At 38.4% G+C, this 72089-nt stretch overlaps 2 protein-coding genes and 1 long non-coding RNA gene across 5 annotated transcripts; all 3 read left to right on the top strand.

The window, feature by feature from the left end:
- Nucleotides 1–17094: 17094 nt before the first annotated feature.
- LOC111894130 (protein RETICULATA-RELATED 4, chloroplastic) lies at nt 17095–21521 on the top strand. The gene is made up of 8 exons (XM_023890216.2): nt 17095–17819; nt 19374–19442; nt 19554–19685; nt 19790–19843; nt 19933–19977; nt 20053–20192; nt 21019–21144; nt 21228–21521. The coding sequence occupies exons 1-8, from the start codon at nt 17274–17276 to the stop codon at nt 21280–21282; spliced, it is 1167 nt and encodes a 388-aa protein (XP_023745984.1). The 5' UTR covers nt 17095–17273; the 3' UTR covers nt 21283–21521.
- A 9274-nt stretch (nt 21522–30795) lies between these two features.
- On the top strand, nt 30796–32718 carry LOC111894062 (uncharacterized). The gene has a single exon (XM_023890137.3). It carries the CDS (start codon nt 30882–30884, stop codon nt 32553–32555), a length of 1674 nt encoding a protein of 557 aa, XP_023745905.1. The 5' UTR covers nt 30796–30881; the 3' UTR covers nt 32556–32718.
- A 29833-nt stretch (nt 32719–62551) lies between these two features.
- On the top strand, nt 62552–67465 carry LOC111894129 (uncharacterized). 3 transcript variants are annotated; one of them, XR_006184181.2, is made up of 5 exons: nt 62552–62700; nt 62797–63042; nt 63386–65532; nt 66351–66408; nt 67451–67465. It is a non-coding gene; the product is annotated as an uncharacterized LOC111894129 (long non-coding RNA). The 3 variants fall into 3 exon arrangements; XR_006184180.2 differs by lacking the exon at nt 67451–67465 and having other exon boundaries at nt 66351–66593; XR_002851093.3 differs by lacking the exons at nt 66351–66408; nt 67451–67465 and having other exon boundaries at nt 62553–62700; nt 63386–65764.
- The last annotated feature ends 4624 nt before the right edge of the window (nt 67466–72089 follow it).

The following is a 72089-nucleotide window of genomic DNA, read 5'->3' as shown; positions in this document are numbered from 1 at the left end:
GCGCAGTACTGATGTAGAGGGGGCATGTCATTGCCTACGCTTCGAGGCAGCTCAAGCCTCACGAGGCGAACTACCCTATGCATGATTTGGAGTTGGGGGCGGTGGTTTTTGCCCTCAAGATTTGGCGGCATTACCTCTACGGGGTTCGATGTACCATTTACACGGACCACAAGAGTTTGAGGTACCTCATGGATCAGCCGAATCTGAACATGAGGCAGCGTCGGTGGTTGGACGTGGTAAAGGATTATGATTGCGAGATCCTCTACCACCCGGGGAAGGCCAATGTGGTTGCCGATGCGCTTAGCCGCAAGGCGGCGCCGATCAGGGACGTTTGCATGAGGATGACCGTGGTGCTCCCCTATTGGAGCGAATTCGGGAGGCTCAACAGGAGGCTATCAAGGAGGAGCATCGGAAGAGTGAGCGTGTGGTGGGTCAGGTTTCCTCCTTTGATTATGATAGCCGAGGACTTTTGACACTACACCGTAGGGTGTGGGTGCCGTATCACGGAGGCGTGCGCAAGATTTTGATGGAGGAGGCACACAAGTCCCGGTTCTCTATTCATCCCGATGCGACGAAGATGTATAGGGATCTTCGTCTAGATTATTGGTGGCCCTGCATGAAGCGGGACGTGGCATGGTACGTTGAGCGGTGCTTGACCTGCAGGAAGGTCAAGGTCGAACATCAGAGACCGCATGGCAAGATGCAGCCGTTGGATATTCCACTGTGGAAATGGGAAGATATCACGATGGATTTTATCACGAAGCTTCCCAGGACCGCGCGTGGAGTGGATTCAATTTGGGTCATCGTGGATCGATTGACCAAGAGTGCTCATTTTTTCCCGATCCAGGAGAGCATATCGGCCGAGAAATTGACCGACATCTATATCCGGGAGATCATGGTGCGGCACGGGGTGCCAGTATCGGTTATCTCGGACAGGGATGTGCGATTTACTTCCCGATTTTGGAAGAGATTCCATGACGAGTTGGGAACTCGTTTGCATCTTTACACCGCCTTTCACCCGCAGACGGATGGTCAGAGCGAGCGGACCATCCAGACCTTGGAGGATATGTTGCGGGCATGCGTGTTAGATTTTGGTGGTAGCTGGGTTACCTATCTTCCCTTGGCCGAGTTCTCATACAATAACAGCTACCACGCGAGTATTGACCGTCCCCATTCGAGATGTTGTACGGACGGAGGTGCAGGACCCCGATATGCTGGGGTGAGGTTGGCCAGAGGGTCATGGGGAGCACCGAGGTGGTGCTAAGGACGACCGAGAGGATCCAGCAGGTTCGGAGCAGGCTTCAGACTGCTCAGAGTCGGCAGAAAAGTTACGCCGACAAGCGTCGATCCGACTTGGAGTTCCAAGTCGGGGATATGGTTCTCCTAAAGGTGTAGCCTTGGAAAGGCGTCATTCGATTCAGGAAGCGGGGCAAGTTGGGCCCGAGATTCATCGGACCGTTCAGGGTTGTAGCCCAGGTGGGCAAGGTGGCGTATAGGCTGGACCTGCCAGTCGAGCTCAGCTAGATCCACAACACTTTCCATGTTTCTCAGTTGCGGAAGTGCTTAGTGGACGATTCAGCAGTAGTATCGTTAGAGGATATTCAGGTTGATGCTAGCCTGAATTACATCGAGCGCCCAGTCGCAATCCTCGACAGGAAGTCAAAGGATTTGAGGAACAAGAGGGTGGAGCTAGTGAAGGTGCAATGGCAGCACCGCAAGGGTTCGGAGTGGACTTGGGAGCCGGTGGAGGAAATGATGGAGCATTACCCCGAGCTGTTTCAGGATCGAGCAGCAGACTTCGATGAAAAAGTCTAAAATAAGTGGGGAAGATTTGTAGCACCTGGTTCCTGGTACGTAAATCTTATTTGAGTATTTTCCATTTTTTAGCCTTGGACTCGGCGAGTCATAGGTCCGACTCGCCGAGTAGAGACGGGACTCGGGACACGTTTAAGTTGGCGACTCGGCGAGTCCATATCCTGGACTCGGCGAGTCCGCGCTGTCTGATGAAACCCTAATTTCCAAGGGTTTGCACCCTATTTAAACGATCATTTGCGCCCCAACTCCGCCCCATTCACCCTCAGAAGCTCTCCATACGTCCTAGCCTTTATTCTTGTGAGTTTGAAGCTTTTTAGTGTGTTTCCTTGAAGATTTTGTGAAGGAAGAGGAGTAGATCAAGAGGAAGGGAAGGAAGCCAAGCATCTTAGTGATTCTCTCAGTGATTTCTTTGAGGTATAACCTGTTTTCCCTCTGTTTTTATGCTTATTGCTCCATTAAGTCTTTCTTGAGCCCTTCCCCAAGCTTGTATGTACAAGATAAGTCATAATAAGTTGATTGGCCTTTAGATCTAGGCAAGATTGAGCTCCAAGAGCTCAGATCCGTTACCTTTATGGACCCTTGTTGCTTGTTCACCCTAGATCTACCCTTTTGAGGCATTTTGAGCCCTAAATCCCTCATTGGTGAATATCTACACGTAAAGTTGGAAACTTTACGTGTGATTCATGCTCTAGGAACCCAGATCTGTGAATGGCATAGGCTGGAATCGAGAAAAATCGCGTATTTAGTGATTGCATGGTGACGACTCGGCGAGTCGTTCATCTGACTCGGCGAGTCTGCTCGCGAGTCTCCGAGTTGTCCCCTTTTCGTTGTGTCGAGTTTGAGTAGTGAGTCACGGGGTGTGACTCAGTGAGTTGGAAGCTGAACTCACCCATGGAGGAACTCGGCGAGTCAATGCCCTGACTTGGCGAGTTCAAGGCAATCTTCTTAGATCAAGAACAGGCTCGACGAGTTGTTCATACAACTCGGCGAGTCTCAGCATGGTGTTCATCGGATGAAGATGAACTCGCCGAGTTGTTCATACAACTCGACGAGTAGGATGAAGGACTTGAACAATCAGTTTAGAAGGAGAACTCGTCGAGTCAACGCCTAACTCGACGAGTAGAATCGGGACCCAGGTTAGTCGATTGGACAGGGACTCGGCGAGTCGGGTCAACTGAAAGTTGACTCTGACTTTGGCTTATGGCATGATTAGGGGTAAAATGGTCATTTTACCCAAAAGGACAGTTAGCAGTGTTTGATTTAGTTTGTTGTGGGAATTACAGCCGGAGGATTTTCGGAGCCGCAGCAGTAGTAGTAGGTGATCAATTCCCACACAGACCAGCAGCTATTTCGAGGTGAGTTTACTTTCCAGTAGGAACGGGTCTAAGGCACCAAGGCCGACCCGTGTAGACGAGATGCTAGTACTAGAGTGTGGGTCGAGCCCGTATCTCTGGGTTTAGTCAAGTATGATTATGTGTTAATATGATATAGTTGCTTATACTTGTTGTTTGTGTGATACTTGTATGTTATGGGTCGGCGGTTGAGTGTGGGCAGGGCCCGTATCTCTCCGAGAGTGGAGTGTGGGCTAGGCCCGTATCTCCCAGATAGTAGAGTGTGGGCGAGGCCCGTACCTCCCGGCTAGAGAAGTGTGGGCAGGGCCCGTATCTTCGCAAGTGTGGGCGAGGCCCGTATCTCCCGGCTAGCGAAGTGTGGGCAGGGCCCGTATCTTCCCGAGTGTGGGCGAGGCCCGTAACTCCTAGCTGAATGTTGTTTGTTATATGCTTGCATGGTATGAGGTATTATGGGGGAACTCACTAAGCTTTGTGCTTATGGTTTTCAGTTTTGGTTTCAGGTACCTCCTCAGCCAGGGGAAAGGAGCCGGCGCGGTAGTAGCATGTCACACACACTCTCTTGTTTCTGCAGTTACGAGTTTATTCTGGGATTGATACTCTGATATTTTGGTTGATCAAATGTTGTGGTTTTCACTTTGGTTTCGATGTGAAGTGGTTCAACTAAACAATGTTTTAACTGTTAATGTTTTCTATGTTATGTTTTATAAACGAAATTTTTGGACGTGAAAATTGGGTCGTTACAAAAACACAAGAAATGCTTGAATTAACTCTGTACCAGGAATCGGGTGTTACAGAGAGAGAGAGAGAGAGAGAGAGAGAGAGAGAGAGAGAGAGATAGATAGATAGATAGAGAGGGAGAAGGAGGGAGAAGAGAAAAATTAGAATAAGAGAGAGGTTTGGATGTAAGTATACAAGAGTAGGTTCTTACCTTGAGAAATGGGAAGAGGGATCAGTGAGGTCCTAATCACCTTCTTCCACGACCGTCTAGTAGCAGGGACAAGGAAAGGGAGTGACCAACACCAATATAGATAGAGAGACAGATACGAAACAAATTTTGGTGTGTCCAGGGTCACACAAAAACAAGCAAGAGAGAGAGAGAGAGAGAGCATGGGTCGCAACTAGCTATCGTGGTGTTATATGTCAAAGAAAAAAAGTGAAAAGGAAGGGAGTGATGGGTTTCGAGGACCATTAGACCAATCATATGGTAGCGGAACCAACAAAAATATGATCGAAACTCGAAATATATGGATCTAAACTCAGCAAATATATGAAACTTGTTAGAACTCATCGAGGCGTTGAGGGGGGGCAAAGTGGGCAGTTGCATAGGGGCCAATTTTTTATAATATATTTTTTATTTAAAAATAAAAACTTATAATAACGATAAGGGCCCTTTTTCTGATTCGTCCCAGGCCTTTGAAAATATTTAATTCCTCAGAATCGGCCCTGTTAGAACTCAATTTCGAAAAAAAATACCTTTGAGCGGTGTTTACATAATTCTAGATAGTTTGAGCAGGGGCAGTTTTAAGGGTTTTTTTTAGGGGGGGGGAGGGGGAACGACATAACAATGCCCCATTTATATACAGTATAACAATAACAAAGTAATTATAAAATTTTCCAAAATGAAAATGTAGCATGTCTTTTATTTAATATAGTTGGTGTCCATGGGGTGGAACGGGCAACCCCTCAAAATTTATCTTCAAGTGCAAAATTTAGTGTAAATTTGTTAAAATTGTCATAAATCCAACATAAATCTGTAAAAAAAATCGTCATGAATCCGTTGGAAATCCATCACAAAGTCATAATAAGTGTAAATTTAGTGTAAATTTGTTGGTGAAACTCTTATAATAACGAATTTTGTGATGAAAAGCGACATGATTTTTTTCTAATAGTGCAACCCTTAAAAATTGTTCAACCCCTAATATTTTTTTTCTATGTCTGCCATTGGTCTTATTCATACAATGTAAAATTTTCAAACTCCATGTCAAAACAATGTATTTTCACTTTTCTTAAAGCAAAAATGTGAAATGAACTTTGTGCCTTCTTGGTGTTGATGGAAGCAAATACCAAAATTTGTCAATAACCTCTACTTTAAGGTGGTGTTTGTTTTTTATAAAAAAAAAAAAAAAACTCTTCAAAACTCTTATTGTTGCGCGGCGCAGCACATGCGCAACACTTTTTGTCCTGCAACAGTTTGTTTTTTGGAAGTCTTCGGAGCTGAAAACCTCTGCCCGTGTGCTTCTTGGGGAAGCACTTGTTACACCTCTTCCCACCCCTTCAAACCTAAACTTAAAAAGAATTCAACCCAAAAAAAATGTCGCATCCAACATCCATCTTCTGCCCATCGATCGACTCCATCATCGTCCCCTCCAAGTTCGATGTCCCACCACCCGCCGTCGCCCCACCTTATCACAGGTATGTAATTTGTCTTCCTTCTTCATCCGACAGTCGACGTTATCACAGGTATGTAATTTTTTTTTATGTTTTTCTATCGATTCATCCTAGAAATTGACAGTTGAATTCGTTAATCATAAATTGGTGTTGATTTCCCTTTTTTTTTGCATATATGTTGATGAATCGTTGATGTTGTTATATGTTTTTTCTTGTTTTTTTTTTCTTTGTTGAAGATTATGTTGTTGAATTATAAATTGTTGTTGATTTTGTTTTTTTGATGCATACATATCGTTGAATTGTTATTGTTGTTGTATGTTGTTTGTTTTTCAACTATAATAGTGATAGTTTATTGCTGAAAGGTCACAAATATATGCTGAAATAGATGCATACAAGTTGTGCACTACAGGTGCTCGATGAAATGCTTGAGAGAATATTAAAGTTTAATTTATTGCATTTCGTTATGTCTTACACATTTCTAGTAACAAATGCAAATGGTCAAATGATAGAGGCTTATAATTAGAAGTATGCCGGTAAAAATATGATGTATTTATGCTCTTTGAAATCATACTTGTATTTGTGAAGCATGTAAAGCAAATGCAAAGAGGAGCCAAGAGAATGATGCTCCAAGTGTTGAATCAAGTTTTTGTGAAGGAGCTCCAAATCAAGAGCAGTTTGAAGCAATTCATAAGGACGTTATTTAGCTAAAACAATGTATTTTTAATACTAATTCATTTAATTTGTAAATAGTATTTAATAGTATTGAATGTTTTGTATAAAAAATGTAATGAATTTTATTTCAATGTTGCAAGATTAAAATTATTAAACTTTTTGTTTTAAAAAACTACTTTAATTTTGTAAAATTAGTTTATTTAAATTTCAGTTTATTGCAGTAGTCTGCAGAGGTTAAAAAACAAACAAACTTCTTATTACAGGTTGTAGCCGTTTGGTCCACTTTTTCTACTGCAGAGGGTTGCAGAGGTGGTCCGCAGACTTCTTGAATTTTCGCTTCCAAAAAACAAACAACACCTAAATAATCAATAACCAAAAATGTGAAATGTATGAGTGTTCACCACCCATACATGAAAATCAAAGTGTAAAGGTGTATTCCCCTTTGCAACACACCAATAACATTTTTTCAAAAGATAGTTGGTAGCCATTGACCACACCATAACTACAAAACATGTACTAAACTGTTGTAACATCCATAAAATTCGAGTCAATTTAAAACTTTTTAAATCATATATGTAACATCCCGAGTTCAGGAGTGCAAGTTCAGGGTTCAAAGTGAAAATGTGAATGGTCAACTCGGCGAGTCCATGGGTGGACTCAGCGAGTAGGGTCGCGTGTTAAGTGGCCAACTCGGCAAGTCGACGGCTGGACTCGGCGAGTTGGTGCTGTGTGGAGAAAACCCTAATCCCAGGGATTGAGCCGTATATAAAGAACATAATCCACCGACTCGCCGAGTTGGTGTTGTGTGGAGAAAACCCTAATCCCAGGGATTTAGCCCTATATAAAGAACATAATACCCTCTCCCCAGCCTCTTTGCTCTCCCTTGAAGTCCAAAAACCCTAATATTCATGTGTGAGAGAATTAGAGAGCATTTGGATCTTGAAGGAGTGTTTTTTGAAGAAATCTTTGAAGATTAAGAGGCTTGGAGCAAGGGGCTTTGCAAGGTTTTGGCTTATTCTTCTGTTGGAGTCTTCTTTGGAGGTAAGGATTCGTTGCTTGAGCTGTTATCCATCTAGATCTATCATTTGTGGGATTTTTGGGAATTTATCTAGTGCTATCTTGAGTTTGGAGGTTGGATCTGAGGTTGCTACCTCAGATCTAGAGTAGTGATGATCCAAAAGAGCATAAAGTCCCTGTTCAAGAGCTGTTGATGAAGCCTTTTAGTCCCAAACCTTAGCCAAGAGTGTATTATGCTTAGATCTCCTTGGATTCACGTAAAGTTTGCCACTTTACATGATGGATGGATTGTATAAGAGTAGATCTATGGATTAGAGACTTTGCATGGCATGGAAAGCCTCTGTATGGGTTAAGAGCTAGAGGTACTCGGCGAGTCACATGGGTGTACTCGACGAGTTACATGAAGATAGGCAGCAACTCGACGAGTTGGAAGAACAACTCGGCGAGTTGGTTGAAGATAGCCTTGGACTCGGCGAGTCTGTTCTTGGACTCGACGAGTCTGGTCATGAGGTCCTAACCTTTTCTGGTTAAGCTGTGAATCGGTGAGTCAAGGGATGACTCAGTGAGTTGAGTACGGGTAGACTCAGAGTTATGGAACTCGGCGAGTGTTGGGGCGACTCGGCGAGTTGAGTCGTGTTACGGGAGTTTCTGAGTATGGGGACTCGACGAGTCAGCGGGTTGACTCGGCGAGTAGAGTCAGTCAGGAGGGTTGACTTTGACTTTGACTTTGACCAAGAGTTGACCAGTTGACTTCCAGGGGTATTTTGGTAATTATGGGTATTTATTGAGTTCAGTCTTTTGGTATTGGTCAGTGGTGGAGTTCGTGTCGGAGGTTGGAGCAGCGTGATCTTATCCTTTTCAGTCAGCAATTGTGAGGTGAGTTATCCTCACTATATCAATAGGGTCTAAGGCACCAAGGTCGGCCCTTTATTGGATTGTAATCCGGGTATTGTTGTTATGTTGTTGCTTTGCTATGTTTGCATCCTGGTAGTTAGGATGGTATATGTTAGAGACATGGTTAAGGTCGGTATCCTAGTATATAGGATAATGCTATGCTAGTGACCGGTTAGGTCGGTATCCTTGTTAGGATGAGGTTATGTTATGTGATCTGCTAGATCGGTTTGATTGGATGTGGATTGTTATATGATTATATGTTTATGTGTACATGGTTGTTGGATTGGGGTTGGGTTGAGGCGGGTCCTGCTTTGTGCTGTAGGCCAACATACCTAGGGTGGACCGGTTATCCCGAAGGCCCAACGAGCGGTCCGGATAGGCTGTAGGCCCCAAGAGGGCGGACCAAACATGTCGAGGCTCGGTGAGTGGACCAGGCCGACTGAAGGCCCGGTGCGGGCGGACCAGTCATACTATAGACTCAGAGAGTGGACCAGGTGGATTAAAGGCCCGGTGCGGGCGGACCAATCACACTGTAGACTCGATGTATATGGCTAGACTCGGAGGGTGGACCAGGTGGACTGTAGGCCGGTGCAACGGACCAGTCACACAGTAAACCCGAAGTGCATGGCTATTCTGTATCGGTTATATGATATGGTTATGTTTGTATGGCGTTGGTATTTTGGGGGTATCTCACTAAGCTTTCGGGCTTACAGTTGTGGTTTAAATGTTTCAGGTACTTCAGGAGACCGTGGCAAGGCAAAGGCGTGATCGTACCGCTCCTCGTGATTATGTTTTATGATATGGTTATGGGAAGACTCTGATAAATAATTGTATTGAAAACCTTTTTGCATTAACTTTATGAAATTGGGTTGTTTTTGAAAAAATTAAATTGGTTGGAATTTTTAGAGTGTTACAATATAAAGCCATTCCGTTATTACAATTTGTTTTCAAAATAGTTTAAACATCAGAGTTCCCAGAAATCATAATCATAAATCGAGGAAGTGTACGGTCACGCCTTCGCCTTCCCGCGGTCATCCACTGAACCTGAAACAAAAAACTGAAACTGTAAGCCCGAAAGCTTCGTGAGTTACCCCCAAAATACCAACCTCAACAATATCATAACCATATCATATAACAAACACAGAACAACCATGTATCTCGAGTCTAAAGTATGACTGGCCTGCCCTTACCGGGCCTTCAGTCCACCTGGTCCACCCTTTGAGTCTACAGTTTGACTGGACCGCCCACGTCGGGCCTTCAGTCTATCTGGCCCACTCTCCAAGCCTCGGCACGTCTGGACCGCCCTCTCAGGGCCTTCAGCCTATCTGGACTGCTCGTCGGGCCTTCGGCCTAACTATGTGCCCTCCCAGGTCTGCAGTCTATCCGGTCCGCCCTGGGTATGTTGGCCTACAACACAAAGCAGGACATGCCTCAACCCAACCCCAATCAAACAACCATGTGCACATATAATAGATAAACACATAACAATCCATAGACAACAAACTGATCTAATAGATCATATAGCATAACAATTTCCTAACTAGGATACCGACCTAACAGGTCACTGTGACATCCCCAAAATCTCAGCCAGAAAAGACCGATTTTCATTTATGCTTTTAAAATAATTTCAGAGTAAATCCTTTTGATTTGAAAGAGTTGCGGAATTTGTTCCCAAAAACAAAACGTGATAAAACAATGTTTACCAAAGCATTTCATAAAAGAAATGTATTTTCATTATATAATCAAAACTCGGGATGTCATGTTCCGATACAGACCATAAAGCATAAATGATAACATTACAAGTCATTCAACAAATATATACATATACAAACTTGTAAACAAAACAACTTGATGGTTCATCCATCTTATGCCCTTGCGCCACTTCCTGTAATACAAATAAAACTGAGTGGGTCAGGCTTGGGAGCCTGGTGAGCATATAGGGTTTTCAACCCACAATAAATAATTATATTTGATTTCCACCAACCAACAATAACCCAATTACCCATTCCCGTTATTCTCACTTTATGTCCCTAAGACAACTAACATAAGGGACCTAGTCTAAGAATATTTCATCGGGGCGACTACACATGCATCGGGGGTTCCTCAGCAATATAAGTCAAATAAGGCAACCATGAGGGGGATGGAGTACAACGAATGAACACCCAAGTTCATTAACACCTACAGGTGGCGAGCCTGCTAGTGTTCCACAAGACTATCTAGAAAAGTGCATGGTCGTCATCTAAACTCCGCTAGATGACTAAATCAAACAACAACGAGGCCTCTCATCTATTTATTACACACCAACTATCTACCCATGTTCTACCCAACATATTAGTAGATAAAAATATACATTTTTATACATAGTTTAAAAACGTGTATAACATGCTTTAATCAATACATATTCCACATAACAGATGAGGCACACACACATAACACGTATTTCATAGAGAATAAATCATATCTATGAGATAGAAGAAAGTGAATACATATTCACACACATAACCACAAAATTATACACATAACACGTATTTCGTATAAAATACTTCATAATTATGCATTAGAAGAAAGTAACTACACAGTCACTTGATCAGAAGATGATCGGACAACACTACGACTTGCAGAAGTAGTAATCCTTAGCAGATCTGGAAGATCTATACAAAAATCGAACTTCTCGCGGGCAGAGCTTCGGCTCGGGAATCGCACTTCTCGGGATCTTCGGGGCTTCGAAACTTGCTTCGGGACTCGGGAATATTTTCGGGGCTTCGGGGTACTTCTGGCACGCAAAACGATGCAAAACGGGAGAGAGAAGAGAGAAAAAGAGCAAATGAGTCAGCTGCCCTCGCATCCTATTTATAGGAGGCTGGAGCCTCGGAGTACGTTGGGCGTACTGCCTTACGCGGGATGTAAGCCTCCGAATGTGTCACTGCATGCGTCATCCGAAGAACTCGAGTGCGAGGCGCGTCATGCTTCGCGGTACGCTGGGCGTACGCCAGTACGCTAGGCGTACTTCAGATCAAATCGGTGACTCCTTCGGATATACATCCGAATTAAAGATTAAATTTAGATACAAATTATTTAATAAACTTCAGAAATTCATATCTTCTTCATACGAACTCTGTTTTCGACGTTCTTTATATCCACGCGTAGGTGAGACTACGCTCTACAACTTTCGTTTAGACTTCGTCGGCTAATTTTGACTTTATTTTTATTATTTATTTTTAGTAGGCCCGGACAGGAAAACTTCGTTATAAATTCATAACTTCTTCGTTTGACGTCCGTTCTCGCCTAACTTTTCATCGATTCGATACCAACAACGAGATCTTCGATTCTCGTTTAGATTGTTTCGGCTAAAAACCGCTCGATCTCAAATCGAGTATTTCAGGCTGCATACCGCTAAGTCGCAACTTCAATAAATCATAACTTCCTCATACGAAGTCAGATTTGGGCGTTATATATATATATATATATATATATATATATATATATATATATATATATATATATATATATATATATATATATATATATATATATATATATATATATATATATATTCGGAAACCTTGTTTCAATTACTACAACATTGCCCAAAGATATCAAGTTTATTTTACACTTAAATTTTGACGCTTATTTTTATTCTTAATTAATCAAACCACATAATTAAGCAATTAAGCACAAAACACATAATACTCAAATAATACGCTCTTATTATTTCAAAACGGGTTACAAAGGTTAACCTAGACTATTACATTGCTAAAAATGGCAAGCCCGGAAACACAGACGTTACAGTCACTAACGTAGCATCATCCTATATACCAGGATTCCGACCTAAACCATATCACTAAACATAATGTCGTCCTAATTACCAGGACGCAGATCTAACAGGTCGATAAGCATAGCAACAAATATCGGTATACAATTCGAGAAAGGGTCGACCTTGGTGCCTTAGACCCTGTTGATACAGTGAGGATAACTCACCTCGCAAGTAGCTCGGAAGATGGAGTCAAACTCCTCCAAAATTAACTCCAACTCCCACACCTATATTCACCAATGTCCTTTGCTATAAATATCCAATTGTCCAAAATACCCTCAGAAGTCAACTGGTCAACCCTTGGTCAAAGTCAAATTCAACTACCAAGGTCAACAGTCCATGTTGACCTCAACTCGTCGAGTACCCTCAGCTACTCGCCGAGTTCCTTGCATAACTTGCCAACTCGCCGAGTCACTCGTCTGACACGCCGAGCCCAAGGCAATCTTCATCGGACTCGTCGAGTCACTCTACTGACTCGCCGAGTCCCTTCGGTCCTTCATCCATACAAATGCTTTTTAAGTCATGCCAAGGCTCCATACTATAAATCCAACTTCCTAATGCATGCTTATCATGTAAAGTTGCAAACTTTACGTGCATGCAAGGCTCTAATGACTTATAATGCTAAATCCACACTTGAAATGAGGTCTAACTCAAATGGAAGGTTTCATACATGACAAGGCTAGAAACTTTATGAACCTAGATCCCAAGGAGGGTTCAGATCTGAAGTTGCAACTTCAGATCTAGCTCATACCCAACAATAGCTTCATAACCAAGCCAAAAAGCCTTAAACTTCATCCAAAGAGATCTAGAAAGGAATGAGGCCAAGATCATGAATTGATACCTCAAATGGAGTTAACTGAGATAGATTTTGCAGATCCACACGAGTCCTTTGCTGCTAGCTACTTGACCTTCAAGCTTCCTTCACAAGTTCCACCTTCTAAAAACTCAAAAACCCACACAAATGAAGCTCTAACACGAAATAGGGTTTGCTGGACTCTCTAGAGGATGTAAGGGACTAAGTGAGGCTAATGGTTCCTTAAATAGGGTGCAAAACCCCGAAAACTCGGGTTTCACCCTCCAGCTCCAACTCGTCGAGTCACTCTTCCGACTCGGTGAGTTGGTCACTTAAACACGTGGCCCCAAACCCGCTGCTACTCGACAATTTAGGGAATCCAACTCGTCGAGTAGACCTTGAAACTTGAAAATTAAAGCCATAATATTAATACCTAAGGATCGAGGCGTTACAACTGTTTTGGCCCTTCAAATGACATCCTTAAAATAAAGGTTTGCTTTTTCCAAGGTGTGTTCCACTTAAAGTGGAATGGATAACACCATATTCATCCACAACTTCCTTACTGTGGTCAATGTCTTCATCACCATTCCTTTCAACATTGTGTAATTCAAGACACAACTCAAGAACTGATATTCACTTGTCTTATTCATAGGTATGGCCTCATTTGAAATTATTTCATCCACCAAGGCATGGTTTTTAGTATTGTGCATTGTTTTAATATTATGGGATGTTTCAGTATGTTTGTTTCTCTTCACCTTGTATTACTGAACCATGCTCATATTGACTAGAAACTGTAACGCCCGTGTTTCTAGGCTAAGCATTAATGATGATGTAATAGTCTAGGCTAACCTTTGTAATTTGTTTTGAAATAATAAGATGTATTATTTGAGTATTATGTGCTTATTGCTTAATTATTATGATTTAATGAATTAAGAATAAAAAAATAAGCTTCGAAAATAAATTTTAGATAAACTTGATATCTATGAAGAAATTGGTAGTGGTTGAAATAAGGATTCCGGAGATATAAAGAATACCGAAATCTGAGTTATAACGAAGAAGTTATGACCTGTCGAAGTTTCGCGACAGAACCGGCACGACGCTGTGTGACGTAAAAAGTGAATTTACGATAAAGTGTTTTTTAGCCTTAGAAATCTAAACGAAAGTCGTGTTAAACCGAGAACGTGCATAAAAAGAACGCCCAAATCTGACTTCGTATGAGGAAGTTATGATTTTTCTAAGTTCAGCTTAGTAGTATGCAACCCGAAACTCGAAATTTAGATCGAGTGATTTTTAGCCGAAACAACCTAAACGAGAATTGAAGATCTTGTTAATAGTAGTGCAACGGTAAAAAGACAGGCGAAATCGGACGTCGGATGAAGAAGTTATGAATTTTTAATAAACTTTTTTCTGTCCCGACCTGTTAAAAATATAATATTAAAAATGAAGTAAAAATTAGCTGACGGAGTCTAAACGAAAGTTGTAGAGCATAATTTCACCTACGCTTGGATATAAAGAACGTAAAAAACGGAGCTCGTATGCAAAAGATAAGGATTTTTGAAGTTTTTAAATAAAAATTCGAGCCTAATCCGAGGAGGTACGCCCCCGCATAGAGACTTACGCACAACGTTCGCATGGCAGGACCTCGGATTGACCACGTCTCCGGTCTTCGCATGATGGCCATGTAGCAGACACGTTCGAGCTACGTGCCCTCCCTTCCGATAATCGGACACGTAGCCTCGTACGCCCCACGTACAGCGAGACTACGCCCCGCGTAGTAAGCTTCGGACCCTATAAAAGGGATGCGTGGCTGCTTGTATTTTGTTTACAAATTCTTACATCTTTCACCCTCTACTCTCCTTTTTACCCATTTTTAACCCCCAAAGCCCCGATATCATCACCGACACCCGAAGCAAGACGCTCCAAAGATCCCGAGAAAAATAGTTTTCGAGCCGAAACTATGCCCACGTGAAGCCCAATTTTTGAGAAAACACCCCGGTTTCATCTGAAAATATTGTTTTAAGAGACGAGGCGCAAGCTAATTATCGTCTTAACAAGTGAGTGTATAGTCACTTTCATCTTACACATAGATATGAAGTATTTTCTATAAAATACATGCTATGTGTAATTATATTGTTTGTTTATTTGAGATGAGTGTTGAATAAATGTTTTATACAAGTTTTAAACTGTATATGTATTTTTATCTACAAATATGTTAGTTAAAACATGGGTAGATGAAATAGTTGATGTGTGTTAAAATGATGAGAGGCCTTGCTGTTGTTGTTGTTGATGTTGTAGTCATCTAGCGGAGTATAGATGACGACCACGGACCTTTCCAGACAGTCCAGTGGAATGCTAGCAGGTTCACAACCGGTAGGTGTTAGTGAACTATATGTTCGCTGGTGTACTCCATCCCCTCATGGTTGCCTTAAGGACATGTATGGCTGAGGAATCCCCTTAGCACTAGTGTCCATCTCGATGATGATCCTTAGGCTAGGTCCCTTGTGATAGGTGTTTAGGGACGTGAAGTGAGGATAATGGGAACGGGTAATCAGAGTTATTGTTGGTTGATGAAATTAATAAATTTATTATTTGTGGGTTGAAAACCCTATATGCTCACAAGGCTCCCAAGCCTGACCTACTCAGCTTTTTACATTACAGATAGTGGACACAGAGCATAGTTCGGATGATGTTGTAGTCATCTAGCGGAGTATAGATGACGACCACGGACCTTTCCAGACAGTCCAGTGGAACGCTAGCAGGTTCGCAACCGGTAGGTGTTAGTGAACTATATGTTCGCTGGTGTACTCCATCCCCTCATGGTTGCCTTAAAGACATGTATGGCTGAGGAATCCCCTTAGCAGTAGTGTCCATCTCGATGATGATCCTTAGGCTAGGTCCCTTGTGATAGGTGTTTAGGGACGTGAAGTGAGGATAACGGGAACGGATAATCAGAGTTATTGTTGGTTGATGAAATTAATAAATTTATTATTTGTGGGTTGAAAACCCTATATGCTCACCAGGCTCCCAAGCCTGACCTACTCAGCTTTTTACATTACAGATAGTGGACACAGAGCATAGTTCGGATGATGAAGAGAGATTTTTGGATTATAGGCCAGTAATTGTAAATAACTATTGTAAGACTTATAATATACTACTTATGCTTTTGGTCTGTATCAGAACATGACATCCCGAAGTTTTGATATATAATGAAAATATATATTTCTTTAAGAAATGTTTTGATAAATTTTTATCATGTTTTGTTTTGGGGACAAATTCTGCAACATCCTTTTAAAAGATTACTCTGATTTTATTTTAAAAGCATAAACTAAATCGGTCCTTTCTGACCGAGAAATTTGAGGATGTCACAACACCTCCATTATCTGAATCCAAAAAGGCATCTAAACCACCCCCAATATGATTAATATATAGGGACATTACAAGGAATTCATAAACATTATTTTTAAAATGAGCATAATCAATATTAGTTTCTATATAACAAACACTGGAGGATAAATGGCAATTCGGGATGCATTAATACAACTTCTCACATCTTTCCTCGGTAAAACATTATAGAAAGGGGACAAATTCATCAACTTCCATACAAGCAAAGTCCACATGAGTAGAATAGTGATGGTCACCACCAACATAAGACAAAGGGTGTCAGGCAAAAACACCATTCAAGTGCAATTTAACTCTCAGATTAATCGTTAGTTATTAGTGTCCAAAAGGAAACATTAAGGTTCGAAATCACTTACATGATACGATCGTGAAAAGTGAAAACCCTAACTTCTCTTCTTTTCGTCTTTTTTAAAGAAACTAAAGAAAACCATGCTCAATAAATAAGGTGATTTTGTAAATATTATGCTTTTTTTTTTCAAGTTTACATGTGTATTTCCACGTGGATGTTCCAATAACTAGAATTTGGGAAGTCACCGGCCACATCACCTTCTTAACCGCTTCACTTTGACAAAAAAAAAAGAGTTGTCAATGACAGTTTTTGTGACTTATAATCCAAAAAAATCCCTAAGTTAAACTTTTGTAACAAGTACATAGAGACAATGACAACAATAAACTTTTGTAACATCCACATTGTAAAATGCATGTTTATGGAAACGAATTATATATTTTTTACTATCATATTATTCAGTATAATAGTTTTGTCTTCAAAACATTATATATATTATATTATAAATAAACAAAGATCTATTTCCTTACATAAATTGTATTTCACCCCAACCATGAGTCCATTACCATGTTATGAGTTATGACCTAACATAAGTCCGATGAAAACAACGTCAAAAAACGATTAAAATTTGGAATTCAAAGGTTGTTGAAAAGACAGTTGTTGGTAGGACGGAAACAACATTAGAAAGAGCAGCTGCCACCTTCCGAAATCTCCGGATGTGGCGCTTTCCTTTCTTCTACTTATTACATTGTTAAACCCACGTCTCATTCTACCAACCCAAGTACTCAATATTCTCTCTTCTCTTTGGAATTAACGAACAAACCCCTCCTTCTCTTCAACTCCACCATGGCCACGGCGGCGGCGATGTCGGCCATGGGATTCACATCCTCCACCTCCAGGGATCTCTCCAAGTTTACCCCCTACCTTCCGATTCAATCCTTCCAACAACCAATTTCTCTTTCTGCTCGAACAACCGGAGCTCTCCGCCACTCTTTCTCATTGAAACACCACCACAACCGCGAGAAATTTCCCATATTGCTTGCATTTTCTGGAGACGGAGGCGATGGTATCGGGAATGGGAATAGTTCCGGAGGCGGCGGCGGGGATGGAGAGAGCGGGGGTAGTGGAAGCGGAGGCGATGGAAACGAGAAGGAGGCGTTGTTGATATTGGCGGAGGCGGGTAGGTCGTTGGATAGTATCCCGAAGGACTTGGCGGCGGCGATTGGGGCTGGTAAAATACCTGGATCCGTAGTACACAGGTTTTTGGAGCTTGAAAAGTCGCCATTTTTAAGGTGGCTGCTTCAATTTGGAGGGTTTAAGGAGCGTTTGCTTGCCGATGATCTTTTTCTAACTAAAGTTGGGATTGAATGCGGCGTCGGCATGTTCACCAAGGTATGCCTCGAATTCTCCGATGACCTAATGTTCTTGAAAACTTTCGAATTTAAAGTTCAAAATAAAACACTAGTTATGATCTAAACATGCAAGTATACCTCTTAATTTCTCTGAAAAAGATTCAATATTAGATTTTGGAAAAACTTACTTTGTGAAAACAATTTCAAGAATCAACATGATTTCTTGATCTTTTAGAAGAGGTTGAAGAAAAGTATGACGTGAATTAACATATTGAAACAGGGGAATAATTGCTAATGTTATGTTCTGTATATAATATAAATAAATACCCCCAATACCATTTTAAAACTTCATCCATTGCAGTTTTAAGTTCTTTTATATGAATTTTCATTTGTAATCAAGAATTTTAAGACTAAATTGGTAACAGTCTTTGTTCCTATATCAAGAATCAACACGAATATCTCTGCTTCCTTGAAATTCAAACAAAACCAAACAAGTAGTTGTGAAAAAGTTAGATCAAAATTAACATATAAATAGTAGATGTTTGAAGAAAATGTCTTCAGTTAAAACTACATAGAAAAAGAAAGGCTAGAACAAATGATTTAAAGTATCCAAAAATATATAAATATTGGATGAACTTTTCACTAATGTGGAGATTCTTACCCCAAAAACAAGACAATTTCATGCCCTTGAATAGGTGTTTGGGTTAAATCTTTGCAGTTGTTGGGGGCTTAGTATTTTGTTATTTATTAATTAGTATCCTTTTATTAATTATTTTCCTTCTATTGTAAGAAAACCGTTGACTGATTCTTATAATTAACAAGTTATAGTAATAGTATTTATCATGCTCGAATGCACAATTTAAGATGCCCTTTATGTAGAGTTTGAAACAACAATTATTAGGAAAGAATCTTTATTAACAATTTTTGTGATGATATTTCAGTTTTAGGCTGTGTTTGGCTCGCAACAGCTAGCAGACTGCTAGCTTAATTTTTCGAGTTTTTTTAAGGCTATGCTTGGCTTACTGGCTGAGAAATTAGCTAATAGCTGAAAAACTAGCTGTTAAATAAAAAGCTACCTGATAGCTAAAAAGCTAGTTGATAAAAAATGGTGTTTGGTAAAACTAGCTAAAATATATAAAATGACATAAACAAACATTTAAAAGAATGTGTTTCAATAATTAATTAAGGGGTATATTTGAATTTTTTTTAAAAAAAAGATACCTTATAAGTTACTTTTTGGTTTGTCAAACATGACAACCTAAAAAAGCTCGAAAAATAAGCTAGCTTATGAGCTTTTTTAAAAATTTCCAAATACACCCCTTAATTAATTATAGAAAACATATTGTTCTGATTGCCCTTTTATGTCATTTTATATATTTCAGTTAGTTTACCAAACATTATTTTTTATCAACTAGCTTTTCAGCTAGCGCACCAAACATAGCTTTAATAAAGTCATTATGGTGAAAATCAATGCATCATATGACTTGGGTTGGGGCAATATAGACATTTAACACCTGATTTTTTTTTTCGCATAAACATTTTCATGAATCAACATCAATACATAATAATCTTTTTATATAACATACATCTCCAGACTGCTGCAGAATACGAAAAGAGAAAAGAAAATTTCACCAAGGAGCTGGAAATTGTTTTTGCAGATGTGGTAATGCAATAATTACATATTCCTACATTTCATATTTCATATTTATTATTAATTAATAATTATTAATATCTTCTTCAACATTTAATAATTTCACTTAAATTTTATTCCCAGGTGATGGCTGTAATTGCAGATTTCATGCTTGTTTTTCTTCCTGCTCCTACTGTGTCTCTTCGACCTCCAATCTCCATGAATGCTGGAAGCATTGCAAAATTCTTCTATAATTGTCCAGATAATGCCTTCCAGGTTTTTATTATTTATTATTTTTTATTTTTTATAATCCAGTTTTAATAAAAGTTTTATAATTTTATTTTATAATCATGTAATAATCTTTTTTGTACATTCTTCAGACTGCTTTGGGTGGAGCATCATATTCATTACTTCAGAGATTGGGGGCTATAGCAGTATGAACAAAACACTTAATATTATATTTTTAATTATTTATATTATATAAATTGTTTAAATATTAAACTTTGTTGATTTTGTTTTTCAGCGAAATGGAACAAAACTATTTGCTGTGGGCACTGCTTCATCGTTTGTAAGTGTATATTTATATGAAGTGTTTGAATAAAATTTTGGAATTTTTTTTATTGATTTTAAAAAATGTGGTTAGGTGGGGACAATTATGACAAATACATTGATAAATGCAAAAAAAGCTGTTCAGAAATCTGATGATGATGAGCTGGAGAATATACCTGTTTTATCTACTAGTGTGGGATATGGCGTTTACATGGCGATATCTAGTAATCTCAGGTAATGAAAGACATTCAAGTTTCAAGATTTGATCATTTTAAAAATAAAAATAAAAAAGGTAGTGTCTTTTGTTGTTTTTTCATAAGAAAGATGATTTAGCATGAAAAAAATGTGGTCTTTTCTTGCAAAGATGCAAGAAAGATGATTTTACAAGGTAAAAGTGTGGTGCTTTCTTGTTTTTTTTTTGCAAGAAATATGATTTGACACAGTAAGTTGTACTCTTTCTTTTGTGTTTTTGCAAGAAAGATGAGTTTACACTGTAAAAAGTTGTATTTTCTTGCTTTTGTGCAAGAAAAGATGAAAATACATGGTAAAAAATGTAGTCTTTTCTTGCGTTTTTGCAAGAATGAGGATTTTACACAGTAAAAAATGCAGTCTTTTGTGCTTCTAAAAGAAAGATTATTTAACACAGTAAAAAAATGTGTCTTGTTTTCTTACATTTTTTCAAGAAAAATGATTTAACACATTAAAAATTGCTGTCGTTTATTGGGTTTTTGCAAGAAAGATGATTAAACACAGTAAAAAATGTAGTCTTTTTATACTTTTTTGCAAGAAAGATGATTTGACACAGTAAAGTTGTAGTCTTTTTTCGTGTTTTTACAAGAAAGATGATTTTACATGGTAAAAGATGTACTCTTTTCTTGCGTTTTTGCAATAAAGATGATTTAACACATTAAAAATGTAGTCTTTCTTGCTTTTTTTTCAAGAAAGATGATTAAACACAGTAAAAAATGTAGTCTTTCTTGCTTTTTTTGCAAGAAAGATGATTAAACACAGTAAAAAATGTAATCTTGTTTCTTCTTACAAAAAGTTTTATATTGAACAGATATCAACTTCTGGCGGGTGTCTTTGAACAACGGCTTCTTGAACCATTGTTACACCAACATAAGCTAATGCTGAGTGCAGCCTGCTTTATTGTTCGAACAGGGAACACATATTTGGGTTCATTATTGTAAGAATCATCGACTTTTTCTTTGTATGTTTCTTGAAAAAGTTGCTCTTTTGTTTGAAAATTTTAACAATGTTTGAAAACAGGTGGGTGGATTATGCACGTTTGGTGGGGCTTCAGAAAGCTCATGATGTTGAATGAAGGGGTTAGGTGGATTAGCCGACATCATCCAGATGTTCTGGATTAATGACTGTATCTGAAAAGGGGTTGTTGCTAATTCCCTTAAATTTTCAAGATTTTGGAAATTTTACTTTGTTTGGTTTTTAAGACGATGTTATGCGACTTCTGTTTTGCAATTTCAATGGTTCTTGACTTGGAAATGCAAGAGTTTTCTTGTATTTGTTGTTCTGAATGAATCTTAAGTCATGTATTATGGGGAATTCAGTGTAGTAATGAGCATCTTTTTTATTAGAGGGGTAGTTTAGGTATTTCACTTATGTAGTTTGTTGCAAACTTGCAATAGAGTACTTAAGTGGGTAGTGGGGAGGAGAGAGCATCTTTTTGGTGAAAATGTGGTAATTCTACCATTGGGAAGGTTAGGCTTTAGAATCACTAGCAATTCTACCATTAGGGTTACCATATTCATATTGGTATATTTTTTTTTTGGAGATTTCAATCAATACACCAAACCTTTTGATTATTGTTCTTGTTATTGATTACTTCTTAGGTTCATAGCAAATTGGTATCCAATTTCATCAAAGGTTTGAACTTATAGAGTACATAGCATTTCAACTTAAAGATTGACAATTGATTTGAGCTTTCAACAAATACTAACAATGGAGAAACATGAAGTCACAAGTTAGATCAAAGACGTCAGTCTGTATCTCGTATTTTGGAACATAAGGAGGAGCATCTATTTGGGTATATGCCCTTTTATGGTGAATCATATTAATATAACATATGGTTGTTATTAATTCAAGAAAGACAAAGAATGCAAGCACGCCACACTTGTATTGTAGACACTAGAAATGAGCTTTTTAATTGAAAACCGAACTAAATTTGAACTAGTTGGAACGATTAGTAGTATTTCGTCCGTTTTCGGTTCTCCCAATCCGTCATTTTTAGTTTTCAGTTATTTTGGTTCTGACCCGGATCCGTTCCAGTTCCAAACACCTTCTTAGCTAACACTGTTTAGAAACTTGAAACGGTTGGAATCGGTTAGTAGTATTCGGTCTGGTTCTCGGTTCTCTGTTCAATCGTTAATCGGTCTTCAATTATTTTGGTTTTGGAACTGGTTACATCTCTACTATAATTTACTTTTGGGTTGCTATGAGCCCTATACAAACATGTACTTTCAAATATTATGTTATGTTATTATAGCTAACTTGTAATTTTAAACTGTCGCTGAAAAGAATTTATTTTAAAAGTATTCAAGTTGTCAACAAATATAAAAAATGTTATAAAAAGATAAGAAATACGAGTTTTTATTGTTCCACCTGCTCAATCAGGTTTATATCAGGTCATACTTTAGTTTTATGTCTCCCGACCTAATTTTAATTTGTTATTAATTTGGTCTAAATTTTAAATTTTGTACGAATATGGTCAAAACTTTTTATTTTTGTAAATTCGTCCTAAATTAGTTTTGTTTTATACAACTTTTTTTAGCCTTTTTTAAACTGTTTTTTGCAATTTTTTATAATTTTTTCACAACATTTTTGTTAAAAAGTATTAAAAAGGTTTGTATACAACTTTCTTACAATTTTTTTATAAACTTTTAATAAACTTTTTTCAATAGTTTTACAACATTTTTTTACAACACTTTCTAAATTTTTTGCAACATTTTTATACTTTTTATAACATTTAGATATTTATAAAAAGATTAAAAGGTTGTTTTAAAAAGTATTAAAAAGCTATGTTTACAATTGTTTTTTTTATAAACTTTTAATAACTTTTTTTAAATAGTTTTACAACATTTTTTACAACCCTTTTCTAAATTTTTTTACAACATTTTTATAAGATTTAGATATTTATAAAAAAGGATTAAAATGTTGTATTGAAAAAAAATTAGAAAATATTTTTATACCTTTTCACAATATTTTTATATTTTTCTTACAACACTTGGATATTTATAAAAAGATTAAAACCTTGTATTTATAATAAAATTTTATAACTTTCTACAACCTTTTTTACGACTTCTTTTTAAAACATTTTAAAAGCTTTTTTCTCTCATATCTCTCATCTTTTTACGAAACCAACCTGATTTCTAAGTAAAATCTAAGTTTCCATGCTTAAATTTATTTGTTTTTTCTTTGTTTTGATTCAATGTTTGTTTTATCATTGTTTTGTTCGTTTTTATTAGCTTCAAGGTTGTGAATTTGTTTATTTTGTATGTTCTAATTGTCTTATCACGATTTAATTGTGGTTGGATTCATTTTTCATTGCTGAAAATTGGAACTCTAGATCGTTGATGATGTACTTTCTTAAAATTGAGTTATATTTATTAATATATCAGGTGTTATTTTTGTTTCTTCCATTTATGTTACTAGAGAATCGATGATGTTCACACTGGAGGATTATAGGGACAATGGCGTCGATGATGTTCACATTGGAGGTGGTTTAAGATTGCATGTTAATGAATGTTATCGGAAGCATTTGATAATAACAAATTAATGATAAAAATTAAAAGAAATACATAATTGAGGGTATAAGGGTCATTTTCTCTAACTTATTAGAACAAACCAAATAGTTGTTATCTACAGGACGAAATCCATATTGAAACATTCAAATAAGACATTTTTGCAAGTTGAAACTTTTTTAGACCTTGATAAGAGAAAATAGCAAACCATATGAATATTTTTACAGTTTTCTATATATAATAGAAACACCTACTTGATAAATAAAATATGTTAAAAATTATATTAATATCATTGACAAATAATGTTTAAGATGGATTGGATTGCAAAAAAATATTTATTCTTTTTTTTCTTTTTTCTTTTACAATATGGTTCATCTTATCAGTGCACCGTACATAAATGATCATCAATACAACGAGAGATGAAGACTAATGAGATTTATTGATATACAACCCTTCTTAGACTTATTGCGGACCTAACCATTATTTAGGCATAAAAGTAAGTAATGTCCCATATCATGCATAATGGCGATATCCCTAGTGGGATCAATTATATTATACTCTTAAAGTCACTCTAGTAATCCGGTTTGAAGAAGACGTTTAAATGTATATATGTGCTAGTAATAAGTCTGAACAAGCTACAATCATTGACTCACTCCCATTTCAAACTTGGGGGACTTATTGATATACATCCCTTCTCAGACTTCCTTTAGACCTTATTGTTCGATTATGTCATTTTGGTTTTGATCAGCCAAATACGGTTTGGTTCTTCCATGTCGGTTAGTATAGTGAATAGTTGGGCACCACCCATTATACAATACAAACAAAAGTCACAAAGACAACAAGGATACACTAACACCTAATGTCTGATGTGCACATATATACCTACTAGTTTTAAATTTATAAACATAACCTAACTTAACTACCGATGTACTTATAAGCAGTGTACCTAGTCAGTTTATAATATAGAAAAGTAAATAGGGTATCGATCATAGGGAACAATATTTAATCTAAAACAATAACTAAAATGGGTGGTGGGGTGGGGGGTATCTGATTTTGAAAGTTCAGATTAACTTAACTAGTTAATTAACTCAAAACTAAGCAAATAATTAACTAAGATGAATGTAATCAAGATAATCAAGGCTACTTTTGTTTAGCTTTGAATCCCCTTTTTTCCTATGGTTAGTTTATTAATCATTGATTTATTCAGTTAGTTACCAATATAAATATTATTAAGAATCTTGATCCAATCTCCTAATGTTTTCACCAATTCATGAACTGCTATGTAATGATCATACACAAGTGAACATAAAATTGATTATTTAAGATTATTGATATATTTAAGATCATTATCAATGATCAAGACATATTACCAAACACAATTATGATCAAATTATGTTCTTTAACACAGTTAAATTTGTTACCTTTATTACTTAAGCTAAGATTTGGTAAATCCTAGTTCTAGCAATTTAATAATCATAAAAACCTAGGTAGACAAATTCATGCAATTAAAGTGATCTCAACTACACTTAATTGAATCTAAGCAACAAAGATTAAAACTTTTAACATGCTAGGTATTAATAATCAAACATAAGCCAAACCAACTTCATAAAATCCATGAAAGAGAAACTAACACATAGTATTATGGTTCATCTACACTAAACGAAAGCCTAATGATTTAGCTCCACATTATGTGGTGTATGAATCATTGTAATAATCTTCAAAACTCTTAATCTCCGGTCTTCTTCTCTTTCCAAGGGTTGTTTTTCGCAACTTTTCTGTCCCAAAAGTCATCTAAAAAACCTCAGAAATCTCTCCCATCCGTCCTTAAGTTGATCTTACAAATGATATATATAGTTTCCATAAAACACTCCTCATGTTGTGACCAATAGGGTGTCACGACGTGAATTTAGTACATATCCGTATTTGACAAGGAAACTTGCTTCTCCGTGCATAATCTTCTGGGACATAATCTCATGGCGTGAATGAAAATGGCTTACATCGTGAGCTTCTATTTCATGCACATAATCGAGATGTTTCTTGATGTCACGTCGTGGTATTCATAAGGCCACATTGTGGGACATATTTTTATATGATCTTCTCTTATTTTAAGCTCCAAGTTCAGCTCCAGTCCTTCCAGTATCCAACTTTTGTTGTTTTCAATCCTTTTTCTTTAAGAGTCACCTTTTTTGCTGCAAAATATAATTCAACTTAATAAGTACCAAATATCTTTTCAATTAGCCAAAATATAGATCAAAATATATAAAAATAATGCCTAAATATATGTATAAATATGGGAATATCAGTGTCCTACATAGTATAGTGAGAAAATTTACCTGAATCAAAAGTTGGATATCAACACTCTACGTCATGCATAACCAGCTACACAAATCACATATAATAATTAGAGGTCACATCTCACTTTACCACCTCAACCATCCAAGTTTAACCAAAAGTCAAAGTGGTGAAAAGTCAATGGTCAATGGTCATCCACTACTGACCACCACACTGTGGTTGTTAAAGGACAAAACAATCAAGATTGACCATCACAACCGCAACATGGTCTCCACTCTGTAACGACCGAAAAATTCCAACCAATTTAAAATTTTCAAAAACAACCCGATCTCTTTAAATTATTACAAAAAGGTTTACAATACAATTTATTTAGTGTATTCCCAGAATCACATCATAACATAAACATGAGGAGCGGTACGATCACGCCTTCGCCTTGCCACGGTCTCCTGAAGAACCTGAAAAACATTAAACCACAACTGTAAGCCCGAAAGCTTAGTGAGATATCCCCAAAATACCAACCACATATACCATACACGCGTAACATGCCATATCATATCTGATCACAGAACAGCCATGCACTTCGGGTCTACTGTGTGACTGGTCCGCCGCACCGGCCAACAGTCCACCTGGTCCACCCTCCGAGTCTAGCCATATACATCGAGTCTATAGTGTGATTGGTCCGCCCGCACCGGGCCTTCAATCCACCTGGTCCACTCTCTGACTCTATAGTATGACTGGTCCGTCCGCACCGGGCCTTCAGTTGGCCTGATCCACTCTCCGAGCCTCGGCACGTCTGGTCCGCCCTCTTGGGGCCTACAACATATCCGAACCGCTTGCTGGGCCTTCAGGACAACCGGTCCGCCCTGGGTATCTTGGCCTACAGCACAAAGCAGGACCCGCCTCAACCCAACCACAGTCCAACAACCATGTGCACATAAACATATAATCATATAACAATTCACAGTCAACAAGCCGATCTAGCAAATCACATAACATATCATCATCCTAACCAGGATACCGACCTAACCGGTCACTAGCAAAGCATCATCCTACATAACAGGATACTGACCTCAACCATGTCTCTAACATATACCATCCTAGCTACCAGGATGCAAACATATCAATCAATAACATAACAACAATGCCCGGATCTCAATCCGATAAAGGGTCGACCTTGGTGCCTTAGACCCTATTGATATAGTGAAGATAACTCACCTCGCACTGCCGAAACTCTAAACTGAAGAAACAGATTCTCGAATCGCCGACTCACCGAAAATCCCGAATTAGCCAACATAGCACAAATAATCATTAGGCTAAGCACAATACCCTTCCAAGGGTAAATTGACCAATTTACCCTTAACTCATTCACGACCCAACACTGGATAAGCTCTCAAGCCCACTAATGGCCCAAAGTCCAAAAGTCTGAAGAAAAGCCCACTATTGGCCCAATTTACTAAATTGGGCCCACCTCACCAAATGGGCCTAAACTCATGATCCATAACAACCAATGGGCCCACAATACTCTAACCATAATGTCCAGTCACGGCCCAAAATCTAGCAGCCCAAATAACAGCCCAAACCCTAAGGCCCAAAATGAAAACCCAACAGAGGGAGTACGCTGGGCGTACCCTCCTTGGTACTAGGAGTGTTCATTTGGATGGATCGGTTTAATCCGATCCGATCAAGTGAATCCAAATTAATTTCGGTTTTCAAAACGTAGATCCAAATAGTCCAAACTAAATTCAAATCCGATCCGATCCAACAAAAGTATAATTCGGTTGGATCAGTTTTTTGCATTTCGGTTTTCAAGAATCAAGACATTTCAAAAAATATATAACTTTAGTATTAACTTACTCTATAATATAAACTAAAAAATATTATTTAATTAGTTGTGAACTAAAACTTATAAATAACTATCAAGAAAAATATATTATAGTTACTACTTTATAGACAATTTTTTTTAATAAGAAGTACATATTAAAGTATTATAATTGATGAAAAATTTTAATGTATTAAAAGAATAATTTAGTAAATTTATAATTTATTAAAGATATATATTAAAAAGAACAAAATAATAAATTGTAATTCGGTTTTTTTGGACTATTCGGTTTTTATTTTATAAACCAAAACCAATCCGAAATCCAAAATAATAATTCGGTTTTGCTAAAAACCAATCCAAAAATCCGAATATCCGAACCAAATAGTTCGATCCAAATTGTCCAATTGGACAATTCGGTTTTATCCAAATAGTGAACAGTCCTACTTGGTACGTTGGGCGTACACGCTGATTCGCAATAGGGGATCGGGGCACTGACTCGCTACGCGGGGCGTACACACATGTTACGCGGGGCGTAACTTCGCTACTCATTAGGTCCTTATAACTTCTTAATGGCTTAAGCTCTTAAGCCCAAACTTCAGATCCCTAGGCCAAACATGCCTAAGATTCATAAAGTCTCAAACTTTATCACTTGGGACGTCCATAAAGCTCTTAATCCATTAAGACCCACATATCTCACACATGGAACAACCACAGCCATTGGGACCTCATTTTTCTCACTCAAGACCTCTCTAAAGGTTTGAAAGAACAGATAATCTCGGCTAACTCAAAGCATGCATCAAGATGAGGACTTTTGGGACAAGAATGGTGTCAAAGCTTCACAACACATAGATCTACACAATATGAATGTCAAGCAAGAAGCTTTATACCTCAAATAGGCTCCAAAGAATGATGTCTTCCCAGATCTATAAGCTCCAACCGTTTCTTTCCTTCTTTGACAACTTCTCCTTTCTTCCTTTATGCTCTCCTTTGCTAATCCAAGCTTTCCAAGACCAAACACACCCAATCAAGGAGGTGGGACGGCTATCTTAGGGTTTCTGAGGTTAAGGGAGAGCTTACGGAGGCTAGGGTATGCACCAACATGTTCCTTATATAGTGGCTGACCCTAATTTTAGGGTTTTAGAACTCTGAGAGTACGCTGGGCGTACCTCTAGTACGTTGGGCGTACTCAACCTTGCACCCGCGTCACTTACTCCATTACGCTGGGCGTACTCGGCGTGTCCCCAATTTCATATTTGGCCCTCTTTTTCCACTTTTCCCACAAAAGGACCAAAATACCCTTCCTCTTAAATCCCGAGGACTCACAATAAAGTACTCTTAGGAACGGGGCGTTACACACTCAACCATACCACGATTGACGTTCCAACAACTTAATCCATTAAGATCTTAATCTTCAAGTCCGGAGCTTTAAAGCTCAAATCCGGTTTGACTAATGATTCTTATGGATAAAGTTTCCAACTTTATCCATTCTTCAGCTTACATAACTAAGATCTCATACCCTAACTACAATATGGACCAAAAATGGTCAAAACTCATGCAAGGTCTAAAGGTGGTGCAACACTTCTCATTTTTCAAACTCAAACAAGGTCCATGAGACAAATAATTCATTCTAAGCCTATGGAGTTCTTCAAACTCCAAAGGAAGTCATAAAAGGGACCAAAACAAGATTTCATCTATAAACTAAAACTAAAAACTCAAAAGGTGTAAGCTTTTTACCTTCTAAAACTCTAGAAGATACGATAGACATCATATTTGATGTATAAACCACACATCAAGCAATAAGCTCACCATATTCTCCTTTCAATGTACTTCCAAGCTTAAAACACCAAGAACACATACAAGGAATGCACAAGGATTAAGGTTTCTATTTGGATGAAGGAGGCTGAAGATAGAGCAAATCTTAAACATCTCTTTCCTTAAATAGGGTCTAAGGCCCGATAACTAGGGTTTGGGCTGTGGCGGCTATTATGTCGTGGTGCACTCCATACCGTGCTGTTACTTAAATAACATGGATAAAGGAGGTTGAAGATAGATAAAACCTTAAACATCTCTTTCCTTAAATAGGGCCCAAGACCCAAGACCTAGGGTTTGGGCTGTGGCGGCTACTGCTCCGCAGTGCACACCTTACCGTGCTGCTACTTAAATGATGTGGCTGCAACACGGTACCATAACAACCGCGTCGTGACCAAAGGTTTTCCCCAAAAACCTTATTCTCTGAATCCTAAAGTCATAAGCTGATCGAATTAGAAAACAAATGTTACATGTTGTCTATCATTCCCATGCATATTTCCATTGTCGGATATATGCTCCATCCCAAGACAAAGGTATCATAACTTATGCTCTCCTCCCTAAGGTAAAAGATATTTATCCTCTTATAAATGGATCTCTCCGTACACAATACAGAAGATCCCGAGAAAGCTCCATGAACTCTCTCATATACATAGCACATATACACGATCAATTCTTTTCCACTAAAAGGAACTGATCCTTATTTTGCATCAATTCTAATTAGATTGTCAGAGGTTGTTCCCGGGATGAAAGTCCTGGGGCGAATCTAAAGATCATGTTGATGAGTGTTACATGTTTCAAATCGAGGCTCGCTAATGACATTAGACTACATATCCAATATCTTGACTTAATCAACCTCGTGACGATTTTCCATGTTACATCAAGATCGAAGATGAAAAAGAATTTCTAAAGCAGACAAAAACACAACAATTGTGCTAATTTGACAAAAAATGTGTTTCTAATAAAAGGCATGTGCTTGGTACATGACATGATAAAATATGCTTAGAATCTTGCACAAAATTGTTACAAATAACATAATTTAAGCAAGATATTAAAGCAATTTTAAACTTCTAAACTAAATTTGTAAATACAGAATACTTGAGGGCAACAATGTGTAACTTTATCTAAAACAAATTGTATTCAAATATGCAGGGGGCGAGGTTTCAAACGCTATAGGCGTCAAAACGCCACTTATAATATAGGGTTTCAGCAAATTAGGGTTTTCACATCGCCAATCAACAGCTGAGAATGGAGCTAGAAGTCGCCGGTGCTACCGAATCACTTGTCACAGATCCATCAAACGCGGCGGTGGTGCCACAATCTCTGTTAGTAATAAGAAAATTAGCTTCCTGCAACACCGGAGCGAGGACAAAAGCTCTCCGAGAAGTCACCAATTGGCTTCCGACACAGCTCGAAATCTCCGATGAGGAAATGAAAAAGCTCTGGAAAGGGCTTTTCTACTGCATATGGCACGCCGATAAGGCTCCCGTACAATCAAATCTCATTAACAGGCTCTCTTCCATGCTTCTAACCCTGGACGTCCCGCTCTCACTCCATTACCTCTCCGTTTTCCTCACAACGCTCCGTCGTGAATGGTCGGGAATCGATGTCCTCAGGTTAGATAAGTTCTATCTTCTTATTCGCAGATTCGTAAATTGCAGTTTTCAGTTCCTTAAAAAGAATTCATGGGACTTGGAACTGACTTTAAGAGTGATGACTATTTACCAAGAGAAGTCCTTGTTAGCTAACGAGAAGAAATTTTTGGGAAATGGCGTTAACTATCACATCGTTTCGGTTTTTCTCGATGAAATCAAAGGTTATTTGCCTCTAAGTATCGAAACATATGAGATTCTGCTTAAACCCTTGTTCAATGTCATGATTAATTCTCAAGACAAGGTGTTGCTGGGTAAGATTAGGAATACTGTTTTCGAGCCTTTGTTGTGTATGGGGAAGAGTCTTCTCGAGAAGATGAAGAATCACGAAACTGAGATAGACACCGAGGTAATGAATTTGGGTACAATAGCTCTAAAGATGGGGTTTTCAGCTAAGTTCTACGAATTCGGATCCTCTAGTGATTGTTTTCAAGGAAACAGGAAGGTTTTGTTTGGTTTACAGAAGGAGTTCCTCAAGCTAGAGAAGGACATGGAAGTTTCTGGTATTAAAGTTCCACTTCCTGCTCTCCAAGTTGATAATGCAGATGAAGAAGTTCCTGATTTAGTCCCCATTATCACCAATGGCAAACAGAAGCTATTGAAAGTGTCTGAAACTGTTGCAGAAGGATCTAAAAAGTCTTCAAAGAAAAAGAAAAAGAAGAAGACTACAACTCCTGAGGAGGGTTCAAAAGAAAACAACAATGACAATGTGATTATTCCCAATGGGGAAGATGTAAATGTAAGCAATGGAATAACCAGTAATGGGAATGATATTACTTTTGGAGATATCTTCAAAGCAAATCTCCAAAAGGAATTTGAAAAGGTAGCTGAAGAAGAAGGCTTAGATAAAGATGGTGAATCAAGTCTACTACATGACACATCACCAATCACAATCACAAACACTAAAGCTCCCAAAAAGAGAAAAAGAATGAAGAATGGTGAAGCAAAGGAGTCTCAAAATCCTGAAACTAGTGAACAAAATACAAACACTGCAATGAAGAGTGGTGATAAAAGTGCAAAAAGGGTAAGATTTTCAATCAAGAACAATTTGGTATGGAAGCCACAGAGTCCATTGCCACCTCAAAGCCTTAGAATCCCGCCATCTGTGACGCCACGTGGCAGTGCTTTAAAGAAAGGGGTGCCACCTGGACCAATCAGAGAGATGCCTTCTGTAGGTAAAAAGATGAAGAAGAAGAAAGTTAGAAAAGTGATGAAGACCACATCCCCTGCTGTCAAACGATTGAGGAAGCTGCAGACTCTTACTCCTTGAGTTTTGAGGTTAGAGGAATTTTTAATGATTGTTCTTTTTTGATATTTTGATATTATTTTGTTATTGGTGTTGAGGTTTTATGTTTCTGATGCTTGTGGGAATCAATCCTATTTACTCTTTAGTTCTATAGTTTATGACTTGATATGAATTATGATTTTATGCATTTTTCAATTGTTATATATTTTTATCTATTTAGATCTATATTGTTATATACAGTTTTTTTTTCTTAAAAAAAATCTTTACATTTGATGAATATTTTTGATGGAGGAATCTTGAGGTTAGAGTCTTTGTTAATTTGGATATTGAAAGTTGTGTATTTTTTAATTTTGATAAAATTGTATCACAAATGGTTTTGTTTGGATATTGAAAGTTTTGTGTGTATTAAATATTAATTTGGAGATTAAACTGCTAACCTGAAAATGCAATGCCTAAAGAATTTTTTGATTTTGCTATCATTGACATGGATATTGATGGAAGAAACGTGAGTATCAAATAAAACCTAATTATGGATCAAATCATTTTAAAGATTGAAATGTTTTTAGTGGAGAAAACATGAAAGTTGAAATTAAATTTCCAAACATGGATTGAAGTGCCATAGTTGATTTTCTGTTCGATTGTGAAAAGAAATGTGCGTAAGAACCCGGAGGGGGGTTTTCACCAATAAACACCAACCCAAAATCTAGTGATTATTATTATTATTATTATTATTATTATTATTATTATTATTATTATTGAACGGCAAATACAAATATATACTAACTAAACTACTCTTAAATTATTTCAACTATGTTCATATACTTCAACTCTTAAAAGGAAGGAAAACAAATGATACCGTTGGGTTATAAGTCATTTGGTTAGTGATTGTGTTGTGGAATGGAGGTTTCTATGGATCTTTACGGAATGGTTTTCTTTTGTTCATTAGTGAACTCCGTTTCCAAAATCTAGTGATTGTGTTATGGAGTGGTTAAGGTGTTTCTTTTTTTTTTTTTTTTTTTTTTTTTAAAAAAAAAGCCTCCTCAAATCATTTTTGTTGCGTGACGCAGCACATATGCAACACTTGCTCTCTCGCAATAGTTTGTTTTTTAGAAGACTTCAGACTATAAAACCTCTGTGCATGCAGTGCACGTCGCAACATTTGACCTGCCTCTTCAAACCTTTTTAGCTTTCATTTTCTTAATGTTTTTTTTAGAAATTTGGTATAGCTTATTATTTTTAATTTTTTAAATTTTGATTTTTTTTTCTAACTTTGATTTACAAATTTGGTACAAATCTTTTTATGGTTTCTACAATTTTTTATAACTTGATTTATTAAAGAAAACTTTGATTTTTAAATTTTTTTTTACTGTTTCTCTACCTAATATTTTTAGTTTCAGTTGTATTTTTTTTAACATGTGTAATTTTTTTACGAATTTTGTAAACATTGTTTGCAATATATATATATATATATATATATATATATATATATATATATATATATATATATATATATATATATATATATATATTTTGTGTTTTTTAAAATTAGTTTTTTTTTTCTAAAATAAAACTAATAGTTTCTTTAAGATTGTTTAGAAATTTTATATTTTTGTTTTTTACATGTTCTTTTTAGTATTCTTTCAATGTTTTAAGATTAGAAATCTTAAAATTTTGGTGTTGACAACTGTTTTCAGTTTATAAAATTAGTTCATTTAAATTTAAGTTTACTACATCAGTTTATAGATGTTAAAAAACAAATATGCTTCTTATTACAAGCTGCAGCCGTTTGGTCCATCTCTTCTGTTGCAGAGGTGTTCCACAGACTTCATGGATTCTCGCTTTAAAAAAACAATCAACACCTCAATGATGATGTGACTTCCTCTTTGTTACATTTTCACCGGTAAACCTAAGCATCTTAGAAATAGATATAGATATTTATTTTGCCACCAAATATCGGACACAATTCTTATTTTTGTTCCAAAAGCAATTTATTGTTAAAGCACAAAGAACACCTAAGGCTAAATGGTATGGACAAGTTTTTTCATGTCAAATATCAGTAAACACCGCCTCAGTTTCTAGTAATTATGTTGTAGAGTGGCTAGCTTCATGGAAGCTTATGTAGACCATTCTTTCTCTCTCCCCCCCTCTCTCTCTCTCTCTCTCTCTCTCTCTCTCTCTTATTTTGCCTCTTTTTCTTGTTCACTAGTGAACACCTTTTCCACAACCTAGTGAAATGGTTAGAGGATGATGTGGCTTCATATTCACTATCTTTTTAGGCTATATGGAATGGGTGGTGTTCTTTTACGCATAAAGAGATGGCCACATCAGCCAATATTAACTGCACTAGGTTTTCACCACACTTAGGGAATGATGTTCCATTAGTAAGTTGCTAATAAGTGGGGAAAAAGAAGACAAAGATAGAAAAAGGGAGGAATGAAAGAGATTGTGAGGAAAAGTCACAAGTCATGAGTGGTGTTCTACTACTAAGTTGGTAGTGTGTAACGCCCTGTTCCGAATCAATTTCCTAATTCGGGACTATGGCCTGAAGATAGGTTATCATAAGGCTTAAGGCCTTTTGGAAAAGAGAGATCTAGACCCGTTTAGGTACAAATATATTGGAGGTAATTTGGGAGTTTGGGTTGTGCATTGGAGCCAAGGGGCATATCGGTAAAGTGGCAGTTCGAACTCTTTATGAATTTTGGATTTTCGTTCGGAAGGTTTTGAGGTGAGGATGAGTTGATAAATGTGTAGAGCTTCTCGCCACCTTTTCGTGAATATAAAGAACGTCAAAAACGAGGTTGAAACGAAGAAGTTATGGCCGTTTAAAGTTGGAGTGGTTGATCGTTGACTTGTTGACCAAGCTCATTTAAGGCTCATGACGTGAGCATGAAGTGCTCACAACGTGAGGAGCGTCTGATGCACTAAAACTCTAATTTTCGGGTATTTAAAGATATGGGATGATTAGGGTTGCTCCTCCTCAGCTTCTTTCACTCCCAAGACCTCTGGAAACCCTAATCTCACCCCCATTGAAGTTCTTGGTCATTTTGGTGTTATTCAAGAGTTTTTGGAGGATTTGAAGCTCATTAAGGAGAAGAAGCTCATTGGTGGTGCATTTGTAGACATCTTGGTTGCTTCATCAGATAGTTGAGGAGCTTTTGGAACTTTGTAAGTCCTCAAGCTCATGCCTTTCCTTTCCTTGCTTGCTAGATCTAAGTTTCCATGCATTTTCTGGACTTTGGTCATGATTTTGGACTCCAAATTTGAGTCTTGGCCCTTTTTCCTTCATTTTGACTAAGTTGGTGTTTAAGTCATATATTGGACATATGTGACTGAAAAGCTTTGATTTTTATGGTCCTTGGGGTCAAGGAAGACCCTCTAGACTGTCCCATGTTAAGGCGTAATGGATTAGGAGCTTAATGCTTATTTTTGGTCAGATCTGGACTCACGACGTGAGGAATGAAGCCTCACGACGTGAGCATGTAGTCGGGGAAGTTTCTGGTCTGAAACCACGACCTCAAGATGTGAGCAGCCCCTGAGCAAGTTTTGGACTCTTTGATTGTGGGCTAGCTTGGTATTGGACCTATCATTTGGTTTGGGCTGATAATGGACTAAGGATTGTAGAGTAATGGACTTCTGGTTGGGCTTGCCTTGTTGGGCTTGCCCTAATGGGTATTGGATGATGAATTGGGCCTTAGTAGGCCCAATGTAGTTAGGTCTTGATTAGGCCCAATGGGCTTGGAGCTTTGGGCCATCGGAAAAATCATTGGTTCAGAGAAGTAAATGGGCTTTAGGGAAAGGCCCATGTAAGGGTTTGGGCCCAATTTCGAAAATTGGGCCATTGATGGGTTTTTATGGATTATATAGTTTTGGACCTTAGTTATGGTCTTGTTGGGCCAGGGGTAAAATAGTCATTTTACCCTAAGATTTGGATTATGGTTCATGGTTTAAAACTTAGTTGCTAATTGGATATTGTGTTGGTAATTGTTAGTTTCGGAAAATTGTCAGGGCAGCAACTAGGGAGTTCGGGCAGCGAGCTTCAGCATTCGAAGTGAGTCTCCTCACTGTGTGTATGAGTCTAAGGCACCAATGCCGACCCATTTAGTTTATGTATGGTAGGAATACCCGGGGGTTAGCCCTAGGCATTATGTATGAAAGACTAGGAAGCGACTCCTGGCACACAGTATGCTATTATGTATGGTAGAAAGACCAGGGTGTAACACCGTAAAATTTAAAACGATTTTTCACTTAATTTTTAATAAAAAATTTCATTATTAAATCATCCAAAAGTAAAGTATCCAATGTTTCCACAAAATACATAACATAATCCATAACCCAAGATCTGAAAAACATGACATCTGCAAGTGTGTACTGATCAAGCTGGCGCCTTCCCGCGATCCTCGCTAGTACCTGAAACACATAACACTTAACACTGTAATCACGAATGCTTAGTGAGTTCCCCAAAATACCACGTACCGCACATACGCCTTTCCAGACCATAGGATCTTCCGATCCAAGTGTCTCAGGGGATTTCCATCCCAGACTCTGTTGACCTTCCGGTCCATATCATCTTGACCTTCCGGTCAACATCATCATACTCATATCACAACATATCACATATAGCATACATCACCTATACATCATACACATAAGACCTTCTGTCACACATAATTACCCCGTCGGGTAAGGCAAAGTGAGAAGACTCACCTCGCTGATGTCGGATAATCACTCATGCCCGATCTCCCGACCTATCATCCTCCTATATCATAAGTACAACTCTCACTAATACTTTCCTGACTTTGTTTGACTGACACTATCAAGTCAACACTAGTCAACCCTGGTCAACGCTGGTCAACGGTCAACCTTTGACCCGACTCGTCGAGTGCCCTCGGGCAACTCGGCGAGTTCACCCGTGTCCACCCGTACCCCTCTAGTCCTGCTTAACACGTCGAGTCTTTCCCCTGCTCGACGAGTGACACCTGGCTTGAATCGCGGGCCCACCTCGACTCAACTCGTCGAGTCCAATTATGAACTCGGCGAGTTCCATCGCGTACTCACGACCTCTAGATCCCTTCTGACTCACCGAGTCATTCCCCAACCCGGCGAGTCACCAACTGTGTGATTTACAGGGAAACCTTAACCCTACTCGTCGAGTCTGTTCTTGGACTCGACGAGTCCATGTCATGCACAAACCCAAATGACCTCCTGAGGTCAGATCTGTTCCATTAGTCCATAGATCCGACCTTCCCAAGCATGATAATCACGTAAAGTCTATATCTTGATGCACATGCAACATCTACTTGATCCTATATGATGTTTTAGCCCCAAATATCATAACCCAAGGTCAAAACCCCCATTGTTCTTCATAAAGCTTGATGAGTAATGCTCTCTGGACCTCTATGGATCCAGATCTAAAGCCTCATCACAATAAGGGACTAATTGGACATCAAATCTAACCAATAAAAGGGTCCAAGAAACCCTAAATCCATATGATCATCATAACAGCAAAAGGGAAGCCGAATTACTACCTCAAATATGATGCCCTAAGCTCCAAATCCACAGAATGGCAACCTCCTTTGCTTCCTCTTGGCTAGAACCTCCTTCTTCTTGCTAAACAACACCTCAAAGGTCAACAATGGCTCCCTCTCTCTCTCTCTCAAAACGCTCAAGCATTCTAGGGTTTCTCTCAAGGGACTGATAGCCGCAAATGACAGCCCTAAGGGCCTTTAAATAGGTGCCAAACCTGAGAGATTAGGGTTTCATTAAACAGCGCGGACTCGCCGAGTCCACCCATGAACTCGCCGAGTCCGGTCATGATTCGGATAAGAATTCGCGACCCTACTCGGCGAGTCTAAGCACCAACTCGCCGAGTCCCTCCACAAACTCCAAAATAAATTAATAAAATAATATACCTGGGGATCCGGATGTTACACAGGGGGTGGCTCCTGGCACACTGTATGCTAAGTAGCTAAGTTGAATAGATTGTATGCAAGTTGTCTTTGTGATTGCTTACATGGAAGACCCGGAGGTGGCCCCCGACTTGGAAAGAAAGACCACATGGCGGCCCGTGGCATAACAGCAAGACTATGTACAACACATAACATCTTATTTGATTATGGATATGTTTGACATGTATGGCTCACAGTATGTATGGTATGTATGGCTCAGTGGATATGTATGGTATGTGGTATTTGGGGAACTCACTAAGCTTCATGTTTACGGTTTACAGTTTTGGTTTCAGGTACCTTCAGTTATCAGATAATGAGCTCGGGACGATCGCATCGTATTCACCTATATTATTCCGCATTATGTGATCTTTTGGATTAGACTCTGATATTTATTTTAAATGAAACGTTTTCAACGTTTGGAACAAAGTTATTAAGTGTTTCCTTATATTAAAAATGAAATTTTTGGTCTTAAATTTTGGGATGTTACATAGTGAGTGGGCTTCCATGTCGTCATACATGTAAGAAATCCCTCCCACTACATATAGCCTTACTGGTCAGATACCCTTAGTGTAAGGATGGATATAAGGAATGACTTTAATTTCCTACGTGTATGATGAGTTGGCATATAAAGTCACACATGCCTTTATTTCAAACATCACCCCTCATGTGCCTAATTGTAATGTCTCATGAAGCTCTCTACGCCTCGTTACAAAGGAAAGAGAAAAAGGGTTTGGGTCTTGTGACCGTTGACCGAACAATTTGTAATTTTTTTAAACATTTAGATGATACCTATAAATACTATTAAATCTCAACATTGCAACACACAATTTTCACTTCTTTTTCTCTATACTACTATCCCAAAAATGCATCAAAATTCGTCATATTCTTCTTTGTCGTCTTCATCTGATGACGATGATATATATTCCACTTGTTGATGGAAGCGACCGTTGCGTTGACGAGTCAAGAATGCGAAAGTTCAAACACAATCAAGAGGACTAGAAATTCAATCAACAAGAATCATGAGGTTACACATAATTCTGGTATGTGATTTACTTTGCCGATGAAAAAAAAGAAGAAATTATTAAAATTAGCACAAGAATCGACAAGGAAGGATGTTGAACGAGCTTTTGTTGTGATCAAGAAGAAATGACACTACATAAAACACCCGATACGAGCGCATGACGGGGGAAAAATAAATAATGTACTGGTTGCTTGTGTCATTTTGCATAATATGGAACTCAAAGATAAGGGTCGGGCTATCTGTATGTATAACCCGAATGATGTACTTCATCCACCTCCACAAATATAAGTTGGTAGCCCGGATTACTACACAAAATTTATGGAAATACAAAAGTCAAAAACACACAACAATTTTCGTCAAAATTTGACATAACACATTTATGGGAGTCAACATAACCAAGACGAGTTGGTATCCAATTTTAGCTTTTAATGTAATTTTTAATTTAAGTGTAACATAATTTTTAATTTTATGTTTTTTAAAGTTTTTTTTAGGTTAATTTTTATTTTCACTTTTAGTAATGTACTTTTGATTTGGTTTAATGGAATTTTCATTTTCATTTAAAAATCTTGTACTTTTGTTAAATTGAGTATTTAAAAAACTAAAAAATAAAAATATTTAATGATGTGAAGTGGTGAGTATTTCTTAATTAGAATAAGTATTAGTAAGAATAGAGTGAAGCTAACGTGACATACTTTTTGAGTAAATGCGTTGTAGACCATTCTTTATAGTAAGGATGAGCAGTTTGTTCCAAGTCCCGATCCCGTACCGAATCCGGTACCAAACCGTACCGGATCTAAAAATACGGGACGGTACTTGGTACTCCAAATACATGAAATTTGGGAATCGGTACCGCCGGTACCGGTACAAGTACCGAAAACCGATACCATTCCCAGTACCGGTACCGGTGATGTTAATTCGGTTCGGTACTCGGGATTGACTTTCGACCAAATTCGGTTTTCGGGAAATTGGGGACGGTACGGGTCGGTACCGGTTCCGTCCCACGCTCATCCCTACTTTGTAGCCTAAGGAAAAACAACGTCCACAAAGAACAACGTTAGATGTGGATCTTATTTTTGTTCCAAAAGCAATCATTTAAAGTTAATGTAAATCACAAAGAAATCCTAACACCATCTCCAACCCACTTCCATTTTTGGAAAACTAAAGTAAAAAATGGGGTAAATAGTGTTTCATCTCCAACCCTACTCTATTTTTTATCCCATTTTTACCTCCAAAAAGTATATTCTATTCTTTTAACTTATATAAATTGTCAAATACACGACTTCTATTAATTTGGTTTTAACAAATATATAATCTTTATTTTTTTTCATTACAATAATATTAAATATATAAAATTATATTTATAATACATTTGTAACGTCCCAAAATTCAAGACTAAAAATTTTCTTTTAATAAAGCATTACTTAAAGCGAAATCATCAATCCAAACATAATCAGAGTATTAATTTCCAAAACACATGTTCGTTATCAGAGTAAAACATTCCCAGGCTGTCTAATCTATTGTGTGTGCCATGCGATCACCCCGAGCTCTTCCCTCCGCTACCGGAAGCACCTGAAACCAAAACTGAAAACCGTAAGCATGAAGCTTAGTGAGTTCCCCACCCTACCACATACCATGCATAACCACATACTGCATACACTGGGCCACACCTGCTATCCTGGGCCTCGCCCCTACCTCGGGCCTCACCCGCTACCTCGAGCCTCGCCCGATACAACGGCCTCGCCGCTTCAGGCCCCGCCTGGTTTCGAACCCCGCTTGGATACATATCTGTTTCACTTAGGCCTCGCCTGTCACAGAGCCTCGCTCGCTAACATACAATAGCATATAAACATATCACACCACATAAGCTAAACACATACTAACGAATCTTGTCTTAAGGCCTCGCCTGTCTCTGGGCCTCGCCCTTGTCCTGCTACTTATGAGTCATGGAACCCTGTCCATACTCCTGCTGATAGTGAGGTATGGGCCCAACCCACTCTCACTCCTTCCCTAACTTGGGCCTCGCCCCTGATCTACTGCTAATGAGATGTGGAACACCATCCACACTCTGCTATTGGTGAGTTACGGAACCTCGCCCACACTCACCTCCCTACCAGGCACATACAAGTATCACATAGACAACAAGTATAAACTATCACATAAACCATTCTTTGGGCACCCGCCCGCTACCACTGGACCTCGTCCTGGATATCATACTAGCATACTGTGCCTAGGGCTAACCCCCGGGTCTTCTACTCATAACTACATGGGCTGACATTGTGGCCGTAGACCCATTCACACAAAATGGAAACTCACCTACACTGGCTGAACTTGCTGATGAACCCACTAGCTGCTGCCCGGCAACTCTCTGAACTCCTGCTCCACTCGCTCCCCGAGCTACCAATATCAATGCAACACTGAGTCTAACTGACCCCCGAAAGACAACCAATTCAACTCTGGTCAAAGTCAAAGTCCTGGTCAAAGTCAACCTTCCAGGTCAACCCTACTCGCCGAGTCACCCTATTGACTCGCTGAGTTCATATGTTCAGAGTCCTTCCATTCGCGACTCGACTCGCCGAGTCAGTCCATGACTCGCCGAGTCTATCGATTTCCGAGTCCTGACCTGTCTAACTCAGCGAGTCTCCATTCGACTCATTGATTCGAGTCTCAACTCGAAGGGTCTGGGGTTTCCCGACCTGACTCGCAGAGTCCAAGAACTGACTCGCCGAGTCCAAGACAATCTTCAACAGACTCGCCGAGTTGTTCTTCCAACTCGCCGAGTTCCTGCCCATCTTCATCTGACTCGACGAGCTGTTCATCCCACTCGTCGAGTTCCTCCAAATCTTCATGCTACTCGCCGAGTCCACTCAAAGGACTTGCCGAGTCCATTAAGATCTCCATACATGCAGAGGACTTTTGAGTCATGCATGGACTCCAAACTGTAGATCTACCCTTCCCAAGCCTATTCCTCACGAAAAGTTGCAAACTTTACGTGTAGAGAAGGAGATCTAGGCAAAATACACCATAAACTGGGGTTTAAGGCAAAGAGGCTCCATAATCAACTCAAGGGCAAATACTTTATGCTTCTCAAGACCATAATATGCTTAGATCCGAAGTAGCAACTTCAGATCTGGCTTCTAACTCAAATGGATACCATCATGGCTAAAATGCCCCAAAACTCACATATAGATCTAGGTGCAAAAGAGTCCAAGAACTAGTTTATTACCTCCAAATGCTCAGAAATATCTTCCCAATCCCGGATCTATAGCCCCTTCTTGCACCTCCAAGATCCTTCTTCCTTCTCCAACTTTAATGCACTCTTGAAGGCAACAATTGGCTCAATCAATGGATATGGCGGCTAGGGTTTGGTGTTCTGGGTGAAAGAGGCAGTAAAGGAACCCTAGGGGAGAGAATGAGATGCTTAAATAGGCTCCAAGTCCTGAATTTAGGGTTTTCCTCGCACAGACCAGACTCATCGAGTCTCCTTGGCTGACTCGCCGAGTCGGTCACTTACTCCTCGACCCGGATCCCGCTGGCCTTCCGCTCGGTCATTCCGACTAACATTAATCCTTGCGGATAAACATCTCGGGTCAACCCTGACCCTGAACATTCTGGAAACACAACTTACTCAACCGACAATCCTTCTGGTACTCACCGAGTACTGCGCTGAATCCCATAGGGGTTCTCCCCTTCCTCCCTTGCGCGATTTCCTTGCCTCCCCAAGGCAATGCTCCATCACCAACTATTCCTCTGCCACTGTGAAGACTCTATCTTCACCAAATCTATTACTCCCGCTACTTCCAGTACGGGTCATTATTGCCAGTATCTACTGGGCATTTCTTTCTACTATAATTTGGTGTCGAGCACCCCACGATCAACTAACTGAATTCCACCATACGCTGCATACTCGCACTGCTACTGACTGGAAATTCTGCTATTCCTCGTCTGACTTCCGGATGAACTGAGACCACCCTGGTCCTTACCAATCTACCAATATCTGGATTACCGGCTCCCACCGGTAACTAGACCCAACACAACTCCTAGTCGCTCCCAGCGACTTTCGAGGAAACTTCAACCACCTATAACTGCTCAATCTATTATGCCATACAGGCATTAAAATTCCTGGGATCCCCGATCCCCTATCTTGACACTAAGGTCCCTACCAGGTCCCACCTGTGCTGCTAAAACTCACGGGCCTCGCCCATGGGTCTCACCTGTCCCTATCCTTCTAGTCCTACTTGTCTAGCCATTCTCGCTCGGGCCTCGTCCACGGGTCTCACCCAACTATATCCTGGAGCGGCCTCACTCAAGGTCTCACCTCTCTAGGGCTATACAGGCAAACTCCCTATCATTCCCATCCACTATCCATTCCTGATCCCTATCTGATCACTAGGAGATAAGGGCCTCGCCCCACTGACTGCTAGTGAATGCTACGGCTACCCCGTAGTCTGATAACACTTCCCACCACTGACTGCTAGTGAATGCTACGGCTTCCCCGTAGTCTTACAACACTTTCCACTACTGACTGCTAGTGAATGCTACGGCTGCCCCATAGTCTTACAACACTTTCCACTACTGACTGCTAGTAAATGCTACGGCTGCCCCGTAGTCTTACAACACTTTCCACTTCTGACTTCTAGTGAATGCTACGGCTGCCCAGTAGTCTTACAACACTTCCACCACTGACTGCTAATGCGAAAGCACCCCATGCTATCAGTTCTCAAGATTTTCCTTCTGACTAACTCGAGTCCTACAGGCGATCCTCCGACCTGGATTCCCAACCACATACTAACCATCACCAATACACACAATGGCTGAGAGGGAGTTTCTCAAACTCCTAACCCTGATTCCTCAATCCATCAAACACCGTACCACTTCTAATTCCTTCTCGGATGTCGCGCACTTATTCTGGATCTACGTGCCCTTACCTTAGCCCATTCGGAGGATTCTCCCCCACTTCGATCCTGCTTAACCCTTGCTGCTCAATGCTCAAAAAGAAATACCCATCCTCGCTACCATTCCATAAACAACTTGCTGAGGAACCCCATTCTTACCATAGCTAGGGATCTAACCACTCCAATTCTAAAATCTTGTGGCTCCAAATCAGTGAGACATACCACCTTCCTCCCAGGCATGCTACAGTTACTGTATCCTAAGCAACCTTCCCCAATAGAGCACATCCCTGAACTATCATTCAAATATCCATGGTATGCAGATGGCATATAACTCGACCACAAGCAAGCCGCACAAAAATAAAATACTCATACCGATAATGATGCAGAACCATAACAATATAATCATGCACGAATAAAAGAACTGGGGCAATGGGCCTTCTTGTGGCCCCGCTAATTGCAGTGCAAACATATCAAGTCTGATCCCTGTGTGGTGGTAGCAGTACAATCCCTGCTGAAATGACCAGTCCGACCGCACTTGAAGCAGCCAGACTCACCGCCGCTACCACTCCTGCACGCACCCTCGTGCGCCCTGCGACACTTCCTGCATCGACTGCGGTCCTGATAATCCCTCAATCTTGAATCCGATCCCTTGGGCCTTTTGCCCGAACTTGCGGCTACCTGAACCTCATCCGGCTTCCTCTTCCGGATCTGCTCCAAATCAATTTCCCTCTCTCTGGTCCGAGAAATCATATCTTCCAACATCTTACAACCGGACCTGCTCACGAACTCCCTGATGTCCGCTCTCAACATCTCGTGGTATCGGGCCTTCTTCATCTCCTCATCCGCGACATACTGTGGTACAAGAAGAGCCCTCTCCCTGAACTTGGCGGTGATCTCCGCCACTGTCTCAGTGGTCTGCATTAAATCCTGAAACTCCCGTGCCAACTGCTGCACCTCAATAATTGGAAAAAACTCCGCCCTGAACCTGGCCGAGAAATCGCTCCAAGTCATCGCGTCCAACGCGACATCATCCCCCAGAGCATGACCAATCTCCTCCCACCAATCCCTCGCCCTGTCCTTCAGAAGACAGGTAGCGAGTCTGACCTTGTCCTCCTCAGGACACCGGCTCGTATGGAACGCATTGGCAACATCAGCCAACCATATGCTGCTAACGATGGGGTCCTTAGCCCCATGATAATCTGGTGCCCCGCAAGCCCTGAACTCCCGAAATGTCAAGGTACGCGCTCCCATCAATGCCATCATCTCAGTACGGAAGACTCCCAGCCTCTCATCCAAAATCTCCAATATACCCTCCTTGACCGTGCCAAAGATCACAGGAGTCTGATCTAGAATACTGCGCGTAACCTCGGCGGATATCAACTCCTTCTTTCGCTCCTTGAGTTGCTCGACCCTTGAACCCGAGCCTGATCCCTCTCTGGCGCCTGATCTGCCCGCTGGTCTCTCTCGCAACGTCACCATGCTGAAAATATACCACAACCACTATCAGAATACTGATCACTGATGCGAGACCAAACACACCCTACCAAGTTCCCGGTCTTGCCTCGGCCTTTCCTAAATCGAGTACGGATCCTCTGCTTTCAGTAGTACGGGCCCATACTACCTTCCACATCTATCCGTACTTTCCTCAGGAATTGCTTCGACTCCACCAAGTCCCTTATCCACTACTATTGCTCCTAACACTATCTCATCCTAGGCTTACCCTAGGGAAACCTCTGACTCAACTCAAACCAGTCCTCAGTTGCTGAAGGTCTCCTTGTGATGCCAATTAGCCATTAACTGGATACCATCACATGTGACGAGGCTCAGATAATCCTTCAAGTAAAAGACTCGTCCCTACAACGGTTGGACTCAAACAAGAGCTGCGCAATAGGACCAAATCCAGCACTCTGAGATTATTCAACCCTGGTCACATGTGACGTGTCGTATCCACCTAATGGCTAACTCCCATCACTCAGAATTCCACTATACACAAAGCAAGCAGCATTCAGACAAGGGAAAATCTAACCATAACATACTCAAGCAATCATATCCACATAGCAAGAATCTGAACTAGCATGCAACACAAACTCATAGACTCACACAAACTCATAAACTCAGGCATAACCTGAACATGCTATCCTACTACTGTCTAATCGGCACTATCATGCAGCTCAAAAGCACATATAACAGGCACATAAGGCATCGTCCCTAGATCCTTAGTCCTAATCTAGCATGTTGTTCTATTAACTGATAATCATAACATAAACTTGTATGGGTATTTTGGGGTACTTACTTGAGCTCGGCTGATTGCATGCACCACACCCCTCTTCTCTTTTCAAAGTTCTTTTCTTTCTGAATTCTTTTGCTTTTCTAAAACTGTTTCATTCTAAAAACTTTCCTTTTTACAAAACTATCTTCTCATTTTTGAAAACTTTTTATCCGACCCCTTAGTTTGAGTTCAGGCACACCCGAGAGTATGCCCAAATCCCTCAAACCAAGGCTCTGATACCAACTTGTAACGTCCCAAAATTCAAGACTAAAAATTTTCTTTTAATAAAGCATTACTTAAAGCGAAATCATCAATCCAAACATAATCAGAGTATTAATTTCCAAAACACATGTTCGTTATCAGAGTAAAACATTCCCAGGCTGTCTAATCTATGGTGTGTGCCATGCGATCATCCCGAGCTCTTCCCTCCGCTACCGGAAGCACCTGAAACCAAAACTGAAAACCGTAAGCACGAAGATTAGTGAGTTCCCCACCCTACCACATACCATGAATAACCACATACTGGACACACTGAGCCATGCCCACTATCCTGGGCCTCGCCCCTACCTCGGGCCTAGCCTACTACCTCGGGCCTCGCCCGATACAACGGCCTCGCCGCTGCAGGTCCCGCCTGACTTCGAGCCCCGCTCGGATACAAATCTGTTTCACTTAGGCCTCGCCTGTCACAGGGCCTCGCCCGCTAACATATAATAGCATATAAACATATCACATCACGTAAGCTAAACACATACTAAAGAATCTTGTCCTAAGGCCTCACCTGTCTCTGGGCCTCGCCCTTGTCCTGCTACTTATGAGTCATGGAACCCTGTCCATACTCCTGCTGATAGTGAGGTATGGGCCCTTGTCCTGCTACTTATGAGTCATGGAACCCTGTCAAGTTTTATGGTAAACGTAACATTATATAACATAACATATCCATTTTATTAGCTCATTTAATGACTATGTGTCTAAGTCAACAACGTTATATGAAGAAAATGGTCAAATCATCAATTAATTTTAGGTAGAGACTTATTCGTAAATTATGGTAAAATAAATCGACTTTAATTTAATGAAACCATGTAAGTAATGAAATCAAATCGTCGTTTTTACCAGCAATTCATGTTTTTTCGTAAACAAATTTTAGTTTGAGATTTTTCATAATATGGGTAAAATATTAGGACTTTTCTGGAAATTTCCCTTATATAATTTTAAAGTTTAGTATTCTCAAGCGGTACACCTACTGTAAAGACTGTTGAACTAAACTGTTTAGACCGAAAAGAACGGACCAAATAAAACACAACCTAAGATTGGTCCGAGACCTAAGACCTCTCTTGACCTTTTGCCCAATATATAAAAAAACAAAATCAGACAGACTATCCTGAATTAATCTAACTTGAGACCAATTTGTTCTATCTCTAAACCAACAAAAAAAAAAGCATCAAAACCTCAGTCTCATAAAAATAGAATAGGATATGAGGTAAAGTGGTCAACAACCTTAACCTTTTCAAATAAGACATTTGAAAACATAAAGAAAAAGAAGTAAAAAGGAAAGAAAAAAAGAAAAAAGAAAACGGGGAGTGAGAAACAATAAGATAACATGCAAATTAAATGTTAAACAACCATCAAAAAATAATTAAATAAAAAGTAAATTTCAGAAATATGGTCATTGTGGTTTGGTTAGAATCACAAATAAGGTCCAACATTTGAGAAGTTGTCAGGTAGTGTGTCCTCATGGTTTCAAAAGATTATGGTTTTGGTCCATAATCAATAAAAAAAAAAGACTATTATATCATTTTTAATATATAATTATATCATTTTTAATATATATTACTTTTCTTTATTACATATTTATAATTAATAATAGTAGAAATTTAAGAATCCCCACTCACCCCCATCGTCTACATCTCCAAACCGCACCAATGGCATTCTCACGACTAAAGTGATTGTTAGTGCATAATCATGATGATTGTGATTTTGATTCTTGGAGGGAGGAATATGAAGATAGTGATTTATTAAAGAAAATGGGTTGGATGGAGGGTAGTGTGGGTGGTCAAACCATATTAAATTAAAATATTATTCTTTCCGTTCCAAAATTATAGTCTATCTTTTCATTTTGGTTTTTCTCAAAATAATAGTCCATTTTTAAAAATAAATAACATTTTTACCAAAATACCCCTTAATTATTACTTAAGCAACTAAGCATTTAATGGAATATTAAATACAAAGTAAGGACAAAACTCTCATTTTATTATATAAAGTTAGTGGTAATTAATGCTTCCTTAATCTGTGTGTTTTTTGTCTGTGGACAATAATATTGTGACGGAGGGAGTAATAATTTATAACTAATTACTCTTTCTGTCCTAAAATTATAGTCCATCTTTCCTTTTTGGTTTGTCCCAAAATAATAGTCCACTTCTAAAAATAAATAACATTTTTACCAAAATACCATCTCATTATTACTTAACAAACTAAACATTTAATTGGACATTAAATGCAAAGTAAGGGCAAAACTGTCATTTTATTATATAAAGTTAGTGGTAATTAATGTTTTTCTTAATCTGTGTGTTTTTTATCTGTGGACAATAATATTGAGACGGAAGGAGTATTAAATAAAGAAAACTTAAAGTTAATTACATAAGAAAACTGGGTGTGGGCAAAGCCGACACTTTTTTTTTATATTTTTTTTACATCTAAAAACGGCGTGACGACGGGAGAACACCCCCTTCTCGTTATGTTGCCCTTCGTTGAAACGACAACGATCGATAACACACACACACACACACACACACATATATATATATATATATATATATATATATATATATATATATATATATATATATATATATATATATATATATATATATATATATATATTACCTATTTGACTTTGAAAAGTGGTAATAATTAAAAAAAAAAATTTCTTTACCTATAAATATATACTACAATCAAATTCTCTTTAATTTTAATCACCCTTTCTCTCACTATTCAATAAACTTTCAATAATTCCAAAAAAAAAATCCGTTCAATGACAGTGATGACGATGACATGTTCGTCTCTATGATGTACGAGTATTCCACAAAACATATTAATACAACCAAATCCAGCTTCTCTATTAACCAGACGTGTGTTGTTAAATAGAGACCGCGAAGAAAGGCACAAATGTCTAGTTCACCATTATTTTGCAGATAATTGTGTCTACCAGCCACACGATTTCAAAGGAAAGTTTCGTTTGCGGAAAAATGTTTTTATTCGGATAGCCACACCTTGAAAAACAGATATTATTTCTTTCATATATATCCTTTACATAATTTAAACACATTGTTTCTTTCAAATATAACTATTATATATTAAATATACATTTAGGTATTGTAACAACGTAAATTTCAAAACAAATTTTCACATAATATAAAAACATTTTCATTTAATTTTCATAAAAACATCAATGTTTGAAACTCCAATCAATGTCATACAAAGCATCCCAAGATCACATATCATAAAAATCCCATATATGTGTACTGATCAAGCCGGCGCCTTCCCACGGTCATCACTAGTACCTGAAACAAATAACACCAACGCTGTAAGCACAAAGCTTAGTGAGTTCCCCAAAATACCACATATAACACAAATTAGCCACTCGAGGCTATAACTCTGTGGGTCCGTGGACCCTACTCTGTGAACCCTCTAGTTCTAACTCTGTGAACCTTCCGGTTCCAACTCTATAAACATGCACAACATAAATCACATAGAAATAATGCAGTACAACACATAACATACATAGCATACAAATACTCTGTCACATAACTCTGATTACCTACTCAAGGTAAAGTATAGTGAGAAGACTCACCTCACGTATCTCGATACTCGCAAATCCCGGAATCACTGGCGCTTGATCCTCCGAGCTATAATCCTCCTATAATACAATATATCTCTAATTAACACTTTCTCAACTAAGGTTGACTACCCCTATCAAGTCAACACTGGTCAACGGTCAACGGTCAACTTTGACCGGACTCGGCGAGTGCACTAGAGCGACTCGGCGAGTCTATACGTGTTCACTGCCTCCCTAGGATCCTCTCTTCACACATCGAGTACTCCCCTAACTCGACGAGTTCCACCTGGCATGAATCGCGGGGCCACCACGACTCAACTCGCCGAGTCTCAAGAACAACTCGGCGAGTTCCAGCTTGACTCAGTCCACTCGACAACCCTCTCTAACTCACTGAGTCAACCCCTTAACTCGCCAAGTCCACTCGATGAGTGGTTAAGGACAATCTTCATGCTACTCGCCGAGTCTGTTCTTCAGACTCGGTGAGTCCATGCCATGCATCAACTCAAACTCGCTCCTGAGATCAGATCCGCTCCATTAACTCATAGATCCAGTCCTTCCAAGCACATTCATCACGTAAAGTCACAATATTGGCTACCATGCAACGCTTACAAGGCTCCTTTTGGTGAAATGACCTCTAAAATGGTAACCTAAATCCCCAACTCAAAAGGAAAGGCATAAAGTAGGGCATTTGGGACTCTCTGGACCTACTAAGGTCCAGATCTAGGTACCATTTCCCCAAGGGACCTCTCACACTCCAAATACAAGGCAAACAAGGCATGAAGAAACCCTAGATTTGGCCATATCAACAAAAACACGAGAATAAGCTCTGAATATTACCTCAAATAGCTTCCTCTGCCGAAATAGAAGTAGATCCAAGCTCCCAAACTCTCCTAGCTTGGCCTTCCTCTTCCTTTCTTGCAAACACACACAAAGATGGTGAATAATGGCCTATTTTCTCACTCACAAGGACTCTCAAATGCTCTGGTGCTCTCAAGGTCGAAATAGCCGCAATGAAGGGCCATAAGGTCCTTTAAATAGGGCTCAGGACCGGGAAATTAGGGTTTCATTAAACAGCGTGGACTCGCCGAGTCCATTCCTTGGACTCGCCGAGTCCAGACGCAAACCCACGTCCAAAACCGCGATCCTACTCGGCGAGTTGAGCTCCAACTCGCCAAGTCCCACCAAAAATATATGAATAAATGATACCTGGGAATTCGGGCTGTTATAATTCTCCCCCACTAGAACTAGACTTCGCCCTCGAAGTCTCGCTCTGCAAATAACTCCGGATGCTGCTCATGCATCTCACGCTCCGGCTCCCAGGTTATCTCGGACCCCTTCCGATGTTGCCACTGAACCAAAACCAAGGGTACCTACTTGTTCCTCAGAACCTTGATTTTCCGATCTCTGATGGCCACTGGTCTCTCAGCATAATTCAGGCTCGCATCCACCTGAATATCCGCTAATGGAACCACTGCCGACTCATCGGCTATGCACTTCTTCAGCTGCGACACGTGAAAGGTGTTGTGAATCTGCCCCAACTCTGCTGGCAAATCCAAACGATAGGCTACCCGGCCTACCCTCGCGATCACTCGGAAAGGACCAATATATCGGGGACCCAACTTGCCCCTCTTCCTGAATCGAATCACTCCTTTCCAAGGAGAGACCTTCAGGAGAACAAGGTCGCCGACCTGAAACTCAAGCTCGGACCGGCGTCTATCTGCATAACTCTTCTGTCGGCTCTGAGCGGTCAACAACCACTGTCTGACCTGCTGGATCTGCTTTGTCGTCTGAAGCACGATCTCTGTACTGCCCATCACCCGCTGTCCAACCTCTCCCCAACAAATGGGGGTCCGACACCTCCTCTCAAACAACAGCTCAAAGGGCGGCATACCAATGCTCGAATGATGGTTGTTGTTGTAGGAAAACTCTGCAAAGGGTAAATAGGCATCCCAGCTACCCCAGAAATCCAACACACATGCCCGGAGCATGTCCTCGAGCGTCTGAATCGTCCGCTCACTCTGACCGTCTGTCTGGGGATGATATGCGGTACTAAAATGCAGTATAGTACCCAACTCCTCATGAAACTTCTTCCAGAATCTGGAAGTGAAGCGCACATCACGGTCTGAAACAATCGAGATCGACACCCCATGCCGAGATACCACTTCCCTCACATACACCTCCGCCAATTTCTCTGCTGAAGAACTCTCGTTGATAGCAATGAAGTGAGCGCTCTTCGTCAACCTGTCCACAATCACCCAAATTGCATCAACTCCTCTGGCAGTCCTTGGCAATTTGGTGATGAAATCCATAGTGATCTGTTCCCACTTCCATTCGGGAACCTCCAATGGCTGCAACTTACCATGCGGCCTCTGGTGCTCGGCCTTAACCCTACGGCAGGTCAAGCACCTCTCAACAAACCACACGACATCCCTCTTCATACAGGGCCACCAATACTCCTTTCTCAGATCCAAATACATCTTAGTGGCCCCCAGATGGATCGAAAATTTCGACCGATGAGCCTCCTCCATCAAAATGGTACGCATTCCTCCCACAAACGGCACCCAGATACGCCCTTGAAATGTCATAAGCCCCGACCATCGGTAACAAACTCTGAAACCAAACCAACAACCCGTTCCCTCTTCTGCATCTTAGGTTGCACAGCCTCGGCCTGTGCCCCACGAATGGCGTCCAACACTGGAGCTATCACGGTCAATCTCAAACATACATCCCGCAGCGGGGTGCTCTCCGCCCTGCGGCTCAGTGCATCGTCTACCACATTGGCCTTGCCTGGGTGGTACATGATTTCATAATCATAATCCTTGACCACATCCAACCACCTTCTCTGACGCATATTTAGGTTGGGCTGATCCATCCAATACTGCAAACTCTTATGGTCCGTGTATATCGTACACCGAACCCCATACAAGTAGTGATGCCAAATCTTGAGGGTGAACACCACTGCCCCCAACTCTAGATCATGGGTGGGATATCTCGTCTCATGAGGCTTCAACTGCCTTGATGCATATGCTATCACATGCCCTCTTTGCATCAGCACCGCTCCCAACCCCAGAATCGATGCATCACAGAATACCACAAAGTCCTCCATCCCTTCCGGGAGGGCTAACAACGAGGCTTCGCATAACCTTTGGCGAAGTGTCTCAAAGGAGGTCTGCTGCTCGGGGCCCCATGAAAAAGCAACACCCTTCCGGGTCAACCTGGTGAGTGGCACCGCGATATTGGAGAAATCCCTGATAAATCTCCTATAATAACCTGCCAACCCTAGGAAACTCCTGATCTCGGAGGGTGACCTCGGCACCTCCCAACTCATCACCGCCTCAACTTTGGCCGGATCGACCAATATCCCTTTCTGGTTAACGAGATGACCCAAGAACTGGACCTCCTGCAACCAGAAATCACACCTGGAGAATTTGGCATAAAGCCTCTCCGACCTCAGAACTCCGAGGATATCCCTCAAATGCTCCTCATGTTGCTCTCTAGATCTCGAATACACCAAAATATCATCGATAAACACAATCACGGACCGATCCAGCATCAGCCTACACACTCGGTTCATGAGATCCATGAACACTGTCGGGGCATTGGTGAGCCCGAAAGGCATCACCACAAACTCGTAGTGCCCATAACGCGTCCTGAAAGCTGTCTTCTGTATGTCCTCATCTCGCACCCTCACCTGATGATATCCAGACCTCAAATCAATCTTGGAAAACCAAGATGCTCCCTGTAGCTGATCGAAAAAATCGTCGATCCTCAGCAACGGGTAACGGTTCTTGACCGTCAACTTGTTCAACTCCTGGTAATCAATGCACATCCGGTGTGAACCATCCTTCTTCTTGACAAACAGAATAGGTGCTTCCCACGACGAGCTGCTCGGCCGAATAAACCCCTTCCCCAGCAGCTCCTGAAGTTGCGAGGATAACTCTTGCATCTCTGGAGGTGCAAGGCGATAAGGCACCTTAGCGATAGGCACGGCCCCCGGAACCAAATCGATACTGAACTCCACTTTCCTCACAGGAGGCACACCCGGAAACTCCTCAGGAAATACATCCGGGAACTCACGCACTACCGGAACCTCCTCAACTGACCTCAGTCTCTCGGAATCCACCCGCGTATCCATCACATACGCCACAAAACCCTTACAGCGTTGCTGTAGACACTGCCTCGCCCTAGCGGCCGAACAAAATGCTGATCCCGAACGTGTACCCTCGTCGTACACTGTAAGAACTCCCCCACTAGGGTCTCGTATGGTCACCAGCTGTCGCTCGCAGTCGATAACCGCACCGAATCGGCTCAACCAGTCCATGCCCACAATGACACAGACATCACCCATCGATATAGGAATCAAATCAATCGGAAGCTTAACACCGAAAACCTCTAACACGCATCCCCGGAGAACCTCCGTGGCATATATCACCCTCTCGTCAGCTATGGAAACTCTCAGAGGCCGACTCAACGCCTCACGACTAACACTGGTATGCTGACTAAAGGCAAAAGACACAAAAGACCGACTCGCACCCGAGTCAAATAACACTAAAGCAGTTACATAGTTCACAAGGAAAGTACCTACGCATAACATAATATAAGCATAATATCTCAACACCAAAATAAATACACGAAAGAATACATACCAGCCACAACATCGGGCGCAGCGCGGACCTCCTCCGCGGTCAACTGAAAAGCCCTCCCTCGAGCTCTCGGCGCCTCGGCCTTCACTGGCCGACTCTCGGTAGCTCTGATGGCGGCAGGGGCAGATCCCTGAGATGCTCCCTGAGATGATCCTCGCAACTGCGGACACTCCGCCTTCCGTTGTCCGGTCTGGTTGCAGTGGAAACACACTGCAAATCCCCTGGGGCAGTCCTTGGGCATATGCCCTTCCTTGCCACACTTGTAGCAAGATCCTGCTCTGCAGACTCCCTCATGACCCTTGCCGCACTTCCCACAAGTGCGACCCTTCTGGCTCCCTGGTTTGGGATCAGCGGGCTTGGCCCGCTTGGCTGCCGGCTGAGACTGCGCCGGTCGCCGATCCCTCCCCTGAGACTCCGCCTCCTCCCTGGCCTGGGTCTCTAGCTCAATCTCCCTCTTCCGGGCATTTTCTTGAAGCTCAGAAAATGTCCAGTACGAGGAGTTTGCCACGAACTCCTGAATGTCCCGCCTCAAGATACTCAGATAGCGGCTCATACGTGCCTGCTCCGTAGACACGTGCTCAGGGCAGAACATCGCCCTCTCATGGAACATCCTGGTAATCACCGTAATAGACTCAGTACCCTGCTTGGGGGTCAGAAACTCCTGGGCCAGACGCTCCCTCTCCACCTGGGGAACGTACTCATCTCGGAACATGGCAGTGAACCTCTCCCAGGTCACCGCCGCAAGCTCAGCAGGCGTAAAGTGCGCCGTCACAAACTTCCACCAGTCCTTTGCTCCCAAGCGAAGCTGGTTCAGCACGAACCGAACCTTCAAATGTTCAGGAGATGAGCAAGTGAAGAAACACCCCTCTATGTCAGAAATCCACCTCATAGCTGCCACTGGGTCCTGGGTCCCATCAAACTCTGGCGGTTTTGTGTTGCTGAACTCCCGGAACAGCAACGCATCACCACCTTGCGGCCTCACGGCAGCAATAGCTGCGGTGGACGCTGCAACAGCAGCCTCAGAAAGAGCGGCATAACGCTCATCGAAGGTCTCAATCAGCGTGGTCTTAATAGACTCAAACATCTCTGGTATCTCTGCCCTGATGGCCGCAACCACCTCCTCATGGATGATCCGACGGATCTCCTCATCACTGGTCCCACTGCTCTCAGGCATAAGAGGTGTCCTCACCGTGATCTACCTCTGAAATAAAACATATGATAAATTACAATCCATTCGAGCATACTCACACTCGACAACTCATTCCTCCTTGATCCTTGGTATTCCAAAGATTCGTACTTGGGTTGTACTCCGCCCTGGTGCTTTCAGTAGTACGGGCCCAATACTACTGTCTGCACCGTATCAGAATACACCCCAAGCCCTCCTCTTCGGATCCCAATTCCAAGTACTCTATCATGCATAGGCCACTCTCTAATAGATCTCTCATAAGCCCCTCGCTGCTACCTACTCACTCTTAAGTCATCTCATAGTAGCTCACCTCTCCCTAGGCTAAGTCATCACAAATCAGGCCACTCTAGTCCTAATAGGAATACCTAGCCTACTCTAACATGCGAATACATCATATCAATACCAATATCACATAACATGAGGGTATTTTAGGAAATCACCGTTCGGGCGCGGACCGATCGTACACACACACTGCTCTGCGTTTCTCCAAAAATCTTTTACTCTTTTTGAAAGTACTTCTCAAATCCTCAGTTTGAGATCAAATACGCCCGAAGGTGTACTCGAATCCCTCAAACCAAGGCTCTGATACCAACTTGTAACAACGTAAATTTCAAAACAATTTTTCGCATAATATAAAAACATTTTCATTTAATTTTCATAAAAACATCAATGTTTGAAACTCCAATCAATGTCATACAAAGCATCCCAAGATCACATATCATAAAAATCCCATGTATGTGTACTGATCAAGCCGGCGCCTTCCCACGGTCATCACTAGTACCTGAAACAAATAACACCAACGCTGTAAGCACAAAGCTTAGTGAGTTCCCCAAAATACCACATATAACACAAATTAGCCACTCGAGGCTATAACTCTGTGGGTCCGTGGACCCTACTCTGTGAACCCTCTAGTTCTAACTCTGTGAACCTTCCGGTTCCAACTCTATAAACATGCACAACATAAATCACATAGAAATAATGCAGTACAACACATAACATACATAGCATACAAATACTCTGTCACATAACTCTGATTACCTAATCAAGGTAAAGTATAGTGAGAAGACTCACCTCACGTATCTCGATACTCGCAAATCCCGGAATCACTCGCGCTTGATCCTCCGAGCTATAATCCTCCTATAATACAATATATCTCTAATTAACACTTTCTCAACTAAGGTTGACTACCCCCTATCAAGTCAACACTGGTCAACGGTCAACGGTCAACTTTGACCGGACTCGGCGAGTGCACTAGAGTGACTCGGCGAGTCTATACGTGTTCACTGCCTCCCTAGGATCCTCTCTTGACACGTCGAGTACTCCCCTAACTCGACGAGTTCCACCTGGCATGAATCGCGGGGCCACCACGACTCAACTTGCCGAGTGTCAAGAACAACTCGGTGAGTTTCAGCTTGACTCAGTCCACTCGACAACCCTCTCTGACTCACTGAGTCAACCCTTTAACTCGCCAAGTCCACTTGATGAGTGGTTAAAGACAATCTTCATGCTACTCGCCGAGTCTGTTCTTCAGACTCGGCGAGTCCATGCCATGCATCAACTCAAACTCGCTCCTGAGGTCAGATCCGCTCCATTAACTCATAGATCCAGTCCTTCCAAGCACATTCATCACGTAAAGTCATAATCTTGGCTACCATGCAACGCTTACAAGGCTCCTTTTGGTGAAATGACCTCTAAAATGGTAACCTAAATCTCCAACTCAAAAGGAAAGGCATAAAGTAGGGCATTTGGGACTCTCTGGACCTACTAAGGTCCAGATCTAGGTACCATTTCCCCAAGGGACCTCTCACACTCCAAATACAAGGCAAACAAGGCATGAAGAAACCCTAGATTTGGCCATATCAACAAAAACACGAGAATAAGCTCTGAATATTACCTCAAATAGCTTCCTCTGCCGAAATAGAAGTAGATCTAAGCTCCCCAACTTTCCTAGCTTGGCTTTCCTCTTCCTTTCTTGCAAACACACACAAAGATGGTGAATAATGGCCTCTTTTCTCACTCACAAGGACTCTCAAATGCTCTGGTGCTCTCAAGGTCGAAGGTAGCCGCAATGAAGGGCCATAAGGTCCTTTAAATAGGGCTCAGGACCGGGAAATTAGGGTTTCATTAAACAGCGTGGACTCGCCGAGTCCAGACGCGAACCCGCGTCCAAAACCGTGATCCTACTCGGCGAGTTTGAGCTCCAACTCGCCGAGTCCTACCAAAAATATATGAATAAATAATACCTAGGATTTCGGGCTGTTACAGGTATGAATTTTTCTAAATGAGATATGATGTTAGAGGTAAACGATGATTCACAGAATTGTAGAAATATGTTGCTGCAATTAAGCTTATGGAAATGAGAGAGTCGCCTGATTTGATTGACGATTAGATGAGAATGTTTGAGAGAATTGCAAGAGAAAGTTTGTATAGATTGGCGAGAGGTGTTGTCGAAACCTTCATTGACGTTTATTTGTGCAAACCTTCGTTGAATGATATAGAACAACTATATGCGGTGCATGAAGAAAGACATGGTTTCCGGGTATGATTGGAAGCATAGATTGCACACATTAGAAATGGAGAAATTGTCTTGTGGCGTGGAAAGGCCAGTACACAAGTGATCATCATGGAATGCCTTTGTTGGTATTAGAGGCTGTTGTTTCCTAAGATTTATGGATTTGACATGCTTTTTTGGGGTTGCAGCTTTGAAAAACGACATGAACGTTCTTGATCAATCACCAATATTCGACGATATTTTGTCAGGAAAGGCACCGAATGCTCATTTCACAGTAAATGTAAATGAACATAAGTTTAGGTATTAACTTACGGATATAATATATCCAACAAATTCCACATTTGTGAAAGCTTTTCGACACTCAGTGGAACCTAGAGACAAAATTTTCCAGAGAAAATAGGAAGGAACACGTAAGGATGTGGAACATGCTTTTGGAGTTCTAAAGTCGAAATGACCCATAGTTGAACATGCGGCATGACCATATCAGTTGGACGTTCTACAAGATTTTGTGTATGCATGTATCATAATACATAACATGGTGATTGAAGATAAATGAGAAAATATTGTTGAGTATTCAACTTCAGAGCCCGAACACATGCGATTTCAATCCGGGACAACGAAATATTTAGGGCCGTCGATATTCAAGACGCACGAAAACACAAGCGACTTTGAGAAAGTTTGACTGATTTTATGTACGATGGAAATTAAAATGAATAAATTAGGGGCAAAAATGTAATTTTTTTGTTTTAATGTTTTTTTAGATTTTTAAATGTTATGTTTAATTTAAAAATTAGGTTTTATTTAATAACATGTTTTAATTAAAAATTTTAAATTAAATCGATAAAAAATAATAATAAATAATGACATGTTGTGTTATAGTTCTCAATTTTCTCAATTTTGATATTATAACAGCATGTATGATAACTAGTTGTCAATTTTCTCAATTTGATATTATAATTAGTTGTTTGCACCCACTAGTTTAATATGATATAGTCTTTTTATATAGATAAAAAAAACAAATGTTCTAAATTATTAAAACCATAAAAACACAACCCATCACTTTTTAAAAAATTAGATCGAAATTATAACCAAACCCTAAATAAAAGAAGTTCCACCTAGGCTTTTGGGCCCATTTTCCAGATGCTCTTGGGATGGATAAAATATGCGATGCATAAAAAACAAACCCATCGCCTTCCTTCAACAGCTGTCAAACAAGAAACATATGGAGTGCTGGCAGTCAAGGTCTATTCAATTTCTTCAAATTTATTTCCGGTTCATTTGGTAAAGTTTCGTTTTCAACTAATAATATGACTAAATAAAAATATATTTATATTTTTTAACCTTATCGAACCGAGAAATCCATAGCATAAGTACAACAAGGCATACAAAAATTTCTCTAAAATGTTTAAGCCACAAAAGATGTCATTATGATTGTACCATGTATTCTACGTAACGAGCATTTATTTTGTTATTATTTTTTTTTGGAAAATGACACTATAGCACATTAAAGTTTTGTCATTGGGTTAATGATATAGGAGGGCAACGAACTTTGGAATTTGTCCACATTTAAGTAATTATGTTTTTTTCGTAGACATTTGACCATTAAACTTGTTTGATTTGTTCAAAATATTGTAATATGACCGATAAAGATAGGTGATATTACTTTATTTTGAACATAACAAACAAATTTACTGATCAAATGTATTTAAAAAAAACATAGTTACCTAAATGTGAGAAAAGTCAAAGTTCCTTGCCCGTTTTGGTTTTTATTTATTTATTTATTTTATTTAATTATTTTTTATGTTAAGTGCAAGTAGTCATATGACACACTTATATGCCATGGAATAGGGTCATCGGGTATTAGTGTCAGATCTGGGTTGTAGATCAGAAGTTAATGTCGTTAGTCAAGGGCTAGGTTGTATGCGCTTAAGGGACTAGGCTTTCTGCTCTTTAAAGGTCTAGCAGCACAACCTAGCCCACGACTAGTTGGGCATGAACTAGGCTGGCCCAAGCTTAACCTAATTGTCCATTTACATAGATCTATAAATAGAACACCTCCTCCTCCATGAGGAGGATCTCTCATTCCTCCATTATATTCATATACTCTTCCCAACAAGATGAATACCCATATATGATAAACCATCTCTTTATACACATCAGTCTAACTTGACCGCTGGAGCCTGCTCTGACACTTTGACACTATCCTGAGACGATTCTAAGAGCCGCTCTTAGGCACAGTCCTGAGATGGTTCTAACAATTTTGTTCTTTGATGGTAGCTGGGAATCAAGTTAGGAACTCACTAACGACACCTACTCCAGATTGACACCAAGACCCAATAGCCCGATTTCATGACACATTAGTGATTCTTATGACTACTTAGAGTAAATAACCTAATATTACCAAAACAGGTAAGGATTTTTAGTTTTTGTCCATATTTAGGTAACCATTTTTTATTGGGGTAATTACTAATCTAGCAAAATTAAGGAAGTGATTATCAATTTTTAACCAAAAATTAGTAAATGTCCAAATATAGCCCACGAAACCATAGGTTTCTAAAATCATCTACTGTTCGCCATATCGTCTACTGTTTCGTGTTTTGTATATTTTTTTTATTTGTAAGCTACAAAACCGTAGGTTTTGGGAAACCTACGGTTTCCTCTCGGTTTAGCTACGGTATCCCAAACCGTAGCCTACGGTTTTAGGGGAAAAATACGTTTTTTTTTTTTTTTTATTTTTTATTTTTTATTTTTTAATTTACTGTTTTTGGAGTTTCGTCTACTGTTTTGTGAAAAAACGTACGATTTTAATTTTTTTTTTAAATTTTTAAATAAGATGTACAAGTCGACACTGCACAAACTGTGCATTAGGCACTTGTACACCGTAGGTTTCATATATATTTTTTCAATTTTATTCAAAAAAATTTAACCTCATATACAGAACCTACTCCTAATCACAAACACGGTAAAATTTTGATGAAAATTAGACAAACTGGGTTGTTCTTCGGGTGTTCCATTGAGAGAAAAAAGTAGCCAAACCAAAGAAAATAATAGGAAAAATGACTAATCTGAAATTTTTTTCATTATATACTATGGGCTAATGGGCCACGAAAAAGTAAACGAGTCCGTAAAAAAGTAGACCATTAGCACGAAAGAGTACTTTTCGGCCTAAAATAGTAGTCAACGGCGTTGACCGTAGTCAACCATAAGTTGACTACTATTTTGTGGGCTATTTTTGGCTAAGTTGTATTTTTTGACTATTTTTTGATATGTAATTAAGAAAAAATGCTAGATTTGTAATTACCCATTTTTTATTTTCGTAAAATAGGTAAAGAACTTCAGTTTTTATCCATATTTAGGTATCTATGTTTTTTTCGTATACATTTGACAAGTAAACTTGTTTGACTTGTTCATAATAAGAGAATATCACCGAAAGTTACTAGTCATATTACCATATTTTGAACATGTCAAACAAGTTCAATGGTCAAATATATATAAAAAAACATGGTTACCTAAGTATGAACAAAGACCAAAGTTCGTTACCCTCATAGGTCATTAACCCTTTGTCATTTATTCGATTTGGTCACTAAAATTATTTTTTTTTGCACAATAGACCACTAAACTCATATTTGACCTATCAATTAAGCCATTATGCTCGAATTTATCAGGTTGCTCGGTAACAAGGCTGACATGGTATTTATAATTAATTTATCTTTATATTTTGAGACCACATAGGCAATAATATATTTTGGTATAATTATAATTAATTTTTTAACCTTGGATATATTGGACGTCTCTTTCTTCTTCTTGCCTCCTCCTATGCTTCTTCTTCACGCATCCTTCTCACCTTTGCAAGTGGGTTCCGATATTTGGTGATTTCCGATTCTGAGTTGCTTCTAGTTTTTGATTTTCTGCTTCTAGGTTCTTTTTCCCAATTTGCTAATTCCGATTCTGATTTGTTGGATTAGGTTGACGACTTAAATGGAGGAGACGACGTTTGCCATTGATCTGACACTTACAAATCGTCGGAATCCCTGATTCCCACCGTCGACTGCTTCCCCATCGGTGATTTCACCATCTGTTTTTCCAGAACAGGTCGAAGCTTCAATTTGTGTAAATTTTTTGCTGAAAAGGTCTTTCAGTCATTCTCCATTGTCCCTTTCTATGAACTCCTTCCATACCTCAAGTTCTTCGGCTTCACATACCACAAACAGGTATATCGATTTCTGATTTTTATTATGATTTTAGATTAGATAATGGATTTTGTTCTTGATTTGGACTTTTCCACGATTTCACATTTTGGGTTTTATTCTGATTTTGATTCCGAATTTTGCATCTGGGAATTCGTTTTGTTCGGATTTTGATTCCAATTGTTGCATCCACGAATTCGTTTTCTTCCATATTTGTTGCACAAACATTGTTTTTTGCATCTTGGTTTCTTTGATTTGGATAGCATTCATTTTTCCCATCTGTTTTTTTAACCTCTAAAGGAAAAAATACGAATCATGCTTCATTTTACAATATGAATCGTTGAATGCTTTGATTTTTATTTTGCAGATTAAGTAAATAATTTGGTATCCGATTTGTGTTCTCTTTCAAGAACCCATATGAACGACTGGTTTATGATTTACGATTTCTGGAACTACTAAGGAGACTGACGTTGCAGGTCAGATTCATCTGACTTGGAGACAGATTTTTGGGTTGTTGTTTATTTCTAGTTTCCGGTTAAGATTGCCAATACGAGGGCATTACTAGAGGCAGAGGTGAATATTTGATTTTTTAAATTTTAAAATATTTAAAAAAAGCCACCTAAGCAAAGGTAACCGGTGAAACCGTTTAATTTTTTGAAAAATGATGTAATTAGAAGGTAAAAATGGAGTTTAGTGGTCTAATGTACCACAAAAAAAAACCTTAGTGATCAAACTAGACAATTATCAAAACTTTGATGTGCTACATACGGTGTCATTTTTCCATTTTTTTTTGATGATATGAAAAAATTGACAATTTTCTATTTTTTTTTTATGATATGAAAAAACTGACAAGTGTAAGTTATATTTTTCAAATGAAAAAATATAAAAGACAAAAACAAAAGACTTTAATTAGATATTTACAAACTTATTTTTTTAAATTTATTGTAATTAGTGTTTTATGATTTTATTGGAATTTAATAAAACCAAATAGCTTATTGTAGCTTATTTTTTAATAAATTATCTATAATAAATTATTAATAAATTAGCTTTTCAACCACCTCACTAAATAATGCTTAAATAGTTAGATTAACCACCATTAAGAATTCAAGATAGCTCAAGATATATAAATAATAAAATGGTTCAATGGTTAAATTCTATAATCTTCAATTTTAGAAAACCATTTTAAGAAAATAGTTAAATCTAACTTTATGATGCTTGAATCATGCAAGAAAATATGGTTTGATATTTGGTTTATATGGTATATTTAAATTGGTTTGATATTTGGTTTATATGGTATATTTAAAATGGTCTAGCTATTCTAACACTTAGATTTTTCTTTTCAAAGAATTCTCTATTTCTAATGGTTTGTGGTACATAAAATACATTGTAAAGAAAAGAGTAGCGTAGACAAGTAATGAAAATCTCTCTCGGTCTATGATACCTAAATGGAAGAAAATTCGGATCAAACCCTTATTTATCTTTAACCTAGGTTAATTTACTTCGCCTAAAAAGAGCAAAACGGATCAAACTCTTATTCTTATTATTGCTGATTTTATTTTTGTTAGGTTTAAGTCCGACGAGAATAATATTCTACCACTAACAATTCATTTGTTTTCAAACCGACCGCCTTATTATCTATTATTTAATTGACTTATTCTTTATATTGTAATGGTTGAATAGTCAAATGGTTTGACAATTCTTCATGGAGAATTTGTCGATGCATTTGATTGAATATTGCATTTTTGGTTCAGATTTTTGAGTTTTATCGGTTTTGATCATGTGTTTTTAATTTTTGCACTCCACCCTTTTTAACTTTATTTCTTTTGTTAAATATTAGTGAAAATACTATTTTACCATTGGACCAAAATTGCAATTATTTTTTCAAAAAACTCCATTATTCCATTTTCAATGAACTTTAGGAGAACAATTCAAATTCAAGGATACAATGTTATTTAGAAAATTTTCTGATTCCTAAAATTTTCATTCAGAAAATCCTAATCCTAAAATTTTCATTCAGAAAATCCTAATCATGTATGTAATGTATCACAAGAAACCAAAGATTGCATTTGGAAAATATAACATTAATTTCTCTTTCGATTTCAATCCTATGCCAACCATTCATTTTAGATAAGGATAAACCATTACATTGTTAGTCTAATAAAAATATTTAACCTATTTGTTTGGTTGGATATATATATATATATATATATATATATATATATATATATATATATATATATATATATATATATATATATATATATATATATATATATATATATTTGTTGCAGCGACCATAATTCCAAATTTTTTATAAAGTAAATAGTTCTTTTAAAACACCATATAATAGACTGTAAGGTCTATTTTATCATATTCAAAAGATTGTACTATAGACATTCAACCAGTGGCCATGTGACCCTATTCCGCTAGAGAATACGAAGGCTACCTCGAATATCAAAGGATAGATCCAAGTGACAAGGTGATCATGTGCCAGAAGAACTATGCAAATGACGAGTGAGTATTTTTTTCGAAATGTGTTGTGAATTGATTCTACAACTCCTAATATGTTCCAAGAAGACCTGGTTTACAAAAATCATTTTCTTTATCACAATGAAAGGTTATGATGGTCTCATTAAGGTGTATTTCAATCTACTGATGTTGGTATATGTGTTTCATTTTTGTATAGTCATGATGATTATGACATAGATAAATTTGCATCAAATATAATTTGATTATTTAGGTGTTATGATGAGAATTATCAATTTAATAAAAGCTTATAGATATACTTCATAAATGACATTTATGAGAAAATATTCTTAACATAGAATACATCATTTCAGAACATGAATGTGGGCTTTCACTAAATGATAAGTAAATCTAGATTTATTCATAAATTTACAACTGCTACATGTTCCTATGAGAATAAGTACACAGCATCTATCGTTCAAATACAGACTATAACAACACTTGTTATATCGTCAACACGAAATACCATTCATTTGTAATCACTTGAATATTTCTTCCACTCATTAGCACATAATATTAATTATTATTGTCACCTGAAGTGTAAAATACTCAAGTGAATGATGGAAAAAATAAATACTTATATCATATAGATATATGAATTCTTGGTCAAGTAATACTTTCTCAGCTCGATAAGATAATAAGAGCAATTCCTCTTTTATTGTACAGTTTCTTCCACAATAGAAACAATACTAATTATTTTGATATTTTCTTGATTTATGGGTTTATGTTGTATTTCCCTTAACTGAACTATAGGTCTATTAGAGTGCACAATCTCTTAGATCTTCCATTATTCAATGATTGAACAGGTTTGGAGTACGTTCTGCTATTCATAATGAATATCTGCTTTACTTGATGAGACACTTGGTATGTTTTTAATATTTAACCAAGACTTTCTGCAAGTCAAGTTTAATTGTTCCAATATGACCATACAAATGATACCGAATGTTCTTCAAAAGGACCGCAATGACTTGCATTTTAAGAAAATGTTTTGTATATATGTTTTACAAATATGGTTATAAAAAAACATGGTCTCATGAATATTGCATGCATCCAACAATTCATCTACGATTTTATAAAATTCATATCACTTGTTATGAGATTCTTTAGGTACTAAATAAAACTTCATTTTATTTACCATAACCGTAATCATTATAAACTAAAATATGATATTTTAAACTTTAGTCGTAGAACGGTTAAGAACCAGTTATAGTCTTAAGAAAACTTCATTTTATACTTAAGACTTGGAGTTTTTGGATGATTTTTAAAATCACAATTTTAAATCTCATTTTAACAATAAAAATGATGACTTCATGAATTTGTAGAATAAACTCATTTTATTTTATAAACTCAATTTTATACATCTTATGATAAAAGTTACATTTTGATAAACTAAAACTTGGGTGACGATACTTATGTTTTAAATCTCATATGTAATGCATAAGCATAATATCAACATGTCGTGTTATATTTAAAAACACTAATATCATATATTAAGTTTTGACGCAAAAATAATCACGGTTTTATTATTTGTCGTTATAATACTATAAATCAATTTTAGTCTTTTTAACAAAAACTCCTTATTTATTATAAAGACATGGAGATTATACAATGTTTAAACACCTTTTAAAAAAATTTAAATATTGTAAAATTGGCTATTTATAAGTTTTACAATAAAACTATTTTCAACAAAAAATCGATTTTTAACCGGTAACCGGTGAAAACGTTTTTATAAATATTCATTTATAAACATCTTATGTTATCTTTTAAATATTTTTTTTACTAAAACTCTAAGTGATATTATATTATGTTAAAATGTTATTTGACATGTAAAACTCATTTTTCATACATAAAACATAACATACAATAACATAAAATAAACATCACATGCATGCATTATAATGTGCAGGGCCGGCTCTATGTAGAGTTTTTTTAAGGTAGGGCTTAGGGCCCCTAATTCTAAGGGGCCCCATATTCTCCAAAGTCCAAATATTTAGTCCATTAAAAATTCAAATCCGGTAACCACAAAATAAATGAAGCAGAAGAATAAATCAGCGATGGCTGCACTCATGAAGCTGAAACGACTTTGTATTCTTCTACCGATGCTGATTTTGCAAAATATTCAACTCATCCGTTTTCGATTTCCAAGTATAGTAAAGGCCAAAGGGCCCTAAATTTTTGGATCGCTTAGAGCCCCCAAAATGGTTGAGCCGCCTATGATAATGTGTATAAACCAAGCCATGTCGAGTAATAATTTTTGTGAACCATCACAAAAATTATTAAGTCTTTCCTAAAGGACTTAAGGGACTCTTCAAAAGGTATTCAAGCCCTACTTGGTAAATCAACTCTTGCTTGCAAAAAGACTTCAAGTCTTTATGTTGTGAAGGCTGGAACACTTAAACCATTAAGACTATAATTAAGCCCAAAACCAAAAGTAGAAGCTCATGGTTGGGATTATAGTGTCAAGTCGTTAAATCTTCTTCAAAGAGGTCATTTCTTCATCTTGTTACATTTAAAAATAAATACAACTAGCCTAACTAATTTATTACATAACATAAACAAATGAAAAAAAAATACATATTTATCTATTATATTTTATGAATAAATAAATATCAACCAAACACAACACAGAGGTCCAAATGGCTTGTTTAAACACAAAAACATATCAAATATTAATACAAAAACTATTTGTTTTTTTTCTAAGACAACGTTTATATAACCAAAATGTATGAAATATGGTTATATATAAAAATATGCAATTTTAAACAAGAAGTTGCCAAAGAAGACAAATATGAATATTTCTTTACCAAAAGAAATTCATGCTTGTTTTCCAAAAACCAAATATTATCAAACATAAAAAATCATTCCAACATATAAAGAATGGCTCTGATACAATTGATGAGTTTTGATACAAAATATAAGTGTGTTTTTCATAAAAACCGGTCAAGGGAAGCGTTAAAATAACAAGTTTATTTTTGAGTTTATAACAAAACCAAACCATCTAGGATATATTTATAGTGATTAGAATGATATTAAAAACAACCACATAGTGTTTTAAAATGACAACTTTTGGAACCTTTGAACCCACTTGGTTTTGGGGTGTTGATGAAGTTAGAAAAATCAAAGAGTACGATTTTTTCTACAAGTATCTATCATAAAGATTAAGACACTTGAAATGCTAGTTCCTTTTTGTATAAAGTACTTCTTAAGCTTTTTAAGTGCTTAACTCAAATAAGCACAAAAGTAGAAGTACTTCTAAGCACCAACTTTTCAATATACTTCAAAAGACAATAAAAAGAGGGAGAGAAGAAGAGAATTCGTCCATCATATGGAAGAGTAGAAAAAAAAACTTGTAAACACTAGCAAAAAACTTATGCAAAAACCTTCATTTTATACTCCTATGCAAGACATACATTTACATTATAATAACATAAAGTATTGGTAGCCTTTTAGAAGCATGTGGGACATAAAAAGAAAGTTGACAAACAACCTATTCTCTTATAAAAATGATTTTGGCCATGCTTAAGAAGAAGACAAAATTTGTCTAGCTAGTTTATTAACCATGAGATATTAATTTATTAACTTAATCATGGTTGATCATAGTGTCCAAAACTTTATATATGACTTAATAAATCATACCATATGATATAATAAGTAGTTATACTCTCTTTAATTATTATTTTCACAAAACAATAACTATTCGCCAAATAAATACAATTATTATTATTATTTATTAATAATCATATTAATATATATATATATATATATATATATATATATATATATATATATATATATATATATATATATATATATATATGAAAAATGTGCCAACTTGATAAGGGTGTGACCTTATCTGATCATATATTATTAACAATAACACTCAATAATGATTATTGGGCATATAGATTCAACAGTTGCTATCTACAACCTTGACGGTAAAGTCACAATAGACATAACTTTCTAAACTACATTACAATGTCGATGAAGCGTTTTGTGGGGCTAATATCTAATCAAAAGCTCGATTATAGGAACTTAGTGTAACCAATAATCGGCCAACCTTAATAAAACAAACTACCTAGAGGGAAACGCCTTGAAGTAGTAATAAATAGTATGTATCAACAAAACGAAAACGAGTAAAATATCTTAAAAGAAAAAGATATAGAATTAGCGGTAAGATATATATATATATATATATATATATATATATATATATATATATATATATATATATATACACCCAAGTAAACAAATACAAGAATAATGATAGATACTTTCCTAAGTATCTTATCAAATACCCACTCAAAATTAATCGAGTTTACAAATCCAAATATTGCTGAAAGAAGGAAGAAGTGAAATAAAAAGAGAATGCCAAGGAAAGATGACAAATTATGAATCAAAGATAGTGAAAGAAAAGACTGCTTAGAGACTTAGAGTACAAGAGGAGTTACGAAATCATATATATGCATAAACAAAGATCTTATGTTGAAAACTTTTACAATGAGTATTTTTAATAAACTATAAAAATATGTGAATTCAACAACATTATGTTGACCATTCTCAAAGTCACATGTATTCCTAGGAAGCCAAAAAAATTAAGATCGTTCCAAAAGAGTACAAGACGTAAGGAGATTGATAGCTTTTGGCATGTAAAATATTCAATGTAATCATTGTTTAATTAAATATAATGTAGTGATGGCGTTCGTCATCTGCTAATATAATATGTATGTATTAGGGTATGTGTTGTTGGTTATTTTGATTAGTGGTGGCTGTTGACGATGTTAGGGTTTTTAGAACCATCTTTTTGAGGGATTTTTGGTAACACAATAACCTCAATTGTAGTTGAAGTACAATGTTATGTGGAAGTACATTGTTATATGAAAGTACTTTGTTAACCATTGTTTTGCATATGATGTTATTCTAATATTTAGTAATGTAGTCGAAGTACCTTTTGTTATGTTAAACGTATATTGATTTTTTCTTGTGGAAGTACATTGTTATATGAAAGTACTTTGTTAACCATTTTTTTGCATATGATGTTATTTTAATATTTAGTAATGTAGTTGAAGTACGTTTTGTTATGTTAACTATATATTGATTTTTTTTTCATGTGGAAGTACATTGTTTTGTGGAAGTACATCGTTATATGAAAGTACTTTGTTATGTCGAATTACCTTGGAAGTACAATCATAAACAAACATTCATGTTACAATCACAAACTAACATTCATGTTATGTTTTAAACCAAAAAAACTAACATTCATGTTACAAAAGAAAAACAAACATCCATGCATTCATTAATCTCATAACTTGGTGTTTTAAAGACACACTAACAAACTTAACAAGACCATAACAAACATGAAATAAAGACATCTAACCATAACTAACATACTCCATAAACAAAACACCTTTAATCCAAGTCCATTGGTTTGGTTGATGTATCACTTTCACCGTTTTTGCCTTCAAACTTTTTTGCCAACTTTTTCTTTATTATCCACTCTGACTTTTTCCTTAACTTCAATGTACCTTCTTTTTTACCATTTTTCTTATTCACAACACTTGTTGACCGACATTCACCTTATCCTGTTTTGAAACCAATTCCACTTCCACCTTCACCTTCACCCTTTCCCTTATTTACACCATTTCCCCTTTGCACTTGACCCTTCCCTTTCTTCATTGCACTAGCTTCACCCTTCACTTTCTTCAATGTACTAGTTTCACCTTCACCTTCAGCCTTCCTCTTTTTGACCTTACTTTTTTGGGGCTTTGACACTGCATCACATGTTGACTTATTGTGGCCTTCCTTTTTACAAACACTACATACAATCTTTTTTCCTGACTTGGATACTCTGTGTGATCCACTAATATCAGTACTGTCCCTCTTTCTCTTAATACCGGGTCTCCATGGCATCTTCTTTTTCAATGGTGGCAATGGTGGTATGTAGTCTGTGGGGGGGGGGGGGGGGGGGCACATTGCACTCCCATTCATGCTTCCTATTGAGTACTTGTAGGTGTTCATATATATATATATATATATATATATATATATATATATATATATATGTAAGCACGATATAAAGGATCAACAAATGCCTCTACATCTCTATTTATATAACGAATGGCTGCCACTGAGTGTACATAACCATACCCATTCAGTTGCCAAATCCTACAAGTACATGTTTTCTTTTTCCAAATCAACACCATAAGACTCTCCTAAGTTTCTTGTTTCAAAGGTATTCAGGCCACTAGGAAGCACTTGCCAGTATCTATAAATAAACATGGTTAGCAATAGCTACTATGGTGAACAAGAGTTTCAGAGAATAATAAAGTACCTTTGTTGGATTTTCAATTCATTTATGGCAAGCCTTATGTTTGGACATACATCTAAATGTCCCTATCCACTTCCTTTCTGCCTCAAAGTACACATTTTTTGCATCACATATAGTCTAATATCTTCCAACATTGTAATAATTGGCTTCTTCCTAGCATCCAAGATAACATTGTTAATGCTTTTAGACAACCCATTCCCAACTGCATCACACCCCCTTC

The sequence above is a fragment of the Lactuca sativa genome, chromosome 6 (assembly GCF_002870075.4).
Source record: "Lactuca sativa cultivar Salinas chromosome 6, Lsat_Salinas_v11, whole genome shotgun sequence".
In the NCBI taxonomy this organism is placed as follows: domain Eukaryota; kingdom Viridiplantae; phylum Streptophyta; class Magnoliopsida; order Asterales; family Asteraceae; genus Lactuca; species Lactuca sativa.
Note: the sequence above shows the minus strand (reverse complement) of the source record. Positions and strands in the feature narration are given on the sequence as shown.

Excerpts from the sequence above, each read along its gene's own strand:
- LOC111894130 (XM_023890216.2), top strand. The coding sequence starts at position 17,274 with ATGGCCACGGCGGCGGCGATGTCGGCCATGGGATTCACATCCTCCACC. Across the intron at positions 19,443-19,553 it reads AAATTGTTTTTGCAGATGTG|GTGATGGCTGTAATTGCAGA; the intron begins GTAATGCAATAA and ends TTTTATTCCCAG. Across the intron at positions 20,193-21,018 it reads GCGATATCTAGTAATCTCAG|ATATCAACTTCTGGCGGGTG; the intron begins GTAATGAAAGAC and ends TATATTGAACAG.
- LOC111894062 (XM_023890137.3), top strand. The coding sequence starts at position 30,882 with ATGGAGCTAGAAGTCGCCGGTGCTACCGAATCACTTGTCACAGATCCA.